The sequence below is a fragment of the Musa acuminata genome, chromosome BXJ1-6 (assembly GCF_036884655.1).
Source record: "Musa acuminata AAA Group cultivar baxijiao chromosome BXJ1-6, Cavendish_Baxijiao_AAA, whole genome shotgun sequence".
Classification (NCBI taxonomy): Eukaryota; Viridiplantae; Streptophyta; class Magnoliopsida; order Zingiberales; family Musaceae; genus Musa; species Musa acuminata.
Window position 1 is genome coordinate 25,400,711 of NC_088332.1, and position 72,089 is coordinate 25,472,799.

A 72,089-nucleotide genomic window follows, 5' to 3' on the forward strand; every position below is an offset into this window, starting at 1 on the left:
AAATTGCAGCATAAAAAATATATACAGAATATATAGAGAAACCATTATCAAAAAATAAATCAATTAAACCAAAGAGTTTTCTAGAAGAAATAAAAGGTGTTACATTATCATTATTCTTTTGCATAACATCCATCTTGGGCAGATCCTGCCTCTCACAATCAGCAATAACAGGTGAACATGGAAATGCAGACCAACGCCTTCTTTTAAGCCATGCACCACAGTATTCTGCTACAGGATCACAAAGAACGGTGTCCCACAAAGCTTTCATACTATCATAGTACAAGAATTTGCAAAGTGCTAGCAATAATTCTGGAAAGTTATCATAGCTGCTGGAATGTTCTGAACATGTTTGCTGAGACACAGTTACCTCATGTGAAACAGCAACTTCTACCTACAAAATGGTAAACTATTCTCAATCGAAAGTTTAAGATGAAAGTGAAAATGAAAACATTGTTCCATTAAAAAAATAAAGAATAACAATGATCTCAGTTCCACTAATTACCTTCCCTTTAGATGAACCATATGTTTTAGTACCCTGATGTGTTAAGTCTGGCCTGACATATTTCTGAGCTTTCTTTGATGAAATAAACTCTGGTATGATGCTGCTAAAGATTTCATCCAATAGAGCCCGTCGAGCTGCTTTCATTATGACAGACTGCAACTGAATTGAGACTTCTTCTGATATATTAGACATGAGTCTGGTAAAAGAACTGTTCAAATCCCTGTCAGTATCTTCGCTCTTAAAATCAGTTTCAGATACGTTCTGGTTGGAAATTCTGCTCCATTCTTCAACTAAAGATGCAAGAGTAAATGGCCCAATTTTATTATCCACATGGTATATCTACAAAAGGAAGAAAGTGAATGTTAGGCAAAAATTGAAGCACAATGGACCAGAATAGTAGAAAGCAAGGAGAAATAATACCGGAACATGCATCTTGCCAAATAACATCATAATATAGTAGTAGCACATGTATAGCACAAAAAAGGCAGAGATTAAGCAGATTATTAATATGCAAACCCCAAGATTCCACCTATTAACTAAAAGGCTTCTTTCTCATATACAAACACGCAAACTAGATAGAAAGCTAAAAGCTACTGAAGAACATTATGCCCAGAGACAGATATTATTCAGCATCTTGATATGCAAATCCCAAGATCCCACCCATCAACAAAAGTGAACAAGATTCTTTGCCACACCTTTATATGAAATTTTAAAGCATTATGAAAGTAACATTCTACAAACTGTGCACAAGGCAAAACACGATGAAATTGAACAACAATGTGGATTATCTGTAGAAGCGCACAATGAGAACTTGCAGGCTTATCTTCAGAATCCTTCACCATGTGGAAACATCAACCAAGTAGACATAATGATAAAGCTCAGAACTTATAGACAGGTTAAAAGGTTGCCCATAACCAGATTAATAAACAATTATAATTCTGCAAAAACATAAAAAGCAATTTCTCAGCAATTAATGCAGTACATTTTTTTTACTATATATACTTCAAAGTCAAATACTATGATGAAAATAGACTGGACAGGTAGCTGACTTCAAATTTTACGCATTGCTAGATTCCTTGAAACAAATGAAGCCCCTGTATAAGATCTAAAATGACCTTCTGGGCATGAATAAATATTATAACAGGTGCACTTTCGGTACCAAAGGAGCTTCTAGGAGTGGCTGCAGCAGCAACAACAATAACAACGAAAAAAAAAAGCAGCACAACCACTAACTTTGTGAACATGACATGACCATGAAAATATATACATTAACATGCAATGCTGACTCACAAAGAGAGGAAGGGAGAGAAAGATAGGTTCTTCCTCAAACAAGAATTTGTAATTAATGATATCAGTCAAAGGAATAACAAGACCTAACATTGACAGAAGTGGTATCCACCATGCAAACTAGCATTTTGAGTGCTACAGATATGAAAAAAAGGATATGGGTCTTTAACTTTCCCATGTTCTAGGAGAGCTTGTGTACTATCAGACTATGGCCCAGTTTAAGCTGAAACTGGTCATGAAAGAACATTCTCACATATTGCGATGCAGTCCATCATTTGCAGGACATGAAATTTATCCTAATCACACAATAAACAGCACCGTGTCGTTTATATATATTCAACAAAAAGGAAAGCAGAATTGACCGACCATAATTAATCAAAAGCTACATTTTCTTACCATTAAAGAATCATCAAGATAACTGTTGTGATGCCAATAATACAATTCTGCAAATGAATGTGCTCCATGTTTTCTACCCTCCTGATCCTCGAACATCCAGCAGCTCTCTTCACTTGAGAGTGACTGCTTCAGAAAAAGCCCATTGATTAATTTGAATTAGTTGGGAAACTAGACCAAGCAAATTAGACCAACTTTGTTTGAATATAAAGAAGTTACCCTTAGAAGCACCGATGAAGTACATTTGATCATGCCCGTATTGGTTAGTCCCTGTTCAGAACTTTGAGCTCCATATGAAATAGTCAACTGTGCCTCTGATGGTTGAGTTGAGTACAATGAGGAATAGCTTACAGACTCATCTACTTCATATGGCAAAGAATTACGGCGTGCCAGCTCAGAAGTTTGACTTGATGCTGCACCAGCAACTCTTGAAGCTGAATATATTGGGCTTGAAAACTGCTTTAAATACTTCAGGGCAACTGCATTCATAACACTTCCATTAACAACAGGATATATGGGAAGTTCTTCAGGCAAGAACCCTGAGGATAAGCCCTCAATAAGTTGTCCTTGACTGTATGGTCCACACATGTTGCCATTTTCATTAACATACATCCATCCAACGACAGAAAATTGAGCATATCCACCACAAGCACCGTTCTGAGGAGGTGTATGACTAGTGCCATGTGGTAAAGAGATCTCACTGCTGTTAACCAAAGATTGAGAACTTCCTTCCATGGCAGCATATGAGCCTACTTCCACAGGATCACAACAACAGGATAACCAGTTATCCTTGTCTGAATACCTAAGTATTATACCACAAGAATAAAATGGGATTCGCGGTTTTAAAAAACTCTTGGAAGAATATAAAAAAAGAAAAGAGCAGCAAGTAGCAGGTGTACCAACAAGACGAGTGGCCTTCAGCATGACCTCGAGAAAAATAATCACTTATGTCACCCATACAATTTTTTGCTTCCTCTTGAGATAAGTGAAGTCCAGACAACTTCATCTTTTTCATCGATGAAGCATATTTAATAAAACCGTAAGAATCTGTCGAACAAGGCCTGGTGTCACTGCTGCAGCAATTTATGCAGACTCTCTCTGGTACAAGTTCCTCGCACTCCACCTACAGCCCCAAAAGAAGAAAACCAACATATCAGCCCAAAATAACCTTCGACGAATAGATTAAGGGAACAATAGGATTTTTCCAAGGAACAGAATAGAAACACAATTGCACTTTAATTAAAAAAAGGCCACATAACATATAAGCATACTAATTTTGTAATTTATTTATTTAAAAAAGGAGATACATCATATAAGGGTGGTTGCTGCATTATGACATGGAAGGAACTATATAGTTGCAAATGAGCCCACATTAGTGAAACCTTGCACCTGAAGTTACCTTTTTTGTTGAAATGGTTATATCAGGATATAAATGGTGTCCTTGTGGTAGAGTTAATACCATGGTCCCAATTCTTCAGAAGTTTTGCACTAACCAGAAGGGGCTGATAAATAAAAAGTTTAATGTAACATAATATGAACAATATTCCCATTCATTCAATATTGATCGAAATCCATATATAGAAAAATGCAAATGCAAATAAAAAGTCCATCACCCCATTCTATCATTGGCAATTAATTACTCACATGATCACCTACTGTTAATGCCCAACAAAATGCCCAGAGATCCATCTTAAATAGTCCTACATACATACAAACATACATACATACATATATATATATATATATGACAATTTTCCCATGCCTTAAACTGTAGCCTCTCTTAGGTTAAAAAGCATATTCAGGGTGAGGAAGGACATCTAATGCAAGTTTACAAAGAAAAAACTAAATGTGATACCTCACAAAAGTTGCCTTAAGCTGCCAACAGTTCAACAAATAGCAAAAACAAATACACAATTACCTCCAAAGGGTTGCTGGAATTTAAATATGAAAGCAGAAAGAAAGACAATAATGAAGAAGAAATACGCAATTACCTCCAAAGGGTTGGAATCTAAATGTGAAAGCAGAAAGAAAGACAATAATGAACAATATTTCCATTTGTGTGGTGCACAAAGATGGCAGGTATCACAAATATGGATAACTGATGAGAAACAAATGAGAACTCATTAAATAATGCACATAGCGTTCTGTGAAATTAGTCCAATGCAACAAGGAGAGAAAAAAGGAGATTCCAGAACCCAGGAGAAAAATAATCTTAAAAGATACTTTATGGCATATATGTTTCACGTCATGAGTGGAGATTTATAATGCTGGTGACTTTGTAAGAAGCCTAAAAATGAAAAGGCCATTTTCACTCGCTTGATATTTAACATATGTAATCAGAGTTTTTTTTATAAGGGTCTCATTCATCTGTATGTTTATGACATCCATTTTTTATGTTGGACATCTCATCATTCCAATTCAAAGGCCTAAACAGATTTTCAAATTTCTTAACACACTAACACGAACAGCTTCTGTTTGCAGAGACAGAAGGAAACTTCCCAAGAGATTTATGTACTAGTCATAACACCATGATTATGCACTAATAAGCAGTGATGAAACAGATGCATGAGCAACACTGAATTGGTTTGCTTGGCTAGTCATCATGTAACATAGGTAATGGAAACTCGGAAATCATGGACCAAGTAGAAGTGTCGGATCCCAACACAAACAACAGAGTAAGCAAGAGAGCTTCCTCTAAATCGGTGTCTCACACCACGATCGGTAACAAGGTCCAAGACGATTAGCACAGTACCATAATGAAACATGCAAACAAAACGGAATCCAACGTCCCAAATCCGCCTCATAAAATTCCCACTAACAATCAAAGAGAACCCTAGAAAGGATTCTGTCAAGATAAAACATGTGGTCATAACAAAGAAGGTTAGTTCTAGCTGCATGACAGTCAACAACACGAGTATCGTTGCTAATCAAACATGATTATAGTGAATAAGTAGATCCATGCACGAGCACCAAGAAGGAACAACAGTAGGCAGGATCATCAAACCCTAACCCTAATTAACAAAATATCAAACGCCAAATTCAGGGGAAACGGCATTAGCGGTTTAGGGTTGCTCGCGAAGACGATCGAGGAAGCAAGAAAGGGATCTTCACCGGATCTGTGGGCGAGAAGCGAAGCCGCGAGTTCCCGCGGGGCGGGGGCGGCGAGATGCAGATCTGCGGCATTTTCTCTGGCTATCGAGATCAAAGACAGATGGAACCCTTCTCCGATCTCAAGGCGAGGACAAGTATAATTACCGTGTGTGCTGAAAGAGAAATCGCTCTTAAAGTTTGGGCGCGGGCTCGGCCACGAAGAAGATAAGAGGGCAGGAGGAGGACCGAGGCGGAGAAGGGAAGGAATGAGACGGAGGAGACGTGAGACAGATAGGACGGAGAAATTTACGGAGGAAAAGAAAAAGGAACATTAAAAAGCTAGGGCTCGCGACGCAACTGTTAACAAGCGCGAACATACTTATATATGCGAACGGGGAAGAAATTGGATGGGGACGAGGTGGCAACGATCCGGTAACCCGTACTGTAGAGTTTGATCCGATATTACGTGAGTCGTCGTTCCGGATCAGAACAAAACGGGTTATTGGGCTTTTCGGGACTATCAAAGATCCACTTCGATTGGATTCGGGTGGATCTGAATAGAGACGTGATACGTATTTGACTCTGGATTCGGATTTGGCAACGGTGCTGAAACACCCACCGATAGTAATGGGGATGGCCCAGCTGGACACAGGCCGACCTCCGAAGGCCTGCTTTGGAACACTGTTGATATTTTTACGCGTCTGCGTCTCTACGAAATTAATTACGGGAAATTAGCAAAGAATTTTTAATTTAATTATTGTCACCATAGTTATTATAAAAACATAGTCATGTAATCATGTAAATTAAAATAGTACGACTAAGACATACATATTCAGTATCGTATGTTTATTTTGCATTCAAGTTGATTGTTATCCGTGGTCTTCAATAGCTATGAGTATTTATTTATTTTTTATGTTTATATGATCATTATATTTGATCGATAAATAAGTCATGTTAGATTATTGGATTACGATGTACTAAGGTGACTTCTTGGTGTCTTCATTTAAAACTTATTGAACCAAGCATAAGTTGTTGAACTATTAAATCAATGAATATGATATAATTTTCGAAAGCCGTTAACGGTCATTAAATGATAGAGTGATCTTAAAATAGTATTTCACTTTATCTGATCTTAATCGTTGATATATTCTTAACTCGGTTATTTTTGTCACTTCTAGGATTTAAACCATTTGTTCTTCCTATTCTTTTTTTCTTTAAATTGAATTGGTTGTAAATAATCGTATTGAGTATGGAGACGGACAAATAGAAAAAGAAGAAGAAATCATAACATCAGTAGCAATAAGATAGATCACGACTTTAAGCATCGATCGAGAGCTCTTGATTCCATACAACCAATGTTATTTGGCTGTGATATGAAGGATAAATAAATGGTCGAGATGGTGTCAACACCAGAAACAAAATCCTTGTTGGTGTTGGGCTGATGGCCCAAATTCAGCCCATGTGGGCTTTATCAGCCCACAGCTCACACCCCCTCTTAACCTAACCCTAATTAAGATTATAGGGGTGTGGTGGCTGCGTTTTAGAGGCAGATTAAAGCTATAAAAAGGCAGCAACGAAGCAGATTTTGGAGCGACGAGATTCCAAAGAGAAGAAGGAGAACAAGGCAGAAGAGGAAGAGAAAGAAAGGGAAGAAGACAAGGACAACGCAGAGAGACTGTTCACAATCATCTAGCAGTGTTCTCATCTCAGGTTAGATCAAATCTACAGTAGGCTCTTGCTGTGATTATCTCAGGTTAGATCAAATCTACAGTAGGCTCTTGCTGTGATTACTTGGGAGGTTTTAGATATTGTGGGCAGTAACGTGATCCTTGTATCCCAGTTATTCTCTTGTGATTGTTGCTTGGGTTTTGGGCAAGAGATTGAGATTTGTATATTCATTATTCTCATAGTGGATTATCTCTAGTTTGCCCCGTGGTTTTTACCCTTCACATTGAAGGGGTTTTCCACGTATATCTTGGTGTTCTGTTTGATTGTGTTTCCATTTTATTCCGCTGCGTATTTTGGTCTTCTAGTATTTGTTCCTATACAAAGGTTATTCCTGTTTATATCCCCATCAACTGGTATCAGAGCGGGGTTTTGGTGATTTAATTTTTGCATTTGAACATGGAGGCCAGTAATATTTCTCGCATGATTAGTTTGAATGGAAATAATTGGATGATTGGAAACCAAGAATGGAAGATCTCTTGTATTGCAAAGATTTGTATGGACCTTTGCAAGGGGATAGTGCAAAACCTACAACTATGATAGATGATGAGTGGAAGAGGTTAGATCGAAAAACAATTGGATTTATTAGACAGTGGCTTGATGATAGTGTATTTCATCATGTTTCTACTGAAATTTCTGCATATTCTCTTTGGAAAAAATTGGAAAGTCTCTATGAAAGAAAAACAGCTGGCAACAAAGCTTTTTTTATCAGAAAACTTGTGAACCTAAAATATAGAGAGGGTGCTTCTATTGCTGAGCATTTGAATGAAATGCAGAGTATTACTAACCAGTTATCCTTTATGAGAATGTCTCTTGATGATGAGTTGCAGGCATTGTTACTTCTCAGTTCATTACCAGAAAGTTGGGAGACACTGGTGGTTTCCCTTAGTAATTCTGCGCCAGATGGTATTGTCACTATGAGTCAAGTAACAAGCAGTTTGTTGAATGAGGAGTTGAGAAGAAAGAGTTCGGCAACATCTCAGAATGATTCACAGGCACTTATCTCAGAGAACAGAGGAAGGTCAAAGTCTAGAAGCAGTTCACGTATGGGTAGGAGCAAGTCAAGATCAAGAAAAGATATTGTTTGCTATAACTGTGGTGAGAAAGGACATTACAAGAACCAATGTAAGCAACCTAAGAAGAACAAGAAAAAGGGAAAAGAAGTGGAGTCTACAGAGTCAAAGGATAATACTACAGCTACAGTACAGGGTGGTGATTATTTGATTTTGTCTCCTTCTGATGATATTTTTTCTTGTGTGTGTCAGGATCTTGAGTGGGTGATTGACACAGATGCTTCTTATCATGCTACACCACGGAGGGAGTTTTTTACTACATACAGGTCTGGAAACTTTGGTGTTGTCAAGATGGGCAACTATGGCACAGCAGACATCATTGGCATGGGTGATATCCATTTAAAGACCAACCTTGGCTGTAAGTTGGTACTTAAGGATGTGAGGCATGTGGTTGACTTGAGGCTAAATTTAATTTCAGTTGGAAGACTAGATAATGAAGAGTATGAAAGCAGATTTCATAGAGGGCAATGGAAGCTCAGTAAGGGTTCTCTTGTTATAGCTAATGGAAAGAAATGTCATACTTTGTACAGGTTGCAGGCTAAAGCTTATGGTGAGCAGTTAAATGCTACAGAGAAAGACTTCAGTATGGAGTTGTGGCATAGGCGATTGGGACACATGAGCGAGAAGGGGCTGCAAGCTCTTTCCAAGAGAGAGGTATTACCAGATCTCAGAGGTATACATCTGAACCCTTGTATTGATTGTTTGGCTGGTAAACAACATAGAGTTTCATTTGCTAGTACTGCTTTGTCTAGAAAAATGCATGTCTTAGACCGTGTTTATACAGATGTATGTGGTCCTTTGAGGACAAAAACTCCTGGTGGATCTGTTGATGTTCTTGGTATAAGTGGTGCACTTTATTTTGTCACTTTTATAGATGATTTTTCCAGGAAAGTTTGGGCTTATGCTTTGAAGACCAAAGATCAGGTTATTAATGTCTTCAAAGAGTTTCATGCCAGGGTTGAAAGGGAGACAGAAAGGAAATTGAAATGCATAAGATCAGATAATGGTGGTGAGTATATGGGATTGTTTAATGACTATTGCAGGTCGCATGGGATCCAACATGAGATGACAGTTCCTGGTACACCTCAGCATAATGCAATTGTAGAGAGGATGAACCGCACCATCATGGAAAAGATCAGATGTATGCTTTCACAGGCCAAGCTACCCAAAAGGTTTTGTGATGAGGCTTTGAGGACTGCAGTTGATGTGATCAACTTATCACCATGTACAGCCCTAGATGGTGATGTTGCAGAGCATGTATGGTCAGGGAAAGATGTTTCCTACAGGTATTTGAGAGTGTTTGGTTGTCGTGCATTTGCACATGTTCCAGATAATGAGAGGTCCAAGCTAGATGGTAAGTCTAAAGAATGTATTTTTCTTGGTTACTCACATGATCAGTTTGGTTACAGGCTTTGGGATCCAGAAAAGCAGAAGGTGTTCAGGAGTAGAGATGTGGTCTTCTTTGAGGATCAAACCTTTGAGGATTTGAAGAAGAAGGCACCAGCCAAGACTTCTGTAGAAGGATTAGCAGATTGTGACCCAGTTATTCCTCCAGTATATCAGGGTGATGGGGGAGATGTGCAGGAAAATAGTGTAGAGCCTGATATTGATTTACCTGCAGGACATGTTGAGCAAGAAGAAGTAGGAGAGCAAGTTCCCGCAGAACCTCAATTGAGAAGATCTTCTAGACAACGTCAACCTTCCAGAAGATACTCTACAGATGAGTATGTGATGCTTACTGATGCAGGTGAACCAGAGAGTTACCAGAAAGCAGTTGAGAGTGAGCAGAAAGAGAAGTGGTTAGTTGCTATGCAGGAAGAGATGGATGCTCTTCAGAAGAACCACACTTATGATTTGGTGCTGCTACCAAATGGAATGAAGGCCTTGAAGAACAAGTGGGTTTTTAGGTTGAAGACTCAAGAATATTGTTCTCAACCAAAGTACAAAGCTAGATTGGTTATGAAAGGCTTTGGTCAAAAGAAAGGTATTGACTTTGAAGAGATATTTTCTCCTGTTGTTAAAATGTCTTCTATTCGTGTTGCTCTTGGTATTGCTGCTAGCCAGGACTTGGAGGTTGAGCAGTTAGATGTGAAGACAGCTTTCCTTCATGGTGATTTGGAGGAGGAAATTTATATGGAGCAACCAGAAGGCTTCAAAGTCAAAGGTAAAGATAATTTTGTCTGCAAGTTGAAGAAGAGCTTGTATGGGCTAAAGCAAGCTCCAAGACAGTGGTACAGAAAGTTTGATTCATTTATGACAGAAAATGGATACAAAAGAACGGCTTCAGATCATTGTGTGTACATCAAATGGTTTGGTGATAATTTTATTATTCTCTTACTTTATGTTGATGACATACTTATTCTTGGAAAAGATATGTCTAAAATTGACAGGTTGAAGAAGGAACTGAGTGAGTCTTTTGCAATGAAGGACATGGGGCCAGCAAAGCAAATACTAGGCATGCAGATTTCTCGTGACAGGAAAAACAAGAAGATTTGGTTGTCACAGGAGAAATACATCGAGAAGGTATTGGAAAGATTTAGTATGAGCAATGCTAAGCCAGTTGGTTCTCCTCTTGTAGGTCACTTCAAGTTGTGCTCAGAATAGAGTCCGTCAAGTGATGAGGAGAAGGAGAAAATGCAAAAGGTTCCTTATGCTTCAGCAGTTGGAAGTTTAATGTATGCAATGGTATGTACGAGGCCGGACATCGCATATGCAGTGGGTGTTACTAGCAGATTTCTTGCAAATCCAGGCAAAGAGCACTGGGCAGCAGTGAAGTGGATTTTTAGATATCTCAGAGGGAGCTCTAAGGTTTGTTTAAGCTTTGGAGGTGGACCACCTGCGTTAACAGGTTACACAGATGCAGATATGGCAAGAGATATAGATACGAGGAAGTCTACTTCAGGTTATGTACTTACTTTTGCAGGGGGAGCTGTGTCATGGCAATCCAGGTTACAAAGGTGTATTGCTCTCTCCACCACAAAAGCAGAATATATTGCTGCTACAAAGGTATGCAAAGAAATGTTATGGATGAAAGAATTCTTACAAGAATTGGGGCTGAAACAGAAAAATTATGTGATGCATTGTGACAGCCAGAGTGCCATCCATTTGTGTAAGAACCCAATGTTTCATTCCAAGTCAAAGCATATAGATGTCAGATACCACTGGATTCGAAATGTATTTGAAGAGAAGCAGTTGCAGCTTCAGAAAATTCATACAGATGACAACGGAGCAGACATGTTGACGAAGACCTTAACAAAAGAAAGACAGGAGATATGCCGACAGTTGGTCGGTATGGCTTCACATTGAGGAGTCATGGGACAGCCTCCCTTATGGGCTGAAGGGGGAGGTTGTTGGGCTGATGGCCCATATTCAGCCCATGTGGGCTTTATCAGCCCACAGCTCACACCCCCTCTTAACCTAACCCTAATTAAGATTAGGGGGTGTGGTGGCTGCGTTTTAGAGGCAGATTAAAGCTATAAAAAGGCAGCAACGAGGCAGATCTTTGGAGCGACGAGATTCCAAAGAGAAGAAGGAGAACAAGGCAGAAGAGGAAGAGAAAGAAAGGGAAGAAGACAAGGACAACGCAGAGAGACTGTTCACAATCATCTAGCAGTGTTCTCATCTCAGGTTAGATCAAATCTACAGTAGGCTCTTATTGTGATTACTTGGGAGGTTTTAGATATTGTGGGCAGTAACGTGATCCTTGTATCCCAGTTATTCTCTTGTGGTTGTTGCTTGGGTTTTGGGCAAGAGATTGAGATTTGTATATTCATTATTCTCATAGTGGATTATATCTAGTTTGCCCCGTGGTTTTTACCCTTCACATTGAAGGGGTTTTCCACGTATATCTTGGTGTTCTGTTTGATTGTGTTTCCATTTTATTCCGCTGCGTATTTTGGTCTTCTAGTATTTGTTCCTATACAAAGGTTATTCCTGTTTATATCCCCATCAGTTGGTACTCATCCCCTCTTATATGGTGTAAGTTCCAAACACTAATATATATTCTTTGATATAGACTTGAGTAAGTAGATTAAATCTTTTCTTTAACTGTTCATTGCATTTAAATTGTAGGACGATAATGTCATAAATAATTATGATGATAAATAAGATTATATGTGTCTATTATCATCAATTTGAATTTAAGAATTATAAATCGTGTGGATACCACAACAAACACATTCATTTTTAATAGATGAAGCTTGTTGATGATCATGATCCTATCATCCCATAATCTTTGTGTTTTGTTATTCAAAAATTTATTTGCATTGCTTTCAATAAGTTTTTTAGATTGATTCTTTTCATATTGATTTAAAATTACATTTTCTTTTGCACATCTAAAATAATAGTATGATTATAATATATCATATTCATTTATAAGATGCTAACGGTGAATTAAATATTTAATATTTATTATTAAAAAAAGAAAAATATACGTTCATGTGTCCTAACCAGATATATTACATATTGAGTTAATCATTCGAGCATGTGCCAAGAAAAATCTAAAGTATAAGTTATTGTATATAAAGAGAGAAAAAAACTTAATCATGTTAGCACCATAAAACACCCCAAGTGATACAGAGACCAATGGAGTGTTCAAATTTGGATTGTCCATCGATCTATTTTCATCGACATTTATGCATGACAAACTAACCCTTAATTTTTGTAAACCAGCAAATGTGTTGATTTCGGTCGTCAAACAAAAATCAATTATAAAGTCAACCAAGTCCTCGACAAAATCTGCGTGCATTTGTATGCTTCGTTCGTCCTAATCCTAATTCAAATTCTACTGGAAGACAGACTTACGATCTCATTGCCGGTCAACAGACAGCCCCCCCCGGCCAAAGAGAAGGTAGACTGCCTCGAAGCTTCTTCCATGACCAAATGTCAACCAAATAATTAGACATTACTGGTGGAATTGGACGTGCTTTCTCGTCGTTGCCGCTTCACAGCTTCCCTTCCTCGCAGTTTCCTGAGAAGGAGGACCTGCGTCACCCACCCAAATGGGATGTCTCCACTTGCCCGAAGTCAGCGTTGAGCAATCCATAACTTTGACTCGACGCTCGGGATTTGGATCCAAAGATTTGTTTCCTTCCTTACTCTTTTGACTGATCGTCATGCAGTGAAGTCATTTAAGCACGAGCGTTAATGTCTCGACCTAATATTTTATCTGTCATGACACTGTGGAGTGCCACCTGAGCAGCTATCGCCTGTTTTTTTGTGTTTTGCTGAATGTGAGATCATTAGTCTTTGTTTTGAGAGCCAAACCAGTCTTTGTTTCGCACTTTGATCTTGAGTTCTTTAAATAAATGCACGAACAAATTATTGCGATTGTTGTTTTGAAACATAACTCGAGATCGTACGAGTATAACTAAATAAAATACTTGATTAATAATAAAAAAGAAATATTTTCACTCAAAATGGTAAGATGATTCATATAATTTGATATTATTAGAAATAATATAAGTATGATTAGTGCAAAGTTAATGATGATTGAATTAACATTCAAAGTATTTGATTGGTAAGTTATATCTGATATTTTTTAACTAAAATATTGATTTAGTGATAATATATCGAATATATATATATATATATATATATATATATCAAAAATTAATAATTTAAAATATTATTTAATATATATTTTTAAATATCAATTGATATTTTATTAAAAAGTCATGAGTTAGAATGTCACTTACTTTTTTTAAAAAAAAAATATTTTAAAACAAAATTTAAAATTTATTTTGACCAAGTAGAAATCAAAGTTGGTGATGGAAGGAAAATAGGACGAGTGATTGAAAATAGTGCACAAAATAATCATTGGATATGTCCGAGATAGAGTTGGGACTCGGCCTTTCTAATGAATAGAGATTGACCAAATGAATCGAACCAATTGGGAGATCAAATTTTCAATAGGCGGCCACATGGGGGAGAGGTGTACATATGACAGGTCCATCGCTAACCAAAGAAAAATTTAATGGATAACCTAATTTTGATGGGACTAAATTAAATATTACAGTACATAGACATAATTACACGTGACCTTTTTAGTTATCCTAATTTAAACTTAATACATATATTTCCAAAAAAACTTTGAAACTTACATATATGTTTTTCTGTTAATTAATATAAAATATTATGTTAAATATACTATTTTGAATTAGCTAGTGGCACTCGAACTTAGAAGTTGTTATGCCCGATTTTTGGGATCAATGTTAATAATATATAGTTTTAAATTAAAATATATATAACATCAAGTATAAAAGAAAAATTAACGTGGCACTCAACAAGTTATATTAAAAAAAATTGAAGATGTTAAATAATTTGACAGATAAAAACTTTGATGGTATATTATAAAGTTATAGACTCCAATCCCATCTTCATCATTTATTTTTTAATACATAAATATTTTTTTTATAAAATTTATCTTAATTATTAATTTATTTAATAATAGAAAAAATAGAAAAAATGATTAATTTATGCAAGATAATTATGTGTACATCGAACGATTATCTCAATTGTGAGGAGATCTAATAGCCCAAATACCTGACTCGATGAAAACTTGCGGATTTTGATTTTTTTTTTAATATTATTTTTATTATTGTTACCGGTGCTGTTGTTGCTTTATTTTATTATTATTATTATTATTTTTTTTCCATCTTGTGGTAGTCTTATTAAGGCAGGGAGGGGAGCAGCAACAAAACTCTGATCTCTAATGAGTGAAGAGGGGCCGGGGTGAGGAGAGGAACTCGCCTCTCGTCTTGCTCTGACGTCGCTGTCGCCACCGTCGTCTCGTCTCCTCTTCCCCGCTCTTCTTTCCGGGCTGCGAAGAGGAGGACTTGGTCAACAGCTGATCTGCCGAAAACAATCGCCCGCGAGGGAAGAAGACAGGGAATGGGCGACGATCGCTTCTCGCTGGGTGAGTCCAGGTGGTGGCCGCCGGGGTTCCGGTTCCACCCCACCGACGAGGAGCTTGTCCTCTACTACCTCAAGCGCAAGTTCTGCGGACGCCGCGTCAAGCTCCCCGTCATCGGCGAAGTCGACGTCTACAAGTGGGAGCCCTGGGAACTCCCTGGTACGCAGCGCTGTTGCTGTAATACGATGCTGCCTCTCCCTCTTTGCATCCGAATCTGGTGACGCGAATCCCCTTCCTACTTTCCCCTTTGGCCTCATCCTCCTCTTTATCTTTGCCCAAGTAACCATGCCGCAGGATTCAATATGATCACTCCAAATTGCTTGCAATTGGCTACTTCAATCCTCTCCTTGCTTCCTCGAATGCCTAGTCGTACTCGATCGTCGCAGCTATATGCATCATTTCAGCTTCTTCTCGAATCAAATTAGAATCGATGTGTCGGGTTTCTCTAAATTCGTCGCCTTTTTGCCTTTTCTTCCTTGCCTGACCGAACTGTCACGACTCTGTCGTTGTTTGCAGAGAAATCAGTGTTGAAGAGTGGCGATAAGCAGTGGTACTTCTTCAGCCCTAGGGATAGGAAGTATCCTAATGGATCGAGATCCAATCGGGCTACCGAGTTCGGTTACTGGAAGGTTACGGGGAAGGACCGGACCATCTCTCAGAACTCCAAGGCCACGGGCAACAAGAAGACGCTCGTCTACTACCATGGGCGCGCCCCCAAGGGGGAACGCACCGATTGGGTGATGCATGAATACACTTTGTTTGACCAGGTGCTATTGAGCTACGACAATGTGCAGGCAAGTCAATCCTGAGTAAAAGATAGGAAACTGATTGTAGTATCTGAATTCACAGCTATCAGTGTATTTTCTTTGTTGCATATACTTTGATGGTCTTCACCTTGAGTCATCAATTTTCCAGGATTCTTATGCTCTCTATAAGGTCTTCATGAAGAGTGGACCTGGTCCTAAGAATGGGGAGCAGTATGGAGCGCCCTTTAGAGAAGAAGAGTGGGTTGATGAAGCAGCAGACGAGAGCTTCAAGAGCCAGGACAACATTGAATTGTCAAGGAATCAGGAAAACATCGAAGCACCAATTACTAAGCCTCTTCATCATCTTACCTCGTCTGGCGTGATGCATGATGCTGGGAACACTCTTCCGATAAACGAGCTAGAGGATCTTTTGCTAAAATTGCCTGAGGAGCAAGACATGGTTGGCCAGTTCTCGGAACATTCTGCATATATTTCAGAGGTATCACTGTATCCATAGTCTTTGATTATGCCCTAATCCTACATATTTGTTTGCATCACATATTTAGATTACTGATGTGCATAGACAGCAGCAAATGTAGCAACAACCATATACACATGAATCCTGCACAAGCATGGAGACACACATGGCACACCATACATGCACACAGCGCCTTTTCCAATGCATAACCTCATACATGGAGACATGCAATATATGCTCACTTGCAAGGAATAATGCACCCAAGCTCATTGGCAACACATACACTTATTATCCTGAGTTTCAGAAGCTAATGAAGTATGAAACATTCTTTATTCATGATTCGCTATACCATCAGTGATAATTCTAATTAGAGTCGGTTGCTTTTTATTGGATTTTCACTTCTGTGCAGGTTGATGTTGAAACAGAAGCTGGAAAGAATAATTTCAGCCCACCCTCAACTGAAACTACTACTTCTTTTGAGGACGATAGCACTCGGTGTGAGTTGAGCATTTTGGAGGCAAGCTTTCAAGTTGCAGAACCACATTCTTGCTTCGTGCAGCCTGTTGAGAATCCTGAGATGACTTCATTAACCTATAACTCCCATCAGAGTCCAGAGGAGACTCATGGGGAGTTTCTTGAAATCAAAGATTTCAATGAACCAGAATCTGTCATATGGAGTGGGAACAATTCAAGTAACGGAGACCAGACTGATGGACCTGATGGATTTTATGATTCTTACGATTATTTCGACGACCCTTTGTCTTTCTATAATGATTTTGAGCCTCTCGGCTTTCCAGCACGGAACTCATATCTTGATAGCTTTGGTGATGATGGGGTGCTAAATGAGTCCTATCATGTCTTGACTAATCTTTGGGAACATAATCTGGTCTCTGGTTTCTCAAATGCAGATACAAATCGGATCTTCATGGCATCACCAGCGTCAGGTGCTTAATCATTTTTCATTTGCATGATCCAGCATACCTATACAAGGCAATAGGTCATACAGCTTTTACCTGTGCTATTTCTCATTTGCTGCTGCTACTCAATACATAGGTGTCCCATATGCTTCTGCATCATCCAATATCGAGAAAACTGAAGAGCAAGGCACTCATGTTAGAGGCACCTCAGAATCATGGCTCAGTTCTGCACTCTCAAACTTGTTAGATTCTGTACCAAGCAGTCCTGCACTAGCTTCAGAAAATACCTTTATCAACAGGGCACTTGAACGTGTTTCGAGTTTTAGATCAGGGCAGGTTGGAGTTCACGGTCCAAACACCACTACAGGTGAACACGCTGCCACATCTAGAAGAAGGGGAGACCACCGCAATGGAGGGGTTCTTTTCATTTCACTCCTGGTTGGGCTGGGTGCCGTGTTCTGGGTCTTGACTGTTGGGGCTACAATAACAGTTTTCAAGGGTTTCCTGGCCAGGTTCAATTCCCCTTGAGCAAAAAAACCATTATGAGCAAGCTTTGTTCCATGTAACTCTGGGTTTCCATATCTTACTTTCCTTGATGTTGATTTGGAGTATTGTACGTGTTCATGTATACTTGTAAAGGAAGGTTAAATATCAAGTTTCAAGTTAGGTAGCACTGTTGTTAGCCTCACAGCAACTATTTTGATGTGTAGTTTTGCTGTTGTCATTCAGAGGTTCCAGAAATGAGGTGGTTTGAGATTGTGGTAAAGGGCTCCATTGCAGATCTCTCCCTCTGTTGCTGAGGCAACGGGAGATTCTGTAACTCCCCAGTTCTGGCTCTCCACAAGCTAAAAGCGTCAGAGTCATAGCAACTCGTTGGTTAAGTTTAAAATATGGAGTGACGATGCTAGTTAGATTATGTGGGGGCAAGAGCAGGTCCCTATCAGAGTAACGTTGGTTCTGTGCGTAAGCATCTTCGGAAAGACTTCATTTGTGCAAGAACTAGTCAGTATACTACTAAAAGCTATACATGTAGTCTACACTTGTATGGCAATCTTATGTAAGATTTATCACCAGCGTATAGCTAATCATATGGTCTGAACATTGAAGTAAAATGATGACCGGCATTAAATAAACATCTCTCAGATGCACCAATGATTTGTAATTTCGTTCAGACCGATCCATACTAACCGGTGTTTACTGGACCGAACATGAACCTCTTCGCAAACCTTCATCATCTTAACAGAAGAATGAGACCAAACAAAGAACCACCATGTCACCATGTTACATACCAAAGAAACGATTTTATTTCAACAGAACCATAAACTTGCAATTACTAAGCCAAGCATCACTTTTGAAACACAAAATATACATCATAATTTCCACATAAAGAAAATGTACCCATTACAAGTGTTTTTGACCAGAAGGACTAAAACATCACTCAGCATGATGAACTTCAAAAACACGTCTTAAAACATTAGTCTTATAATGGAAACATCAACACTACTATAGTTTTGGGGCATTCTCACTTAGGATGTAGCAGGCTTGTAAGATGGATTGAAAACCACTTGTTCGGCACAATCCAGATTATCTCCAGAAAATTGGCGCCCTATTCCCATGAGATCCAGGTAATATTGATAGTGAGATATTATGTTGTTCATGGGATCAATATATCCCTGGCCACAAATAATATCTCCATACAGAATATTCATGGTAAGCCCAAAGCCAGGCAACCTTTTCGACAAGGTGTCATTCTTGGTGGGCTTCCAGTTTCCAACGAAAACATCATGAGCTGAAGGCTGCTTTTTCTTCATTGGTGTCATCCACCTCCAGATGGCAGCTTGGAAAGCCAGGGTAGCATTCTGCTCTAGGTATTCTGGATGGTTCAACAGATCTACCTTCAAAGCGTCACCAATAAGCCCATAATTGTAGTTCCTAGAAGTCATCAATTTAACCAGCAGCACTTAATTAATTTCAACCAAATGATAAGATTAATTAATTTGTTCTATCCTTGCACCTGGTGCATACTAGAAATGCAAGATGACAAATACCATTGACATACCAGTACACAGGCAGAGCACCACGTCCATAGTATTGAACTCCTTCGGTGCAGGGATAAAGGTAGTTTGGATCGCAGTAGTCTTGGCTTGGGCTCATCTCATGGTTATAGCACAATCCCCATGCAAATGGGCCACCAGTCGCAACACCATAACCACCTGCGATAAAGATCATCAGCAGATTATATACATATATATGTATACATGTCTATGAGAAAACAAGTTAGGCAGCCATGACAATCATTCCTACAGCATCTGAGACACCACAAGCCAGTAAATCCATTGGGTTTCTATCTCCCCAAAGCCTGCACTAACAGGAGCGTTGTGCAATCTGCATCTCTTTTTTAGGGTTTTCCAATAACCATGGCATGACAACAATTAACATCTAATTGGACATTTTTTGTGCATGATGCCAACCTAAGGTGTCTGCCAGCCTGTGGTGCCTACCAACCGAGACAAATACACTGGAACTAGAAGGAAGGAACAGTAGCTGCACGCATCTCCACTGAATCCATTCAATCTTATCTTTGCTGAATCTGTTAAGATGAATCTTGTCCAGGTTGCTTGGTCATGCTAGGCAATGCAATTTATTGTTCTCATCACAGAAAGTCTGGGTATCTCAGACATCTGAGTGTGCTGTCCAAGTTATTAAGTTGATAGACATTGTCCTCCTAAATAATATCTTCATCATCGATCATTTTATTAGTGCAGAAAAGTTATGTAGCCAGATACGAGGATGAGTGCAAAAGAATTCAGTTGGGTGAGGATAAAAGGATCCATTTTCATATGATTACATTTATTTTCATATTGTTATAATTTACAAGCATCTAATCTGGCTAGGAATCTAGCTATTCATAATATATGTCGGTGAGAGAAATAGTGAAGTTTGAGAAGCTACTTAGCATCAAATAGAGAGACAACAGCCCTTTAATATTTGCCTCCTTGATAATCTATTTTCCATTCTTGCATATGCATTTTTTTCGATAATTTCTCTTCCTTGTCTTAAATAGACTCTATTTACCTGCAGTCCTTTTTCTCTCTATCTTAACTACCTACTGTTGAAGAAACTAGAACTGTGAATCACATGTTATCTATTTATAATATGGATCTAAGATTGTCTATATATCTAATTAACACAGAAGCTGATTGATTACAACCTACAGCCCTATGTATAACCTTTTTGTTCACCATGACTGTACAATTAGAATTTGAGAAAGCTAATGCAAATTTCACTATAACAAGTTCATTGAATCTTTTGCCCTCAGAGCATTTCCTTGAAATGTATGACAAACTGGATCTCGTGCTTCTTTCCATGTTGTTATAAATCTCCTTTGCCTAAGATATAACCGATTATTTAATTTGCATCACACGAACAAGAAAAATGAACAAACCGTGGACACTCGGAATCATGTTCCACTGATGCAGATGGGAATAGCAGTCGAAAACATTTCAAATTTGTTCATAATCACCATAGGATTTATTTAGTGTCCAGTGACTGTGCATGGCTTGTTTCACATCTTTTTATTGTGCATTATGTTCTGATATCTTGAAAATTTGTCTTTGGCACTGATAATGTTCCTTTACGTCGTGGCAGAGGGAGTCAGCACGACTTGATTCAATCATGGGTACGCAAGATCATCCACGTCAGCGCTCGGGCGGCGAGGATCATCGTCCGGTGAGGTCAGGCTCGGGCTCTGGCTTCAAGGCCTGGAAACTCCCCTTGGCTGGCCGCCTCCCACTCTATCATTGGTCCTTGCACACAGGTCAGGGTCGGAAAGAGGGCTCCCGACTTCGACCCCTCCGAAGATTTTGTTAGAACTGGGTGGAAAATGAGCTAAGAACCACTTGTCGCCTGCCCCGTGATGGGTTTTTATCCCTCCGCCAGGGGACCAGTCGTACCTGTCATATTTATGGTTGCTGACCCTCCGGGCGACGGACTTACTCTTGAGGCGGATGTTGGGCGTCCTCGGCATCACGACGTTGTGCGGTGGTGTCATACTCGGTGCTGTCCCGACTTTTGCGAGACGACACAGTACTCAGTCAATGCCGTCCCGATCTTACGACGTTGTACTTGGTCGGTGCCGTCCCAACTTTAGCGGGACGACACGGTACTCGGTCGGTGTCGTCCCAATCTTACGACGTTATACTTGGTCGGCGCTGTCCGACCTTTGCGGAACGGCGTTGACCGGGGGGTGCGGTCCGGTATGTTGATCTTGACGCTGATGTGGCTGTGAATAGTGGTTGGAAGGCAGGTTACCAAAATATGCCCTATCATTCTCTCCCCCCCTTAGAGAGCGGCTTGTGCCGGGTCGCTCCTCGAGGGGCCTAGTACATGGTGCGGTGTGATCTCGTAAGTCGGGTCTGCCCGTGTAATGACTCGTGGTACGGCCAGTGGTTCGCCGGGAACCTCTGGGAGCGGAGATCGGTCGTAGACAGGGTCCGTCAGGAAAGTTTGTCGGGATTTTGACTGGGCAAGCACGTTGCTCGATGTTGGACGCGGTGATTCGGTCGTAGTTGGTGTGCACCTTGGCTTGGATACTGAAGGATCGATGTGGCTGAGTGTCACGGCTTAGGTTGTTGAAGGCCAAGATAACCGAGAAGCATAACCTGGGCGTTGTAGGCTGGTGTGACCGAGCTGGATAGCTCGGGTAATGAAGATTGACATGACCGAGCATCATGACTCAGGCACTGTATGACTGATGTGGCCGAGCGGCATGACTCGGGCATTGTATGACTGGCGTGGCCGAGTGGCATGACTCGGGCACTGTATGACTAGTGTGACCGAGTGGCATGACTCGGGCACTATATGACTGATGTGGCTGAGCGGTATGACTCGGGCACTATATGACTGATGTGGCCGAGCGGCATGACTCGGGCACTGTATGACTGATGTGGCCGAGCAACATGACTCGGGCAATGTATGACTGATGTGGCTGAGCGGCATGACTCGGGCACCGTATGACTGATGTGGCTGAGTGGCATGACTCGGGCACTGTATGACTAACGTGACCGAGGGGCGTGACTCGGGCACTGTATGACTGATGTGGCCGAGTGGCGTGACTCGGGCACTGTATGACTGATGTGGCCGAGCGGCATAACTCGAGCACTATATGACTGACGTGACTGAGGAGCGTGACTCGGGCACTATATGACTGACCTGGCCGAGCGGCATGACTCGGGCACTGTATGACTGACGTGGCCGAGTAGCGCGGTTCGGGCGCGGTGTGTCTGGTGGGGGCGAGCGGCTCTGCTTTGCCCTCGGCCGAAACGAACCAGACCGGAATATTCCCGCCACGTTAGTTTTGGCGGGAAACTTCCGTGCTTGCGGTGGGTTTCTGTCCTGGCGAGAAATTTCCGCCCTGGCGGAAAGCTTCTGCCTTGGCAGGAAGTTTCCCGCCAGGGCGGAGACGCTTGCCTCGGAATTTGTGCTTCTCCAAGGGTCATTATGGCGAGGGGAGCGACTGCTGGCCTTCCAGGGGGAAGCGAAGGGTCGCCTCGGTTGGCGAGGCTTTGCCCTATAAAACCCCCTTCCCACTCTCCCTATTTGCTTGTTTGTTTTCTTTTTGGCGAAGTTCATTCCTGTGCTCCGTGTTCCCGCTCCCTCCTTTTCTCCTTGGTCGGTAAACGCCTCAGGTCGGTCCAGATGTCCACTTCCTCCTCTTCCTCCTCTTCTTCTTCTTCTTCTGGTAGGTCGGGGTCCGAGGTTGCAGCGTCGACTTCGAATAGTGGTCCGCCGTCGGGTGGGACACCTCCCGTGAACGAGAAAACTGTTCGGGCCCTGGAGGTCATGAAATCCCTGCACGACTCCGATTCTATCGTGACAGCGGAGTTGTTCGGCCGTGTCAGGGATCGCTATAGTATCCCGAGCGAATATGAGTTACACGTCCCTCGGTCCGGGCAACGGGCCTACGACCCGTTCCCGAGTGGGTTCGGACTGACTCTTGACGCCCTTGAGGCCGGGCTTAGGTTTCCCTTACACCCGGTGATCGAGGCCTGCTTCTCCTGGTGGCGAATCTCGCCATCACAGATGGCCCTGAACTCGTGGAGGAATATGGTGACCTTCCTCGGGGAGTGTCGAGGAGCGGCTATCACCCCGATCCGCTCTCTTTTCCTGTCCTGCTTCCGTTTGTCTAAGGGGTAGGGCAGCTACTTTCTGTCCTGTCGCGGTGGCTTTAGCGTGAGCAAGGCGTCTTCTAACAACAAAGGGTGGAAGAGCCGCTACTTTTTTGTTAACTGTAGTCGGGGGTGGGGGTTTAGCCTCAGATGGTCGGCTCGAGTGATCAACAACAGCTGCCCTAGGTTATCTAATGATGAATACGAGCAGCTAGGGCACCTAAAGGGGATTCTCGCTACCTCACGGGCCATTAGGGACATGACCGAGGAGTGGTTGGTCGAGGCTGGCCTTAGTCCGGCGCCCCGGGGTACGGCTCGGGCCAATCCCCCTTTTACTAGTTGTCTTGGATAGATATGATGAATCTAATGCGCCTGCGGGGGATGCCCCGTGCCTCCTCGGCTCCTTAGTCTAATCCTTCCGTCACACAACCCGTAGGAGATTTGGGTCGGCCGAGGAGCTCGGAGCCCGACCGCTTGCGTAAGAAGTCGAAAACCGAGACACCGAAGATGCCAGAGTCTGCCGCGGCTCAGGCGTCCGCCGCTAAAGCTGGCAGTAGTTGGGGGGCGGTCCCGTGGTCCTGCCCCAAGGGAGACTGTTGGGAGCTCGCATGGCAAGGAACGCGCCGGGAAGGCGGGGTTGGCCAAAGCAGCCCGCCCTGCCACGGTGCGTGATCTCTGCCGCACCCGAGCCCGCTCCAAGGATGAACCTTTCCAGGCTCTTTTATATAGGAGCTACCCGAGGGGGAAGCGTCCGACCCTCTCGTGACGCGTTGGCCGGGGTTGACCCTCGGGAGCCGAGTCTGGACGGACGACGCGGCCTCTGCGACTTACGCCCGGGGTGCCCTTATCCCCGACATCGCCAGACAATTGTACGGTTCGCCTTTTGAGGTGTTGATCGAGAAGGTTGCCAAGTCTTTGGTCTAGGTATGGATATCTTTTTCCCTCTCGGTCCTCGTTCGACCTTCTTTGCTTACACCTTGTCGTTTCTTTATGCAGAACCTGCACTACTACACTGCGCTTGTGGACCGTGTTCAGGACGCTGATCGGATAATCAGTAGTCTGGGGAATAAGAACGCCGAGCTCCCAGGTCAAATCGAAGAATTGAAAGCGGGGGCGGCGCCGGAAGCGGTGGTGGCAACCGAGCAACGAGCCACTGACCTGGAGGGAGAGGTTGCACGACTAAAATTGGAGCTCGAGGGCACCGGGCAACAGCAGGTGGGTCTTCGGGAGCAGCTGAAGGAGTCTCGTAGGCGGGTTCGCTTGATGGAGGGCGAACTGTTGGACTTGTCCCGAAGCTTAGAAGAGGCTCGTGTGTCGGCGAAGAAGGCCGAGGAGGAAACCCGAGCAGCCCTTGCAAAGAACCAAAAACTGATCGAAGAATATAAGGAGTCCCACGGGTTTCAGCTCAGGCTGCAAAGGTCAGGGCAGGTCTCGTATGAGTACGGATATCGAGTCGTCGTGTCATGGTTTCGGGCTTGGTTTCTCGACCTGCATTTTGACGTGGATCCCTTCTCATGTCTTCCTGAGGATGACGACGTCGAGATGCCCGAGGAAGTTCCTTTCGACGACAGCACGGATCTTCCCGGGGCCTAGGCTGCGTCCCCCTTTCCTTTTTCTTGCTTTTTTGATGGTCGCTTGCTGCTGTTTCGTCTTGCTGCGATTGGTTGGGCGATGTAAAAAATTTTTTATCAATGAAACTCCCTTTGCCACTATCATATGTCTTTCCTTCTTTTTTCAGCGATAGGGCTCTTGCCCGACAGACTTTTCAGACGTAAAACTTCTTTAAATTTGATATGTGCCATGTCCTCGGCACTGGTCGCCCTTCCTGTGTCGCTAAGCGATAAGTACCATCTTGGACCACTGTCGCTACTGGGTAGGGGCCTTCCCAGCTCGGAGCTAGCTTGCCTCGGGAGTGAGTAGGGTCGCTGACCTCGACCTTTCGTAGGACTAAGTTGTCAAGCTTGATTGGCCGAGGGCGCACCCTTCGGTTGTAAAGTCTCGCGACAGCTCTTTTATAAGAGAGGGCACGGAGATATGCGTCAGCTCTCCGTTCTTCGATGAGATCCAAGCTGGCTCAGAGCCCGCTTTCCGACGTGACGTCGTTGAAGTTTTCGGCCCGGGGGGTCGGGAAGACTACCCCGGGCGGAAGCACTGCCTCGGTACCGAACATCAAGCTGAAAGGTGATTCCCCCGTGGCGGTCTTCGGTGTTGTCCGGGAGGCCCATAGTATACTCGGGAGCTCATCGACCTAGACACCTTGAGCTCCTGTGACCCTTTTCTTCAAACCTTCCAGTATCGCCCGGTTGGTCACCTCGGCCAGGCCATTGGTCTGCGGGTGGGCCACCAAGCTAAACCTCAGTTGTATTCCGTAGCCCGAGCAAAATCTTTTGAACCTTTCGTTGTCGAATTGGGTACCGTTGTCGATGATGATGGCCTTGGGGATGCCGAAGCGAGTAATGATGTTCCTCCATATGAATCCTTCTACTTGCTTCTTGGTGATGGACGCCAACGGCTCGGCCTCCAACCACTTGGTGAAGTAATCCACTTCGACGATGAGGATTTTTCTCTGCCCCGAAGCAGGTGGGAAGGGGTCGAGAAGGTCCATCCCCCATTGCGCAAAGGGCCATGCGTTATCCAGGGGGGTTAGGGGAACCGCGGGTTGATGAGGTGCCCAAGAATGCTTCTGACACCGTAGGCATCGCTGTACGTAGGTCATGGCGTCTCGACGCATGGTCAGCCAGTAATACCCTTGTCGGAAGACTTTGAAGGCTAAGGTCTGACCGCCAATGTGCTTCCCGCAGATTCCTTCGTGAACCTCGGCTAATACCGATTGGGCTTCCACGGGGTCCAAGCAACGCAGGAGCGGTTGGGTGAACGACCTCCGATAAAGTCGCACGTTCATCTCACAATACCATGCCTGCATGCGCCGGAGCCGTCGGGAGGCCACCTTGTCGGTTGGCAACGTCCCGTCCTTTTTGTAGCGGAGGATTTCTTCCACCCAGGTCGGGGTTGCGTATACGGTGGCCACCTCTTTGACCGCAATGGTTCGGTAAGGAAGTTGTTCGACTTCCGGAGGCAGTTTGGCGTCTTGAGTTGAGGCGAACTTCGCCAAGGCGTCGACTTGTGCATTCTGGGCCTGCGACACCCTTGTTATGGCGAAGCGCTAGAAGCAGCTAACGAGTTTCTTTGCCTCGGATAAGTATTTTGCTATGGTAGCATCCCGAGCCTCAAAGTCTCCGTTGATATGGCCGACCACTAGTTGGGAGTCGGTGAAAACTTCGATGCCTTTGACTTGGAGCTCGAGGGCCAACTTAAGGCAGGATAGGAGCGCCTCGTACTCAGCTTCGTTGTTGGTAGCCTTAAACCCGAAGCGGAGCGCGTGACTGAACGTCCGGCCATCGGGGCTTTTGAGGACGAGGCCAACCTTGCCCCCTTTTGCGTTTACCAAGCCGTCGATGTGTAAGCTCCACCATTGCTCAATATGCTCGTCGTCGCTATCATCGAGGGGAGTCAATTCCGAGATGAAGTCGACGATCGCCTTGTCACAGACTTAGCTGGTTTTGCCTAAGTCGTGCGGCACCCTTGCGTATCCGTCCGCAAAGGTCAGCCTCCCCGAAGCCTCCCATGGTCCCTTAGAACCCACAAAAGAGAAAACGGGTTAGAGAAAATACCTCACTCAGGATCCACAAGCAAACATTTTCGAAAACACGTCATAGACAATGCAAATTACAAACAGACTTTACAAGCTCTAAACAGTTGAACAACAAAGGGTCAAAATGGTTCATTACAGACCGAAAATCTCTCACAAGTGTCCACATGATACAACCTTTATTTACAAGCCTAAAACGACCACCAAACCCAACTACAATGGGACTATTAAGCCTTCGGTCGTCCCTCTACATGCTGTGTAAAGCATGAACATACCAAAAGACACGAACATACATAAGCATTACATCAAACATTCTGTTTAGAAGTTTGTCCGTGACATTCTCCCCCACTTATTCCTTCGACGTCCTCGTCGAAGCCTTTCGCCGACACTATAACTCCTCGCCTTTGCTGAGTCTTCAATCTTCTGCTCCAGCTGCAATGTGCCTCTTGGCTCCCAGCTACTCTCCGCTGTTGTTGTTGAGTAGCCGAACTTTTGATCCGCTATGCTGTTTCAACTCGCCAATAACTTTGACTCTATGTGGGGTTGGCTGAGTTGTGTTGATCCTTGTTGATTCCTGCGGATCCTCCAGATAAAAGAAAAGACCATCCTTACTATGCGCCAGTCTCTCAAATACCACATGCTGCTTGAACTAGGTGGATGCTTGTTGGAGCTTTAACGAGCATCGCCTCGCAAACTTTCGAAGTTTTGGGTCCTTCCACCACAAAATTCGTCCATCAACTCTTCTTTCACTTAGTTGTCCCTTCCAAGTAGGTTCGCATCACTTCTGCTTTCGATTGGCATTTCGTTGGGAAATGAAGCGGACAATCTACTCTCAGTAGCACTGATCACCGTTGGTGAGGATTCGACAACTATTATCTTCCATTATCTTCGAAGAGTCTTTGAACCTGTGCAGAGCTCCTCTGTTGGATAGATAAGAGAATTAGGGTACTCGGTTTCGCCCATTCTCTTAAGAGTTGAGAAGGCAAAGGTTACTTGACTTCGCCCGCCTCCTCGGGGTTATACTCCATGCATCGAGCTGGTTACTGGCCTTCGCCTACTTTTTGCTCACACTTCTGAAGCACTTGAAGTGTTTGCACTCCTTGCGTTGAGTTAGTTACTATGATTCACCTTCTCAATGCCATCGAACTTCTAGAATGCAGGAAGTTTTCACCCCAACTTAGAGTAATTCTCTTATAGGTTTGGTTGCCTCTGGGATTGTACCGTCTTCTCCATCAACCCTACCACCTACTCCATTGAGTAGCAAAGGTACAACACCACGTACTGCCTACTTCGTTCCTTAGTCGTGCACTCTTGCCTGACCCGAAATCCTTCAGTTTCGACTATCTTGATAAGAAGCTCGTTGACACCGGTCTTATGAAGTTCATTGGCCTCTGCCCTTCAGCCTTATCTCGGTACTTGGAGTTTGCCTCTGCATGTTCCACCTCCCCGGCCCCTTTCACGACCAAGCGCTCTCCCTGCATGAGAGCAAGGGATCAATGACTTTCACGGAAGTCCCGCCTCTGCGGTACCATGGCGCTGCCATGCCCATGGCCCTACTATCCGTTGCCTCGCATCTGCATCCCTTTTCTTCACAATCAGTAGATATGTCTCTGTGGCACTCCTCCGAGTCTACCTCCATTCTAACTGATGCTTTATTTTGGGTAGCTAAGTCCCTCTGGACTCGTCGTCGCATCCTCGCCCCTTTCGACCCCCTGCTTCAACACCTCTGTGTTCTCCAAGCAGCTCCCTTTGGTCGATGGAAAGACAACCTGCAACTCCCAAGCATGACCTCTGCCATCACGTTGTAGGGTTTGCACTGATTCTGTTCTCTTTAGCTTCCTTGGTAGCAACGTTCGCTTACTCAACCTTGTCCTCTAACTTACCGGGCTCCCTTAAGCGAATATGGGCTCTGGAGCAGTCCAACTCTCCAACTGCTTCGATCATACCTCTGCATGATCGAGTTTCTCCCATGGGACTCATTGGTACTTGCATTCGAACTTTTCCCTCGATGGAACACAGCCCCCATATGCTGATGACCAAGGTTTTCATCCGATACAAAATTCGATGCATGCACGGAAGACCCGCCTCTGCGGTACCATGACCTTCACTCCTTGAGTCCATAGCCCTTCTTGTCGTCGTGTTGTTCACCGAAGTGGAGCTTTCAGTAGCTTCCGATCATACCTCCGTATGATCTAGTCCCTCACGGGACTATGTCATGTGTATCACATTGCCACGAACTGTTCCACCACGATTCGCCGCACCATGTCGCCTCCAGGTGACATCTCCATTGCATTCTGATCCTTGTGGGATGAACTCGAATTGTGATCCCTCTATGTGTGGCCTTTGCCAATACATCGCAGGGTCTCTTCCACCTTCGATTTTGTTCATTCCTTTGGCAATCGACTTTCATCCACTCGCTCTTGGGTCACACCTAGATGAAGCACCGCTCTAGGACAGTCCGTCGCCTAGTAGCTCCCGAAGTCCACCGACTTCGCTGAAAATTGTACACCATTGTCTGGATCCTAGGCCTCTGCCCCTACCAACACAATCTCCGCTGCGCACCGCTTCTTTCATGGCAACTTGAATGACAACACTATGGCATATTCTTCAAGAGTACCCGCCTCCACGTCCTCTTGCTCCATGTCAAGGCCTTCTGAACCCAACTTCGCCTCCGCAAGTTGAGTCACCCTAGTCCCTCCATCAAATGCTTCTCCGAGATAAGGTGCATATGCCCATAAGCTCCCTTCGTCTTTGGTACCATATAAGATGAGTCCGCTCCGTCAGAATGAAGAACCCATTGTCACGGACTTAGCTGGTTTTGCCTAAGTCGTGCGACACCTTTGCATGTCCGTCCGCAAAGGTCAGCCTCCCCGAAGCCTCCCATGTCTCTTAGGACCCACAAAAGAGAGAACGGGTTAGAGAAAACGTCTCATTAGGGATCCACAAGCAAACATTTCCGAAAACACTTCACAGACAATGCAAATTACAAACAAACTTTACAAGCTCCGAACAGTTGCACAACAAAGGGTAAAATGGTCCATTATAGATCGTAAATCTCTCACACGTGTCCACATGACACAACCTTTATTTACAAGCCTAAAGCGGCCACCAACCTAACTAAAATGGGACTATTAAGCCTTCGACCGTCCCTCTACATGTTGTACAAAGCATGAACATACCAAAAGACACGGACATACATAAGCATTACATCAAACATCCTGTTTCGAAGTTTGTCCGTGACATTCTCCCCCACTTATTCCTTCGACGTCCTCGTCGAAGCCTTTGTCGACACTGCAACTCCTCGCCTTTGTTGAGTCTTCAATCTTCTGCTCCAGCTGCAATGCGCCTCCTGGCTCCCAGCTGCTCTCCGCTACTGTTTTTGAGTAGTCGAACCTTTGATCCGCCATGCTGCTTCAACTCACCAATAACTCTGACTATGGTGTGGGGTTGGCTGAGTTGTGTTGATCCTTGTTGATTCCTACGGATCCTCCAAATGAAAGAAAAGACCATCCTTACTATACGTCAGTCTCTCAAATACTCATGCTGCTTGAACTGGATGGATGCTTGTTAGAGCTTTAACGAGTATCGTCTCGCAAACTTCTGAAGTTTTTGGGTCCTTCCTCCACAAAATTTGTCCATTGACTCTTCTTTCACTTAGTTGTCACTTCCAAGTAAGTTCGCATCACTTTCGTTTTCGATTGACAATTCGCTGGGAAATGAAGCGGACAATCTACGCTCAGTTAGCATTGATCACCGTTGGTGAGGATTTGACAACTATTGTCTTCCATTTTCTTCGAAGGGTCTTTGAACATGTGCAGAGCTCCTCTGCTGGATAGATAAGAGAATTGGGGTACTCGATTTCGCCCATTCTCTTAAGAGTTGAGAAGGCAAAAGTTACTTGACTTCGCCCGCCTCCTCGAGGTTGTACTCCATGCATCGAGCTGGTTACTGGCTTTCGCCTGCTCATTGCTCACACTTCTGAAGCACTTGAAGTGTTTGCACTCCTTGCGTTAAGTTAGCTACTGTGATTCACCTTCTCAATACCATCGAACTTCTGGAATGCAAGAAGTTTTCACCCCAACTTGGAGTAATTCTCTAATAGAGTTGGTCGCCTCTGGGATTGTACCGTCTTCTCCATCAACCCTGCCGCCTACTCCCCTGAGTAGCAAAGGTACAGCACCGCGTACTGCCTGCTTCGTTCCTTGGTCGTGCACTCTTGCATGACCCGAAGTCCTTCACTTTCGGCTATCTTGATGAGAAGCTCGTTGACACTGGTCTTAGGAAGTTCCTTGGCCTCTGCCCTTCAGCCTTGTCTCGGTACTTGGGCTTTGCCTCTACATACTCCACCTCCTCAGCCCCTTACACGACCAAGCGCTCTCCCTCCATGAGAGCAAAGGATCAATGACTTTCACGGAAGTCCCGCCTCTGCGGTACCATGGCGCTACCATGCCCATGGCCCTACTATCCGTTGCCTCGCATCTACATCCCTTTTCTTCACGATCAGTAGATATGTCTCTGTGGCACTCCTCCGAGTCCACCTCCATTTTAACTGACGCTTGATTTTGGGTAGCTAAGTCCCTCTGGACTCATCGTCGCTTCCTCGCCCCTTTCAACCCTCTGCTTCAATACCTCTGTGTTTTCCAAGCAGCTCCCTTTGATCGATGGAAAGACAGATTGCAACTCCCATGCATGGCCTCTGTCATCACGTTGTAGAGTTTGCACCGATTCTGTTCACCTTAGCTTCCTTGGTAGCAACGTTCGCTTACTCGACCTTGTCCTCTGACTTACCGAGCACCCTTAAGCGAATATGGGCTCTAGAGTAGTCTAACTCTCCAGCTGCTTTGATCATACCTCTGCATGATCAAGTCCCTCCCCTGGGACTCACTGGTACTTGCATTCGAACTTTTCCCTTGGTGGAATACAGCCCCCATATGCTGATAACCAAGGCTTTCATCCGATGCAAAATTCGATGCACGCACGGAAGACCCGCCTCTACGGTACCATGGCCTTCACTCCTTGAATCCATAGCCCTTCTTGCCGTCGTGTTATTCACCGAAGTGGAGCTTCCAGTAGCTCCCGATCATACCTCCGTATGATCTAGTCCCTGACGGGACTATGTCATGTGTATCGCATTGCCACGAACTGTTCCACCACGATCCGCTGCACCATGTCGCCTCCTGGTGACATCTTTATTGCATTCTGATCCTTGTGGGATGAACTCGAATTGTGATCCCTCTATGTGTGGCCTCTGCCAATACATCGCAAGGTCTCTTCCACCTTCGATTTTGTTCGCTCCTTTGACAATCGACCTTCATCCACCCACTCTTGGGTCACACCTAGATGAAGCACCGTTCTAGGACAGTCCGTCGCCTAGTAGCTCCCAAAGTCCCCCGACTTTGCTGCAATTAGTGCACCATTGTCTGGATCCTGGGCCTCTGCCCCTACCAGCACAATCTCCACTGCGCATCGCTTCTTGCCTGATAACTTGAACGACAACACTATGGCATATTCTTCAAGAGTACCCGGCTCCGCGTCCTCTTTCCCCGTGCCAAGGCCTTCTAAACCCAACTTCGCCTCCGCAAATTGAGTCGCCTTAGTTCCTCCATCAAATGCTTTTCCGAGATAAGGTGCATGTGCCTAGAAGCTCCCTTCGTCTTTGGCACCATGCAAGATGAGTCCGCTCTGTCAGAATGAAGGACCCATAGAACAACATGATCCTGCTCTTACCTCTGTAAGAGTTCATGTCCTTGACCTCTGTCCAAGGAAAGCACTGTGCCTCCGCTCCATGTTCCAACTTCTATGCTGGCTCCCTTTATGCGGCTTGGGTACTTCGCCAAGTCACACCCAAGTTGCTCCGCTCCTCGTTTTTGCATTGAGTTGATGGTGGCACTCACGCCCACCATTTCACGGGTCAGCCCTCCCTTGAGTCCGATCTCCATATCGACTCCAAGTATGCCTTCATTTATGTTGCTTTGGGTCGCTCCCCCACTTGATCTCGCAATACATCCACCAATGCATTCTCTCAAGCGAGATCATGCGACGACTCCTCGCCGCTTACTCGGTCCATTGCGCTTCGTGGGGTTGTTGTTTGTTGAGGTACTCCTCCTCAACATGTGAGGTCCATCCCACATGATTCTCCCTCTGGAGAGTCGAGACTTATCTCTCCAGGATAACTGTCCCGTTGGAGCAACATCTCTCTTCGTTTCGGAGACCACCATCCCCTTGGACTACTCCGATTTGCTGAACAAACTGTGCATTGTTCTGCCTCCTGCAAACGCACTTGCTAGATTGCGACTCCACGTCAATACAACCCTCGCTGCACCACTCGAGGCCTAGCAACATGCTAAACTCGTTGCACACTTCAGCCTCCTACGGACGTATCCTTCACATGCCAAAGAGAAAGTTTCAATGCTCCATGGCACCGAGTTTCGATCGCCTTGGGATGGCCGCGAACATTCCATCGTCTGCATACAAGCCCATGTATGAGTACCGAATTCTTTGAGTTAGCAATTCCCCTCACCTCTGTGAGCTTTGCACAACTCTTACGGTCGCTGAGCAACTCATTCCACCTTGCATGGTCTCATCCTTTACCAAGCGCCTCGCTTGCCTTGAGCACCATCAAGTATAGTTGTCAACGTTGAGCCGTAGCTCAAACTCACCTATCCCAACCTTTGTGCGCTCCGCATTCTTCCAAGCTTGCCTGTTCTCGTGGTGCCTCTTGCGCGAAGGGTTGGCCATTCCTCTGAATGTCAATATCAGATGCTCGCTCCTCCGAGCGACTCCTTTTCCCTACATCTCTATGCCCGTTTTCCCCTAAACGGTCGCGCGTGTGCTGACTGCCCTCAACGCAGCCCCGCTAGGTCCCCCACGTTTGCATGCTAAGTGTTTCTATAAGTGCTTGTCCCGCTCTGATACCATCTGTCACAGACTTAGCTGCTTTTGCCTAAGTCGTGCGGCACCCTTGCGTGTCCATCTACAAAGGTCAGCCTCCCCGAAGCTTCCCATGTCCCTTAGGACCCACAAAAGAGAGAACGGGTTAGAGAAAACGCCTCATTCGGGATCCACAAGCAAACATTTCCGAAAACAGTTCATAGACAATGCAAATTATAAACAGACTTTACAAGCTCTGAACAGTTGCACAACAAAGGGTTAAATGGTACATTACAGACCGAAAATCTCTCACATGTATCCACATGACACAATCTTTATTTACAAGCCTAAAGCGGCCACCAACATAACTAAAATGAGACTATTAAGCCTTCGATCGTCCCTCTACATGCTGTACAAAGCATGAACATACAAAAAGACACGAACATACATAAGCATTACATCAAACATCCTGTTTCGAAGTTTGTCCGTGACACCATGGAACAACATGATCCTACTCTTGCCTCTGCAAGAGTTCATGTCCTTGACCTCTGTCCAAGGAAAGCACTGTGCCTCCGCTCCATGTTCCATCTTCTATGCTGGCTCCCTTCATGCGGCGTAGGTACTTCGCCATGTTACACCCAAGTTGCTCCGCTCCTCGTTTTTGCATTGAGTTAATGGTGGTCCTCACGCCCACCATTTCACGGGTCAGCCCTCCCTTAAGTCTGATCTCCATATCGACTCCAAGTGTGCCTTCATTTGTGTTGCATTGGGTCGCTCCCCCACTTGATCTCGCAATATATCCACTAATGCATTCTCTCAAGCGAGATCATGCGACGACTCCTCGCCGCTCGCTCGATCCATTGAGCTTCGTAGAGTTGTTGTTTGTTGAGGTATTCCTCCTCAACATGTGCGGTCTGTTGCACATGATTCTCCCTCTAGAGAACCCGGGATCTATCCCTCTTGGATAACTGTCCCGTTGGAGCAACATCTCTCTTCACTTCTTTCTCTCTAAAAGTTTCGGAGACCACCATCCCCTTCGGACTATTTTGATTTGCTGAATAAACTGTGCATTGTTCTGCCTCCTGCAAACGCACTTTTCTAGATTGCGACTCCACGTCAATGCAGCCCCCGATGCACCACTCAAGGCCTAGCAACATACTGAACTCGCTGCACACTTCAGCCTCCTACGGACGTATCCTTCACATGCCGAAGAGAAAGTTTCAATGCTCCATGGCGCCGAGTTTCGATCGCCTTGGGATGGCCGCAAGCATTCCATCGTCCGGATACAAGCCCATACATGAGTACCGAATTCTTCGAGTTAGCAATTCCCCTCACCTCTGTGAGTTTTGCACAACTCTTTCGGTCGCTGAGCAACTCATCTCACCTTGCATGGTCTCATCTTTTACCAAGCGCCTCGCTTGCCTTGAGCACCATCAAGTATTGTTGTCAACATCGAGTCGTAGCTCGAACTCAGCCATCCCAACCTTTGTGCGCTCTGCATTCTTCCAAGTTTGCTTGTTCTCGTAGTGCATCTTGAGCGAAGGGTTGGCCATTCCTCTGAATGTCAATCTCAGATGTCCGCTCCTCCTAGCGACTCCTTTTCCCTACATCTTCATGCCCGTTTTCCCCCAAACGGTTACGCGTGTGCTGACTGCCCTCAACACAGCACCGCTAGGTCCCCCATGTTTGCATGCAAAGTGTTTCTATGAGTGCTTGTCCCGCTCTGATACCATCTGTCACGGACTTAGCTGGTATTGTCTAAGTCGGCAGCCTTGCGTGTCCGTCCGCAAAGGTCAGCCTCCCCGAAGCCTCCCATGGTCCCTTAAGACCCACAAAAGAGAAAACGGGTTAGAGAAAACGCCTCACTCGGGATCCACAAGCAAACATTTCCGAAAACACTTCATAGACAATGCAAATTACAAACAGACTTTACAAGCTCTGAACAGTTACACAACAAAGGGTCAAAATGGTCCATTACAGACCGAAAATCTCTCACAAGTGTCCACATGATACAACCTTTATTTACAAGCCTAAAACGGCCACCAAACCCAACTACAATGGGGTTATTAAGCCTTTGGTCGTCCCTCTACATGCTGTGCAAAGCATGAACATACCAAAAGACATGGACATACATAAGCATTACATCAAACATCTTGTTTAGAAGTTTGTCCATGACAGCCTGGGCCTTGATAGCCGTCCTCGGGATATATTGTATGTCGAATTCCTCGAGCTCGATTGACCACTTGAGCATTCGTCCGGACACGTCGAATTTGGATAAGATTTGTCGCAATGGCTAGTCGGTTATTACCTTGATCGAGTGGGCCTAAAAGTAGGGTCGTAGCTTCCTGGCTGTCTAAACGAGTGCTAGAGCCAGTCTCTCTACCGGTTGGTATCGGGTCATGTTGCCTGGGTGGGCTTGGTCCTGCGTCATCGGGCCCTCCTTCTAGCACCAAAATGATAGTGTTCCTTTACGCCGTGGCAAAGGGAGTCAACACGGCTTGGTTCAGTCCCGGGTGCGCAAGATCATCCACGTCGGCGCTCGGGCGACGGGGATCGTCGTCCGGTGAGGTCAGGCTCGGGCTCTGGCTTCAAGGCCTCGAAACTCAAATTGGCTGGCTGCCTCCCACTTTATCACCAATCCCTGCACACAAGTCGGGGTCGAAAAGGGGGCTCCCAACTTCGACCCCTCCGAAGATTTTGTTAGAATTGGGTGGAAAATGAGCCAAGAACAACCTGTCGCCGGGCCCGCGATGGGTTTTTATCCCTTCGCTAGGGGACCAGCTGTACCTGTCATATTTATGGTTGCCGACCCTCCGGGCGACATACTTACTCTTGGGGCGAATGTTGGGTGTCCTCGGCATCACGACGTTGTGCGGTGGTGTCGTACTCGGTGTCATCCCGACCATTACGGGATGGTACTGTACTTGGTCGGCGTCGTCCCGACTTTTGCGGGATGGCACGGTACTCGATCGACGCTATCCCGATCTTACGGCGCTGTACTTGGCCGACGCCATCCCAACTTTAGCGGGACGGCACGATACTCGGTCGACACCGTCCCGATCTTACGGTGCTGTACTTGGTTGGCGACATCCCGACTTTTGCGAGACGGCACGGTACTTGGTCAGCACCGTCCCGACCTAACAGCGCTGTACTTGGTTGGTGTCATCCCGACTTTTGCGGGTCGGCGCCATCCGACCTTTGCGGAACAACGTTGACCGGGGGGTGCAGTCCGGTATGTTGACCTTGACGCTGATGTGGTTGTGAATAGTGGTTGGAGGGCAGGTTACCAAAATATGCCCTATCAGGCAAAAATAACCATTGCTGACAATGCGTGTGCGTATGTCTTTTTTTTTTTTTTGCTTCCCCATGATTCCAATACCTAGTTATTGCTCTGATTCGAAATTCCACATCGATTTCCACTCCCAAAATACTCATACGTTGAAGTAATTTGCAACAAATAAACAGATTATGACGAACCATACGTCTAAATATTGGATTTTGAAGCCTAAATTCAGGGAAAATAGGGAGAATTTATCATTAAGAAATAAGAGGAGGGACGATCGAGGAAAGAAGGAAAGGAGGGATCTTTCTTACAAGAGGTTTTGCTGCCGACATGGCCTAGGAAGGCGGCGACCTCCTTCATTTTGGTCTGCTTGTCGCCGGCGGTGCCGAACCCGAGCGGCTCGTAGACGGAGGCGGCGATGATGAAGGACTGGTAGTCCCAGAAGCCGACGGCGTGGGCGACGGGGGCGTTGCGCTTGCTGAAGAGATTTTCGAACTGGTACACCACGAAGTACTCGCTAATAGTCTCGTTGCAGCAGTAGATGCTGCCACTGCACTCCCACCCCTTGTCGCACGCCTTGTGCTTCGACTTCGACGCCTCCACCGCGATCACCATCAGGACGGCCAACCACGCACTAAACTTCCCCATGGCCGGATCTAATAGGAGAAGAAGAAGAGAAACAAAAGCTAATCAGGAGAGGAGATAGAGAAGAATGTGGTCAGTAGATGGAAGGAGGAGGCGGTGAATGAAAGTATTAAGAGAGAGAGAGAGAGAGAGAGAGAGAGACCGCCGGAGGAAGAGAGCGTCGGTAGTGCGGAAGATCGATCGGTAGGGCGGACGACCGGAGTTGTTCTCGACTGCGAAAGCCGAAGAATACCAGCCGTCGGATTTGGGGCACCGCAGCTCACAACGTTGCTTCCCCAGAACTCCCCGCAGTGAACTTTAGCGGACCATCCCCGCATTTTTGCTATATTTTCTTTAAAATACTTTTAGTATTATAAAATAATTATAATTCATTTTTTAAAATAGATTATAGCTCCATGGTTTGATCTAACAGGTAATCTAAAATTTGGCCGGTCGAATGTTTTATCTATGTCTAATGATCATCCTCTCGTATAACTCAAATTGATGAATTTGATTGGACCATCTCGTTTGAGTGATGTATGGAAAAATATCTACAATTTGATAACGGATTGGGTGTTTGCGAAGTAGCTTATTTCGTGTCGTTGATGCAGATTACACATGATATTTGACAGATAGAATTTATGATTTAATTCAAATTAATAGTAATAAACTCATCTAATCTTATAAATCACATTAGAAAAACTATCTTTTAATTAATTTTAAAAAAACATTTATCTAATAAAACCAATTATATCAAATATGATAACGAAATGTGTATTAAAGTATCGATCGTTTGGATGTGATCTTAATTTTGATTTACTTGATTGATTCTTGTTAAATCTCGAATTTTGATGATGAAATCAATCAATATGTATTTATGTTTTAATCTGCGTTTTGAGTGACGCAGGATGCTTCGATCAGGATAAGACAATTAAAGCAGGAAAATCATGTTGGGCTGGAGGAACATATCAGAAGATTGGACGTCGGGCCGATGGATAAATCGACGTATCGACATAAGGCTTCGAGCCGTGGATTCGGGCATCGGGCCAAGAAAGACAGACATTGCGCCAAGGATATCGGAGTTGCAAAGTCAACTAGCCGACTGGGCAATAGGCCGTAGGAGAGGACGATGCGCCGAAGAATCGGACGAAGCGTCGAGGGACCAATGACATGCCAGACAACTTGATTAGATGCTTATGATTAATTATCTAGATCGAAGTGTATTTTACATGTACAGAATTAACTACGATAGCTTAAAGACATAAAGTAAGTTTATCGGAGTCAAGTTCGATGGGTGTTCAAGAGTTCGCCAAAAGTTCGAAGAATCATCGGAAGTGCTGCCAGAACCAACCGAGAAGGAATTGGGGACTTGCCGAAGTTTTTGGAAGTTCACCGGAAAGATCATCGGAGGTTCGTGAAGATCACCGAGAATGTTCAGATACTTGCCAAAGACTCATTGAACTCGTCACAAGGCCGGGAGCCTGTTGGGAGTCCGCCAGAAGAAATCCGAGGGTGTATCGGAAGTCCGCCGAAAATTCGTTGGAAAGCTCGTCGAAAGGAAACTCGACGTTGCTGCTTAAAATTTGCTTAGGGCTATGTCTTAATTTCGTAGTTTACATATAATTTGGGTTAGGATTAAGGGTTAATCCTATAACCTAGTTAGGGGCCAATTAGGCCCGAGTTTGGACTGGTTTGGGCTAAGTTTGGAGCCCAACCAGTGAGCTGGAACAATCTAGGCGGTGGCACCGCCGGACTGGGCGGTGGCACCACCCAGAACCCGAGAGGTCCGATGGTAGCACTGCTAGTACACTGTTGGACTAGGCGATGGCATCGCCCAAAACCCGAGAGGTCTAGCGGTGGCACCGCCAGTACACTATCAGTGTCAGACACTAACAAGCGGTGGCACCGCCACTGATAGGCGATGGCACCGCCAACACCGGAAAACCCAAAAGCAATTCAAATTTGGAGCCCAAATTTGAATCCTCTTTGGGGACTATAAATACCCCTCAATTCTCAACAGAGAGAACACCTTTTTAACAAGTTAGAAAGTGAGAAAAAGCTCTAGCAAAGTCTTGTTTTCAATAGCTTAAGTGTTCACCTCCCTCTTTCTCTTTGAAAAATCTATAAGAGTGTGAACCACTTGTAAAAAGGTTATAAGAGGGGTATTTGGTCCTTCCCCTTCAAAGTGATTTGCTAGTGGAAGTTGGGAGCCTCATCGAAGAAGACTTCGAAAGTGGATGTAGGTCATTTGATCGAACCACTGTACGTCGTGGTGTTCCTTGAATGTGTGAGTGTTTAATTTTTTGAACCATTTCTTTACTTAGCTGCAAATCGTTCAGTTTTCATCTCCCTACTCTTGACTATATTTACTCGAGCTATTTTAGCTAAGTCATCCTTCATCAAATTGAAATCTCTACATATTTATGAAATCGATTTCAAACTTACGAGTTTTAATCCGCTGCACTAATTCACCTCCCCCTCTTAGTGCCGCTCCAATCCTAACAATTAGTATTAGAGCAAAGCCCACTCTCAAATTTGGTTTAATACCCAAGAGAGATGGCTTACTCAGGCATGCAAGAGGGTCACTCTATTACACGTCCGCCTATGTTTAATGGGTCAGATTACATGTATTAGAAGACTTGTATGAGGATCTTCCTTATTTCCATAGATTTTGAGCTTTGGAATATTGTCGAAAATTGATTTTAAAAATCTTCTCTTTCAATGGGCAAATGGGATGAATCAGAGAAGAAGGTTTTTGCTTTAAATGCAAAGGCTATGAATGCCTTGTTTTGTGTATTTGATAAAAATAAATTTAATCGTGTTTCGATTTGTGATTCGGCTTTTGATATTTGGAGAACTCTTGAGGTCACTCATGAAGGCACTAGCCAAGTGAAAGAGTCCAAAATCAACATTCTTGTGTATTCTTACGAACTTTTCCAGATGAAACCAAGTGAGTCCATTGGAGACATGTACACCCGTTTCACGGATGTTATCAATGGACTCAAAACTCTTGGTAAAGGTTTTTCTTGTTGAATCTCGGATTTTAATGATAAAATCAATTGATGGGTTAATTGATCTAATCCATATTATTGAGTTAAGTGTGCAGGATTAACTACGATAACCAGAAAACCTAAAGCAAGAATACCGGAGTCAAGTTCGATGGACGTTTAAGAGTCCGAAGAATCGTCGGAGATGCTGTCGGAACCAACCGAGAAGAAATCGGGAACTTGTCAGAATTTTCGGAAGTTCGCCGAAGAGATCGTCGGAGGTTCATGGAGATCACCGAGAAGGCTCGGCTACTCGTTGAAGTCGTCACAAGATCGGGAGCCTGTTGGGAGTCCGTCGGAAGAAATCCGAGGGCATATCGGAAGTCCACCGGAAGTTCGTTGGAAAGCTCGCTGGAACAAGACTCGACGTTCGTGGTTGAAAACTTGCTTGGGATGTTTTTAGTTACGTAGTTCACATGCAATTAGGATTAGGATTAAAAGATAATCTTATATCCTAGTTAGGGGCCAACTGGGCCCAAAATTAGACTTGGTTTGGGCTGGACTTAAAGCCCAACCAGTAAATTGAAGGGTCTGGCGGTGGCACAGCCAGACTGGGCGGTGGCACCGCTTGGCTGGGCGGTGGCACCGTCCAGCACCCGAGAGCCAGGCGGTGGCACCGCTTGGCTAGGCGGTGGCACCGCCAGTACACAGTCAGTGTCAGACACTAACAAGCGGTGGCACCGCCAGCATCGGGAATCAAAGAGAATTCAAATTTTGGAGCCCAAATTTGAATCCTCTTGAGGCCTATAAATACCCCTCAATCCTCAGCTGAGATCATAACTTTTTGAGAAGCAATTGATTGAGAGAAAGGTCTTAGAAATGTCTTAGCAAGTCTTGTTTTCAATTTGCTAGAGTGTTCACCTCCTTCTTTCTTGCTGAAAATTTGTAAGAGTGTGAACCGCTTGTAAAAGGTTATAAGAGGGGTATTTGCCCTTCCCCTTCAAGAGATTTGCTAGTGGAAGGTGGGAGCCTCATCGAAGAGGGCCTCGCAAGTGGATGTAGGTCATTTGACTGAACCACTTTAAAATTGGTGTGATATCTGGTTTGCATTTTCTTATTACTATTTACATTACTGCAAACCTTCTTACATGCTTTATTTCCTCATTACCTTCGCTGCACACCTTTACGAACACGCGTTCAAGTTAAGCTTTTCAAGTTTAGTTTTTATCGTATCAAAAGATTTGTCGAAACCAAAATTTTAATCCGCTGCACTAATTCACCCCCCCCCCTCTTAGTGCCGCTCCGATCCTAACAATTGGTATCAGAGCAAGGCTCACTCTCATATTTGGTTTGATACCCTAGAGAGATGGCTTACTCCGGCATACATGAGGGTCATTCTATCACACGTTCACCCATGTTTAATGGGTCGGATTATACTTATTGGAAGACTCATATGAGGATCTTTCTCATTTCCATGGATTTCGAGCTTTGGACTATTGTCGAAAACAAATTTCAAAAATCTTCTCTTCCGATGAGCAAATGGAATGAATCGGAGAAGAAGGTTTTTGCTTTAAACGCAAAGGCTATGAATGCCTTGTTTTGTGCACTAGACAAAAATGAATTTAATCGTGTTTCAATTTATGATTCGGCTTTTGATATTTGGAGAACTCTTGAGGTCACTCATGAAGGCACTAGCCGAGTGAAAGAGTCCAAAATCAACATCCTTGTGCACTCTTACGAACTTTTCCGAATGAAACCAAATGAGTCTATCGGAGACATGTACACCCGGTTCACGGATGTCATCAATGGACTCAAAGCTCTTGGTAAAGATTTTACTAACTTTGAACTAGTAACTAAAATCTTAAGATCCCTAACTAAAAGTTGGGATCCAAAAGTTACGGTCATTCAAGAGGCCAAAGACCTTAAAACATTCCCTCTTGAAGAACTTATTGGGTCTCTAATGACCTACGAAATGACATATCAAGCTCATGACGAGCTCGAGAACCCCCTTCCAAAGAACAGGAAGGATATGACACTCACATCACAAGAAGATCACTTGAAAGGAACATCAAGTGATGAGGACAGTGACAATGACATTGCACTTTTGACTTAAAAATTTAAAAAATATTTAAGAAAGAATAAATTTAAAAATAATACAAAAAATAAATTTGAACACAAGAAGGACCAAGTGATTTGCTATGAGTGCAAACAAACCGGGACACTACAAGAACGATTGTCCCCAAGCCAAAAAGAGAACATCAAAGAAGAAGGCGCTCAAGGCAACGTGGGATGATTCAAGCGCGTCCGAAGAAGAGGAGTCCAACACCGAGCAAGTTGCTCATTACGCCCTAATGGCCATCGGAGAAGAGGTAAAATATTTAATTGATGCAGATTTACCATATCATGAATTATTAAATGCCTTCCATGAGTTATTTGATAAATGTAAGACAATTAGTAGAAAATACAAATTGCTAAAAAAGGAGCATGATAGTCTCACTTGTAATTTCGATAAATTAAAGACTGAATATCATGATAGTTTAGCTCCATGTATAAAATGCCATGATCTAGAAACTCTCCAAAAGGAAAACTTGCTACTTAAGGACACCTTGAAGAAATTCGAGGTTGGTAGTAATCTTTGAACATGATCCTTACAAATAAGGGTCACGTTCCTAAAAGAAGTGGAATCGGATTTGTGAGAAGTCCTCACCAAAATCCAACCACCTTCATTAAAGGCCCTGTCTTACATGTTCGGCACCAAAGCAATTGCAACTTTTGTTGCAAATATGAACATAAAACTTATAAATGTCCATTCAAGAAAATTAGTCCAAACAAACTAATTTGGGTTCCTAAAGGAACTATGATCAATTCTATGCAATATGATGAACAAGTCAGATCAGTTTTTAAGGCACCCAAAAGAAAATGGGTACCTAAAAATAATCCCTTCTTGTAGAAACATACACCATCACAAGCTAGGAGCAAGAGATGGTATCTCGATAGTGGATGCTCAAGACATATGACTGGAGATTCATCTCATTTCTCTATGCTCACTAGCAAAGAAGAAGGGTACGTCACCTTCGGAGACAACAACCAAGGCAAAATCATTGGCAAGGGAACCATAGGTAACAAATTAAAATTTTCTATTGATGATGTCTTACTAGTTGATGGATTGAAACATAATTTCTTGAGTGTTAGTCAATTATGCGATAAAGGTTATATCGTTAGATTTGAATCAAATGTATGTATTATTGAAAAACCAAACAATAACATAACTATGATTGCATTAAAACAAAATAATGTCTACACCATCAACCTTGATGAACTAAGTAATAAAATGTGCTTCTCCGCTTTAAATGATGATGCTTGGCTTTGGCATAGGAGACTAGGCCATGCAAGCATGAAACTAATATCTAAGATCTCATCTAGAGAATTAGTACGAGGAATTCCAAATATGAAGTTTATTAAGGACAAAGTATGCGATGCATGTCAACTAGGTAAACAAATAAAAACTAGTTTCAAACCAAAAATTCAAATTAGCACCACTAGACCATTACAATTGATTCATTTAGACTTATTTGAACCAATTGACACGACAAGTCTAGGAGGAAGCAAATATGCGTTTGTAATTGTGGATGACTATACTAGATACACTTGGACATATTTCTTAGCTCACAAAAGTGATTATTTCAAGTGTTTCTCTAAATTTTGTAAACTCACTCAAAACGAAAAAGGGTTAATGATTTCATCAATTCGGAGTGATCACGGTGGCGAATTTCAAAACCGTGACTTTCAAAATTTTTGTGAAGTTAATGGATACAATCACAACTTCTCCACTCCGAGAAATCCTCAACAAAATGGAGTAGTTGAAAGAAAAAATAGAAACCTACAAGAAATGGCAAGAACGATGTTAAATAAACATAATCTACCCAAGTATTTTTGGGCCGAAGCCGTGAATACGGCTTGCTACATCATGAATAGGGTTCTAATAAGACCGTCCCTATCAAAAACTCCCTATGAATTATGGAATAACAAAAAACCAAAATTTTCCTATTTTAAAGTTTTCGGTTATAAATGCTTTATTTTGAATGAAAGGGATGCCTTAGGAAAATTTGATGCTAAATCCGATGAAGGCATCTTTCTTGGTTACTCTTCCGTTTCTAAGGTTTTTCGGGTTTTTAACAAAAGAACCTTAGTAATAGAAGAGTCTATTCATGTAGTTTTTAATGAAATTTCTGATTTAAAGAAAAATAATTTTAATGATGATCTTGGTTTTGATAATTTGAATTTAAATGAACCCTCTCCTCAAACTAGCAACTTGGATGCACCTTCTTCCGAAATTTCCTTACCCAAGGAATGAAAGTATATAGATGCTCATTCAAAGGAGCTAATTATAGGAGATACATCAAAAGGGGTTCAAGCTCGTTCCTCTTTCAAGAATTTTTGTGCTAACACCGCCTTTCTTTCTCAAATCGAACCTAAATGCATTGACGAGGCCTTAAAAGATGATTTTTGGGTTATTGCAATGCAAGGGGAATTAAATCAATTTGAGAGGAATAATGTATGGAAGCTTGTTCCTAGACCTAGTGACCATTTAGTCATTGGTACTAAATGGGTCTTTAGAAATAAGCAAGACGAAAATGGTATCGTGGTTAGAAACAAGGCTAGATTAGTGGCCAAAGGTTTCAACCAAGAAGAAGGTATCGACTACGAAGAAACCTTCGCTCCTGTGGCAAGATTAGAAGCCATTAGGATGCTCCTTGCCTATGCTAGTAGTAATAATTTTAAACTGTTTCAAATGGATGTCAAAAGTACCTTCTTGAATGGTTTTATTTCCGAAGAAGTATATGTCGAACAACCTCCCGGATTTGAAAATTCTCTTCTTCCTAATCATGTATTCAAATTGACTAAGGCTCTCTATGGCTTGAAACAAGCTCCTAGAGCTTGGTATGAAAGGCTTAGTTCCTTTCTTATTTTAAAATTCTCTTCTTCCTAATCATGTATTCAAATTCTCTTCTTCCTTTCGGATGAATCACTATGTGAATCATTTGCCAAATGTATGAGTCATGAATTTGAAATGAGTTTAATGGGTGAATTAACTTTCTTTTTAGGATTACAAATCAAACAACTTAGTAATGGTATATTTCTTAACCAATCTAAATATACATTAGAATTGTTAAAACGATTTAACATGGATAATTCAAAAGTAATAAACACCCCTATGAGTACTTCGACTAAGTTAGATATGGATGAAAATAGTGAAAATTTCGATCAAAAAACATATAGGGGAATGATAGGTAGTCTACTCTACCTCACCACGACTAGACCGAATATTATATTTAGTGTAGGACTTTGCGCTAGGTTTCAATCTAATCCTAAATTATCTCATCTTAAGAGTGTTAAAAGAATAATTAGGTATCTTAAAGGAACTCCAAATTTAGGATTGTGGTATCCAAAATCTGAAAATTTTGATTTAATAGCTTATGTAGATGCCGATTTTGGCGAATGCAGGATAGATAGAAAAAGTACATCCGGAACATGCCAATTTTTAGGACATGCACTTGTTCCTTGGACTTTCAAGAAACAAAATTCAGTTGCACTATCTACGGCAGAAGCCGAATACATTGCTGCAAGTGCATGCTGTGCACAAGTTATTTGGATGAAAAATACTTTAGAAGAGTATGGAATTCACTTCAAAAACGTTCCCATAAAATGTGATAATACTAGTGTCATATGTCTTACCAAAAATCCAATTCAGCACTCTAGAACTAAGCATATCGATATTAGGCATCATTTCATACGCGATCATGTCATTAACAATAATGTTGTTTTAGAATTTATTGACACAAAGCATAAATTGGCAGATATTTTTACAAAAGCCTTAAATGAAGACCAATTTGAATTCATTAGAAGGGAACTAGGCATGTTAAATTGTCCCTGAAAATAAGCTTGTTTGAATATATTTTCCGAAAAATGTCTCATCCTTTTTCGTTCTTCTATGGATTTGACTTCATCATTCTCCTTCGATTCAAAATGACATATTAAAGTACAACTCATTATCTTAACCTATCTTGAGTCAAACACCTCTGAAAAACAAAAGGGGGAAGAAAGGATTTTTTTTTTCTCTTCTTTCGCGGAACGCCAGTGGTGGCACCACCAGAATCGGCGGTAGCACCGCTTGAGTGCTCGGGCGCCAGGCGGTGGCACCGCTCGGTTTGGCGGTGGCACCGCCCGAGACACCCTTTAAATACCGAAGGGTTAGGGCCGGCGGTGACACCGCCCCCAACCCGTGAAGGCCTCGCTCAAACTCTCCCAAAAACTTCCTAACTCTCATTCTAACCTCTAGAAGTCTTGGAGAGGGATTCTTATTGGTCCAAGCTCTCCATCCTCCAAGAAACACTCCATAAGGTAAAATCTTTCCTTCCTCTTCTCATTGTTTTACCTACTCTTTACAATTTCATATTTTTATTTATCTATCATCTTGTCTAGATAATGGCTCCTAAGAGATCAAAAGGGAAAAGGATTGAAGGAGATTCATATGACCACGATCTTTTTAGATCCAAAGAAGTGGCCCTTAGGTTTCCAAAATTTAAAACAAGATTTATCCATAAGGGTAAATACTTGATCTCGATGAACTAGGAAACTTAGAACCCATTAGGTGGTTTGCTCATCTAGATGCCCTACCTCTCCTACAAATAGATGAACCAATTTATCCTAGGTTAGTTAGGCTCTTTTATGCAAACTTATGGGTAGATGACGATAGCCTAAGTACTTACCTTTTAGGAACACAAATTAGGATTTTTGATAGTACTATTTGTGAACTAATTGGAATCACTAAAAAAGATAGGAGCTGCTATTTTAGAGGTAAATGAGATGTTAATATAATCGAAGCAACTTACACCGAAGCTGTCGAAACTATTTTTGCAAACTCGGACCTCGGAATAATACCCAAGAGATGCGAACACTTACTACCTTTTAACTCTAAAATTTTTCATCATATCATAACACAATTTCATTTTGATGAAATGAGTCAAATAGAGATAAGCACCATGTATTGGATTATGACCGGTCAACATAACTGTTTTGGATACTCAATCCGGCAACACATGTAGGATATTATAGCTAAAGATACTATGTTGCCATATGGGGGGTTAATCACTAGATTTCTTCTTGCCCATGACATTTGTATCCCACCCGATGAAGAAACAATTCAAAGTGATAGATATAACATCATCAATAGAAATCTACTGAAAAGAGTTAGGTGCACATTTAACAATGGAATATGGGTAAGGCAACCTAGAAGGATTGATCATATTCCTCCACCAGTAGAACACCTAGAAACACCAATTCTTAGGGGAAATGAATCTCCTCCTCCTAGTCCCTTTGGCGCAGCACCTTCAGCTCCTGTTTCATCCTCTGAAGGACTCATTCTGGCAGAACTGTCTCAGATCAAATTCCAACAAGACCAACTCAAATCGCAGCAAGAATAAATTTAACTCCAACAAATTGAAATTTTGAAGGAACTACGACAAATGAATCAAAAAATAGATGTTATGTATCAGCACTATGGATTACCTCCTAAGGATTAATTGATGTATCTTTTTATTCTGTTCTGTTTACTCTTAATATCAAGTTCGAAGCTTGTCATCTTTTGAACGAAAACTGAACCTTCTTTTTAGATGTATTTTTAAAATTCTAGATATATGCTGATTTTTTTTTTCCTGAATGAATGCTGATTTTTTTTGGATGAATGCTGATTTTTTTAAAGATGAATTCTGGATAAATATTTTTAGCAAATTTGAATGATTAATCTTAATGCTGAATTCTTTCTCTAATGATTTTATGATCACAAATTGTGTGCTTCAAAGTCTCATCTCTTTTTTGTTGATGACAAAGGGGGAGAAAAGTGATGACTTGTACCATTTTGATAGCATGACTTATATGAATTGCAAAAGCTTGTGTGATACGAATGTCTTATATGCCTTGCAAAATCTTTGAGAATATTGCAAGATTGATTGATCATATTGAAAGCATGCCTTACATCTATATCATGAAATTCATGTTGAAAATCTTTATCTTCTGTCGTAGTAAAAATCGTCCCTTATCATTCGATTTGAAAATGATTTTCATCGAAGTTTCGTATTTACTTATGCTTACTAAGAATAACATAAGTTCAATGGTTAGAACTTATTGGTTTATACTTGAATTCAATGCGATGGAATTCAAGTATTTTTATCTTCTCATAATATGGCATATAGATAGGGAGAGTTATGTTTAACTCTGTCATCAATTGATTGTCATCATCAAAAAGGGGGAGATTGTTGAATCTTGAATTTTGATGATAAAATCAATTGATGGGTTAATTGATCTAATCCATATTATTGAGTTAAGTTTGTAGGATTAACTACGATAACCAGAAAACATAAAGCAAGAATACCGGAGTCAAGTTTGATGGACGTTTAAGAGTCCGAAGAATCGTCGGAGATGTTGCCGGAACCAACCGAGAAGAAATCGGGAACTTGTCGGAATTTTCGAAAGTTCGCCGAAGAGATCGTCAGAGATTTGCGGAGATCACCGAGAAGGCTCGGCTACTCGTTGAAGTCGTCACACTATTGGGAGTCCGTCGGAAGAAATCCGAGGGCATATCGAAAGTCCGCCGGAAGTTCGTCGGAAAGCTCGCCGGAACAAGACTCGACGTTCGCGGTTGAAAACTTTCTTGGGATGTTTTTAGTTACGTAGTTCACATGTAATTAGAATTAGAATTAAAAGATAATCCTATATCCTGGTTAGGGGCCAACTGGGCCAAAAATTAGACTTGGTTTGGGTTGGACATAAAGCCCAACCAGTGAACTGAAGGGTCTGGCGGTGGCACCGCTCAGCACCCGAGAGCCAAGCGGTGGCACCGCTTGGCTGGGCGGTGGCACCGCCACTGACAAGCGATGGCACCGCCAGCATCGGGAACCAAAGAGAATTCAAATTTTGGAGCCCAAATTTGAATCCTCTTGAGGCCTATAAATACCCCTCAATCCTCAGCTGAGATCATAACTTTTTGAGAAGCAATTGATTGAGAGAAAGGTCTTAGAAAAGTCTTAGCAAGTCTTGTTTTCAATTTGCTAGAGTGTTCACCTCCTTCTTTCTTGCTGAAAATTTGTAAGAGTGTGAACCGCTTGTAAAAGGTTGTAAGAGAGGTATTTGCCCTCCCCCTTCAAGAGATTTGCTAGTGGAAGGTGGGAGCCTCATCGAAGAGGGCCTCGCAAGTGGATGTAGGCCATTTGACCGAACCACTTTAAAATTGACGTGATCTCTGATTTACATTTTCTTATTGCTATTTACATTACTGCAAACCTTCTTACGTGCTTTATTTCCTCATTACCTTCGCTGCACACCTTTACGAACACACGTTCAAGTTAAGTTTTTCAAGTTCGGTTTGTATTGTATCAAAAGATTTGTCGAAACCAAAATTTTAATCCGCTGCACTAATTCACCCCCCCTCTCTTAGTGCCGCTCCGATCCTAACATTTCTAACTTTGAACTAGTAACTAAAATTTTAAGATCCCTTCCAAGGAGTTGGGATTCAAAAGTTACGACTATTCAAGAGGCCAAGGACCTTAAAACATTTCCTCTCGAAGAACTTATTGGGTCTCTAATGACCTACGAAATAAACAATGTAGCAAAAAGGGAACTCGAGAACAACTTTCCAAAGAACAGGAAAGATTTGGGACATAGAACATTTAAAGACCACTCAAGCATAAGCTAAAGTGATGGTGAACTTAAACTACAAATGAAACAAAAATTAAAAAGCAAAAAGAACGGAACTACTTGCTTTGAACGTAAGAAGAAGAACAAAAATTGGGATGAATCGAGCTCCGATGAGGAGAAAATCAAAAAAGATGAGGTGGCAAACTACACCTTAACTGCATTCAACGATGAGGTAATCAAAACCCCCTTAATTTATTTTGAAATTACTTGATGTTTTACATGATGCATTTTTTTTCTTAGAATAATTATTTTTAAAAATTACATGTTTAAAAAATTAAAAATATAAAATTAGGAATCATGCTTATCATTCTAGTAATTTTGAACATAATCATGAAAATTACATGTTTATGATAAACAAAATGATTTTGATTAAAAATGCCTTATGAAATCATGCTATATGTGGCTAAGAAGTAATAATGTGTATCATGTTGATTTCCATTGTTATTTCTCGATTTTGATTAAATGAAATCATGTTTGATTTGAAGTAATGTATAATGATCATGCTTAATGAGTTTTCTTTCGAAATAATGCATAGTGATTTTTGTGATTTATGGATTATTGATTTTCACGATAATAAAAGTAACTTTTTCGGTTTAAAAAATGATGTATGTTTTGATTTGACATAAATGAAATAGGCATGCTTATATGAAATAGTGTAAGTGTCATGCTTGGCGATTGTATACTCAATGATGCATAAAGTTGTAATGAAAATATTAAAATTTTGATACCATGACGATTTTATGCATGAGATTTTGAAGTTATAAATAATGATTTTTGTAGTTTATTGATCTTGGTGGTTTTCATGACTAAATTTATTTATTGATCCTAAACGTTGATGTATGGTTTTAATATAAGAATAAATATTTGAGCATTCTAATATAAAATCAATCACATAAATTGAAACAACTAAAAAGAGAAAAGTATTTTTCTTAAAAAATCTTTTTCTCTATCTTATTGAATTTAATGAATCTTGATCATTTTGATGATTTGAATGAGTTTCATCTAACCACGATTTTTATCTTGATTTTTGAAAATTATAACTTGAAAATTTATTTTATAAATCAAGATTGTCTATTATGATTCTTTCTTTTTACTATTTGAATTATTCAAAAAGAATCATAATATATCTTGTGATATTCAAAATTTATATTCATTATTTATGTATCTTATAACCAAAATCCTTTTTGGTATTCTTCATGTGATGATATGAATACATGAAACACTCATGATATGATTTTTATACAATTCCGTGTATTCATGAAATATTTATCTCATCACCCAATTAATTCTTCTTGATGTTCCTAATGTAATGAAATGAAATTATGTATGAAATACAAATGAGAAGTTAATGATCATGCATGATAGGATGTAATGAACTTTGACATTTAGATACCATCATTGAACAGCTATGATCATGTTGTCAAAATGATGTATCATGAATGCTTGAATATCATGTATAATATACTCATAATGATGATTGATTTATTTATATCATGCATGAAAAATAAAATGTATAGTTTTAAAATTGTGCATGTTAGAATTTGAAAATATACTGATGCATAATGATGAAATTATGTAATAAAAATATTAAATATTTTGAAACCATTTTTTAATATCATACATAATCATGCTTAATAAATTTCGAAATTATGCATTATGATTTTTAAGTAATTTATGGATTATCTATTTTTATCATGATGAAATGTTATATTTTTGGTTTTAAGTACGATGTATGTTTTCATACAAAAAACTTGAGCATATTGATTTGAAATCATGTTTAATGGTTTTATAATTCGAAATTATACATGATGAATCTTACAATTTATGGATTATTGATTTTTACCACAATGAAAGTGCCTTATTGATCTTTGTCATAATAAATCTTACACTTTCGGTTTTAAACATGATACATGTTTTTATTTGGCATAAATGAAATAAAATCATATGAATTGAAACAACTAAAAAGAGGAAAATACTTTTATCAAAAATTATTTTTCTCTATCTTATTGATCTTGATGATTATTATGATAAATCTATGTATACCATTTTGAATCTCTTGAAAGTAATATTGAGATTTTGATGAATTTGACGATTTGAATTTGAATGAGTTTATATTCAAATCATGATCTTGATTTCTTAGATTTACTACTAGAGATTTTTTTTAATCATGATCTCTTCTTTGTACACCTACAATTTTTGTTATTTATAAAAAGAAAAGATTTGATAAAATGAATCATGTCTTTTGTAATTCAAGATGTCTTATCTTTCATGATATGATGTCGTTAGATTTATGGCTTATATGCCTTGAAATAATTAAAATATTTTACACTATTTTGTTCTTCCCTTATTCTTTCTTGTTTACAATGATAAAATGGGGAAAAGTTATGATCATGCGTAAGATGTAATTTGACAGATTAATACCATGATGATTTGAAATATTTATGATTTGAAATGATGCATATGCTTTTTATTATGATGATGTATGTGATGTATTGCATATGATGTGTTGGGAAATCTTGGGGGCGACATCACATACGCAGCGAAAGAATAAGAAAACAAAATCCCCGATTACCAAAGAGATGTTCGTCGTCATGCGAAGATTGGTGCGCAAAATCCGCGAAACTGAAAAACTGCGTATAGAGTAGATTGTGTTACCTAGGGAGATCGTATATCCCTGTTTCCTTGCAGATCCTTAGGAGAGGGTGAAGGAGGTCAAGCGTCCTCCTCTCTAGCGGTGATCCACACAGTAGGGCTACGATAACGCTCTTCAAAACTCCATGCCAGCTCTAAGGTGGAGAGGGGGAGGAGAATAGGAGAGGCAAGCAAATGCTCTAGCTTATGAGGCTCTGAATCCCTCCTATTTATAGAGGTCCCCTATCAAACCCTAATGGGTCCTCCCCTAGTGGGTATTGGATCTGCATCCAATAAGACAAGGGCTCCGTCGAATATCTCATATCAGAACCTCTACTCATCGCAATACCTACCATATGTGTGTGACCCTCTAGGCCCAATATCGAGCTGGCCGTAAGTCGTACCTGTCAGAACTCCTTCTAACTCAGTGAATTATTATCTCTGTAATAATTCACTTGACTCATCGACTACGGACGTACTATGCCACTACGCCATAGTCCCCAAACAATATAGGGGAATCTAATCCATTGGACCTGTCTGTCCTCAGTTACCGTGTACCTATAGTCCCTCATCCATCTAATATCCCATAGACCGTATATCGAGCATGGTGCTGTCAGACCCATACGGTTTCTACTTGAGTCTTGCTCTAATGGATTCTCCCGGAGAACTCTTTCTCTCTCAACCCGAATGACCCTAGCTAGGGATTTTTCTGAGCAAGAACACATGAGATATTCCTCTCATGACACCGAGAGTGGATGATCCTCTATCAACACTCAATAGCCCTCGTAAGGTCGACTACCACTCTCAATGACCAGCTGTACTAGATCTGGGACAGCCAAACCTATAAGTCTGGTATCAAAGAGTGGAGCGCTCATACAGGACATCCTTGGTATCTCAAGTCTAAGGACCAGATATACCACTAGGACTACGGAATCGCTGTCTAACAATAAAGCGTCATCAACCATCCAGCATTCCGTAAGCGGATCAATCAGTGAACTCATTTTCCAATGACCACCTGTACTGTATCCCTAGTGTCCCTACACGAGCAGCTATGAGACCAGTTGCATCCATCATATGGACGGGTATACAGCACACCAGTCTGTCCGGTTATCATGATGTCCCTCTCGAGTAACCTATGACCGAGATTATTTAGGATATGTGTTTAAAGGTGAATCGATCTCATTATCGTGATCTCATCACGATCCGATTCTCATTGCACAAATCCAAAGACATCACTATATATATATATATATATATATATATATATATATATATATGCAATAGTTATAAAGTGATATACGCCAAAATATAATAAGCAAAAAAATTCTGTATCAAGTCACACGTGCCATCACTCACGTGATTGGTTTGCTGGGCACCTTTGATTTGCAATCTCCCACTTGACCTAAAGCCAATCACCTATGTGTCTGATCCCCATCAGACCCTTATGACGCTCAAAGACAATATGAGACAATGGCTTTGTCAGTGGATCTGCAATGTTATCTTCGGATGGAACTCTTTCCAGTGCTACATCTCCTCGGGTTACGATCTCTTTGATAAGTTGGAACCTCCTCAGAACACTTCTGATGAGACCCGGGTTCTCTTATTTGAGTAATCGCCCCGTTGTTGTCGTAATATAAGGAGATCGGCTCCTCGCTACCCGGCACGACTCTCAAATCTGTGATGAACTTCTTCACCCAGACTCCCTCCTTTGCTGCATCTAATGCAGCAATGTACTCCGCCTCTGTGGTCGAGTCAATAGTAGTATCTTGCTTGGAACTCTTCCAGCACACTGCTCCTCCATTCAAGGTGTACACATGCCCTGAATTCGACTTTCTATCATCGACATCAGACTGAAAACTTGAGTCTGTGTAGCCTTCAACCTTAAGGCTACTACCTCCATATACTAGTAAAAGATCCTTAGTCCTTCTCAAGTACTTAAGGATACACTTTACTGCTTTCTAGTGCTCCAAGCCTGGATCCGCCTGATACCTGCTTGTGACACTCAGAGTATGCGCTATATCAGGCCTAGTACATAGCATGACATACATGATAGACCCTATTGTTGAGGCATAAGGTATCATATCCATGTTCGCCATTTCTTCTGGAGTCTTTAGGGACATATTCGTAGAAAGCGATATCCCATGTCTCATCGGTATGAGACCTCTCTTGGAATTTTCCATGCCAAACCTTTTGACAATGGTTTCTATGTACCTGGACTAGGACAAGCTAAGCATCCTTTTGGATCTATCTCTATAGATTCGAATCCCCAAGATATAGGATGCTTCCCCTAAGTCCTTCATGGAGAACTATCTAGATAACCAAGCCTTTACTATGGATAGCATTCCTACTTCATTCCTAATGATCAGGATGTCATCCACATATAACACCAAAAGGTGATAGCGCTCCCACTTACCTTCCTGCACACACAAGGCTCATCTTCATTCTTAACGAAGTCATAAGATCTGATTGTCTCATCAAATCTTATGTTCTAACTTCGGGAAGCTTGTTTTAGTCCATAAATGGATCTAAGCAACCTACACACCTTATCTAGGTAGTTCTTGGACACGAATTCCTCAGGTTGCATCATATACACCTCCTCCTCGAGGTTCCCATTAAGGAATGCGATTTTCACATCCATCTGTCAGATCTCATAATCATAGTGTGCTACAATAGCCAATAGAATTCTGATGGATTTTAGCATTGTGTTAGGACTCTAGCTTGGAGAGTCCTAATTGAGAGGGACATTCATGTAAAAATGTTAGGACTCTAGCTAGGAGAGTCTAATTGAGAGGGACATTCTGTTAGGACTCTAGCTAGGAGAGTCATAATTGTGATGGGCATTCATGTAGGAGGTTTTTTCTTAGAGAAGAATTAGGAGTTGTAAGGGAATAGGAGTCTTGAGTAGGAGTCCTATTAGGAGTTGGTTAGAAGTAAGAGTCTTAAGTAGGAGTCCTATTAGGAGTTAGGGTTTAGAAGCCCTATAAATAGCCATGTATTCCTTCTCTTTTCTTAAACAATAGATGAATCTTTTATGCAGCCTTTGAGCAGCAACTTGGAGGGAGGAACCCCTATAGAGTTCCAAGGAGGCCGATCCCCTAAAGAGATCAACCCCAAGTTTAGAATCTGCAAGGGTTCTAACACCTGGTATCAGAGCAGCATTCTTGGCGTCTCGCTGCCCTTCCACAGCCATCCATCAACCCTCCACAACCATCCAAAGCAATTCCCACAATTGCTTAAAAGATCGTCACCGAATTCCGTCATCATCTCCACCACCACGGATCATCCTTTGATCTCCCCGTGAATTGCAACAGGTTCTGGTTTCCTACCTTACTGCTACTGCAATTTAGTTATCCTTATTCGAAAATCCAAAAAAAAAAAAAAATCGTTCCTATATTGCTGCATAAACTTTTCGTCACAAAGTTTTCATCTCTACGACGAAAGATACATTGCAGAATTCCAGCCGCATAGCACCATCTATTTGATCTTGCTACTATGCTTTTTCTATCCAAATTTCTACGAAATTTTTATGACATCTTTGACACTTCTTAACAGTGGATTTCCCTTTGGTTTCATCAAAAAATTCTCAATATAAACTACTGATCTTTTATGTCCAATCTGCTGCACTTGAATTGCAGAATTCAAGCCGCATAGCACCATCTGTTTGATCTTGCTACTATGCTTTTTCTATCCAAATTTCTATGAAATTTTTATGACATCTTTGACACTTCCTAACAGTTGATTTCCCTTTGGTTTCATCGAAAAATTCTCAATATAAACTACGGATCTTTTATGTCCAATCTGCTGCACTTGAAAATCTATGCTGCAGAAAATTTCAGCTGCATATGGTTGCCTTAACCCATCTATTTGCAATCTTTTTTGAATGAAATTTCTTATACACTTCACAGATCATCTTGGCTTCCATCTAAGATTGATCTATTAGGAAATTCATCTCTAAAAATGATTTTATGTTGCTGCAAATTTTCATCGTAACCCGCTGAAATTTTTCGACGATAATTCTGCAATTGCAACTTGCACCAATTTCCTTGCTGTTATACTGCCGAAATTTTCTTGATTAAATTAGATATCCTTGCTGTCATATAAACTGTGATTTTGCTATCAATTCCCTCCTCAATTCTCTCAAGTTTTTGGTGGAAATTACGTCGAGAAACCGTTGTTTCTTCGACGACAATTCTACTCTTACAAGACAGCACATACTTGCTGCAACTTCCACGGATTTCTGTCAAACCTTTGCTACCATCTACCACAGATCCAAAACTTTCAACCACAGCCCTAAAACTCTACTAAACCACACCCTCAAACTGCACCCAAAACTGCCACAAAATAAGACTTGACTTCCAAGAGAGGGGAAGCTCTATGACCAACCCCAACTATCCATGCATGAGAGTGGACTTCCCTAGATGGGAAGAAGGAGACCCGATTGGTTGGATCTCGCGCGCGGAGCGATATTTTCGGTACCACAAAACCGCGGATGTATCTATGGTGAAAATTGCAGCTATACATCTTGAAGGGGATGCTATACAGTGGTTTGACTGGTTTGAACATACTTATGGAGTCCTTTCATGGCGACAATTCAAAGAAGGACTACTGATTCGCTTCAGACCAACCGATTACGAGAATATTGATGAACAACTAGCAAAGATCCAACAAACCTCCACCATTCAGGAGTACCAAACCAGGTTTGAAAGGTTATCTAATCAAACTCATGATTGGTCTCAAAAACAGCTATTGTGGACCTTCATTGAGGGCTTGAAGCCGGAGATCCGAGGAGAAGTTAAAGCGCGACAACCGTATACGCTTATGGCAGCCATCTCTTTCGCACGACATCAAGAGGAGCAATTGAACCATGAAGCTCGGAGGACTAGGGTCTCTCCTCAACCAGTAATATCGAAGCCCTTAGCCCCCCCTACTGTCGACCAAGTCCCTACACTAAAGAGGTTAACAAGAGAAGAGCTTCGGGAGCGATATGCGAAGGGGTTATGTTGGCATTGTGACGAGCCGTGGAGCCGTGAGCATCGCTGTAGTAAAGGGGGACTTCTTATGATTGAACCGATAGAAGAAGAGGTCATTGAACATCCAAAAGAGAGCCTTGAACATAAAGAAGAAGATGCAGAAGAAGAGCCACAACCGACCGAAGTTACGGTACATACACTAGCTAGCTACTCAAACCCGCAAACGATGAAAATTGGAGGCCTTCTCAAACAACAACCAATCACTGTTCTCATCGACACAGGCAGTACTACTAACTTCCTAAATAGTAAGCTTGCTGTTCGGATATCATTACCTATCGAGAATCGCTGCAGGTTTGATGTTAAGGTCACCGACGGACGGATTTTGAATTGTGATCATAGGCGCTTGCAGGAGAAACTATTGCTACAGGACCAAGAGATAATTACAGATTTCTTCCTTCTCCCTCTTAACAATCATGAGGCCATGCTCAGAATTAAATGGTTGACGACATTAGGTGATATTTCTTGGAATTTTATGAAACTAATTATGCAATTTTACAGTAAGGAGAAACAGGTGACATTGCACGGGAAACGTGGGGGCGACATAACAACGATTTGCACACAACAAATGGAGAATGTTTTGCATAAAGCATGTAGCGGCTTTTTGGTACAACTTGAGCAGCAAACTAAGGGAGAGCCAACAGAATTTGAAGATCCAAATCTACTTCCTTTGCTTGCTAAATTTTCAAATATATTTGACGAACCGCGCAACCTACCTCTTACCTATCGGCATGATCATTGTATAATGATTCTTCCAGGCAAATCTTCAGCAAATGCTCAGCCATATCAGTATCCACATCTCCAGAAGGATGAAATAGAAAGGATTATAAAAGAGATGCTCAAAACAGGAGTTATTCGGCCAAGTTGCAACCTCTACTCTTCGCCGGTGCTACTTGTACGCAAGAAGGACGGAACAAGGCGAATATGTGTTAATTACCGAGCTCTCAATGGCATAATCATCAAGGACAAATACTTTATTCCAATAGTAGATGAATTGCTAGATGAAAGGGAGCACAAATCTTTACAAAGCTGGACCTTTGATCCGGGTATCATCAAATACGAGCATGCGAAGAAGACATACGGAAAACCACCTTTTGAACACACAACAACCACAAATTTTTTCTTTCTTCAACAAAAGGTGGAATATCTTGGGCATATCATATCAGAGGAAGGTGTGGCAGTGGACCCCTTCAAAATTGGAGCAATGCAAAACTGGCCGACCTCGAGAAACATAAAATTACTACATGGCTTTCTGGGTTTAACAAGCTACTACCGCAAGTTCGTGAAAAACTATGGAAAGATCAGTGCACCACTTACTTCCTTACTAGAAAAAGATGTCTTCCAATGGTTGGACAGAGCCTCCGCTGCCTTCGACAAACTTAAGGCAGCCATGACGACGACGCCGGTGCTAACACTACCAGATTTCAACCGACCCTTCATTATTGAGGCCGACACATCTGGAGTCAGAATTGGAGCCATTCTCATGCAAGATGGTCGACCACTCGCATACACTAGCAAGGCATTATCTCCCTCCGATCAAAATATGTCAACATATGATAAGGAGATGCTCGCCATTGTGCGCGCAGCAACGAGGTGGAGATTGTACTTGATCAGGCGATACTTTCAAATCAAGACCGACCATAAAAGCCTAAAATATCTCTTGGAGCAGAAGATATCTTCCCCCGAGCAGCAAAAATGGGTAACAAAACTTCGTGGATTTGATTTTGAAATAACTTACAAAAAGGGGAAAGAGAATGTTCTTGCAGATGCGCTTTCGCAGCTACCCGAGCAAGTTGAAGTTTCGACCGTTTCACTTCCGACCAGCGACTTCCTTGAGGATATTAAGATGGAATGGCAGGAAGATTCAGATACTAGTAAGATTATAAAAAAATTGGAGGAAGCACCAAGCCCCATGGCTTATTACAATTGGGACTCAAAAGAATTACACTATAAGGGACGCATTGTGCTTGTGATAAATTCTACTTGCATCTTCAATAGCAGATTTTGGACAAAGTTATTCTATATGCAGGGTACTAAATTGAAAAGGAGTACGACATATCACCCACAAACCAACAGCCAACCGGAAGTTTTAAACAGGTGCTTGGAGACAGCCCAAAACCACCCACCAAATATGACTACCCAAAGAGAACTCCAGACCCAGCCAAGTGCCATTATTGATCGACGGATCGTGACTCGACGACGACGACCCACTAATGAAGTGCTAATACAGTGGGCGAACCTACCAAAAGAAGATGCCACTTGGGAGAACTATGACGACTTAAAGATCAAATTCCCAGAATTCATGAATCATCAGCCTCGAGGACAAGGCTGATTTGAAGAGGGCGGGTCTGTTAGGACTCTAGCTTGGAGAGTCCTAATTGAGAGGGACATTCATGTAAAAATGTTAGGACTCTAGCTAGGAGAGTCCTAATTGTGATGGGCATTCATGTAGGAGGTTTTTTCTTAGAGAAGAATTAGGAGTTGTAAGGGAATAGGAGTCTTAAGTAGGAGTCCTATTAGGAGTTGGTTAGAAGTAAGAGTCTTAAGTAGGAGTCCTATTAGGAGTTAGGGTTTAGAAGCCCTATAAATAGTCATGTATTCCTTCTCTTTTCTTAAACAATAGATGAATCTTTTATGCAGCCTTTGAGCAGCAACTTGGAGGGAGGAACCCCTATAGAGTTCTAAGGAGGCCGATCCCCTAAAGAGATCAACCCCAAGTTTAGAATCTACAAGGGTTCTAACACATTGCTACGGGTGAAAATGTTTCGTCATAGTCAATACCTTGCCTTTGACGATACCCCTTAGCTACTAGCTTTGCGTTATAGGTCTCTACCTTTCCATCTACTCCGATCTTTTTCTTAAAGATCCACTTGCAACCGATGGGTACAATACCTTTGGGTGCATCAACTAGGTTCCAAACCTTGTTGAAGTACATAGAATCAATCTCAGAATTCATGGCTTCTTGCCACTTCCCAGAGTCTATACTCATAATAGCCTCCTCGCAGGTCTGAGGATCAATATCCTCAACATCCTCTCCTCTAATATCTCCCACATATCTCTTAGGAGGATGAGATACTTTATCAGACCTACGTAAAGTTGAAACTTGTGTATTAGGTACCTGAACAGACTCGGGCTGTAGAGTGGTGCTTGAGCTTGGTTCTCCAACCTCGCTCAACTCTATCATTCTCCCACTATCTCCGCCAAGAATGTGTTCCTTCTCAAGGAACACTGCTCTCTTAGCTACAAAGACCTTTTGGTCCTCGAGATGATAGAAATAATACCCACAAGTTTCCTTGGGGTATCCCACAAATTTGCATCGCTCTGTCCTTGATTCTAACTTATCGGGGTTGTGTCTTTTAACGTGGGCAGGGTAGCCCCAAATGTTAACAACCTTAAGATTAGGCTTCTTCCCTTTCCATATCTCATATGGTGTAGACACTACCGACTTAGTTGGAACTCTGTTCAGATGGTAAGCTGCGGTCTCTAGGGCATATCCCTAGAATAAGATGGGAATGTCAGCGAAACTCATCATGGATCATACCATATCTAATAGCGTACGATTCCTCCTTCCAGAGACACCATTGAGCTGAGGTGTATAAGAAGGTGTCCATTGAGATAATATCTCATGGTCCTTGAGGAACTGAGTAAACTATGTACTTAAGTACTCACCTCCTCGATCTTATCGAAGAGTTTTGATACTCTTTCCAGTCTGGTTCTCCACCTTATTCTTATACTCTCTGAATTTCTCAAAAGCCTCGGACTTGTACTTCATTAAGTACATATATCCATACCTTGAGAAATCATCAGTAAAAGTAATGAAGTAGAAGTAACTACCAATGACATGAGTTAACATGGGTCCACATACATCACTATGTATGAGTTCCAACAGCTCAGTGGTTCTCTCTCCAGTTCCACTAAATGGAGAGTTGGTCAGTTTTCTATGAAGGCAAGGCTCGCAAGTTGCATATGACACATAGTCGAATGGATCTAGATATCCATCATTTAGCAACTTTTGAATCATTCCCTCATGGATGTGACCTAGCCTACAATGCCATAGGTATGCACTGTTCATGTCATCTCGTTTCCTCTTAGACACTTACATTCATGATATGTGGAGTAGTGTCTAGCATAAACAAACCTTTATGCAATATTTCTCTCGCTAATCTCCCCTCGGCTTTGCTATAATTTACAATAAATTGTAGATGTGATAAGCAACATGGGTATCCAATACCAATGCACTATCACAAAAATCTAACAATTGGAGATTGATCATGAATGTACCTGAAGCTTCTCCAAGCTTCTATTTCGCCCTCTCTGCAAGGTACTCTTTGCAGTTCCTCTTCCAATGCCCATCTTTACTATAGTGGAAGCACTAGCCTTTATCCTTTGCTGGGTCTTTCTTAGCAACCTTTGCTTTACCTGGTCTGCCCTTGCCCTTTCCCTTCTTAAGGGACCTTTCTACTTTCCTTTTCTTTCTGGTCTCACCAGTATAGAGAACTGGCTTCTCTTTCTTAATAGTACTCTCTACCTCCCTCAACATATTGAGGAGCTTTGGAAGAGTCACCTCAAGCTTGTTCATATTAAAATTTATTATGAACTATGAAAAGAAATCTGGTAGGGACTGAAGCACAATGTCCACACACAAGTTATCCTTTAGGACCATTCCTAGACCTGTGAGTTTTTCTATCCACTAAATCATCTTTAGGACATAGTTTTGAACCGGTGTCCCCTCAGTCATCCTAGCGCGGAAGAGGCTCTTGGATATCTCATATCGCTGAGTCCTTCTATGTTCCTCAAATAATTTGCGGACATGTAGAAGAATGGATCTGGCATCCATCTTTTCATGTTGTCTCTGTAACTCAAGAGTCAAAGAGCCCAACATATAGCACTGAGCAAGAGTGGAGTCATTAATGTACTTCACGAAGCGAGCGATCTCATCCTCGCTTGCCCCTTCTTCGGGCGTAGACATTTTTGTATCAAGGACGTACATGATTTTCTCCGCCGTGAGAACAATTCTCAAGTTACGAAGCCAATCCGTATAATTTGGACCAGTGAGGCGGTTGACATCAAGTATGCAACGTAAAGGATTTGAAAGCAACATTTTCTAAAAATAAAGATGCAGTAGAAATGAATAACATGCAGATTTTGCAAGAAATAAACTATCAAGATATGGACTTCTATCTTAATATACTCCCACTATTTTACTAACGAGTCACGCGACACCCTCAGCACATGAAACGAAAGTCTCCGACAAACTTCTAGTGGGGATCAGGATCCAATCAGCGTCTTAGTGTAACCTCGAGGGACTCGACCAATCACACTAAGCCTAAAAGGTAGGCAACTCTTGCCGATCATAACTCTTTGTGATTCTCGTCTTGTTCGGCCTCCGAATCACCATGGTCTCGAGGGACTCGACCAACCATGATGCTTAGTTAAGTCAACACCTTCGTTACAAGATGAGTCTGATTTGATGATATACTCTCGAGGGACTCAACCAAGCATACCATGCCCTCAGGTCACCGGTGACATCTTTATGTCGTAAGCAAGATAGCGAATCACAATATAGGTGAGTCTCGAGGGACTCGACCAACTCAACCTACACCGGGAATCGGTTCCTACTTATAACGATGGAAGGTCACGTGGGTCAATCTAATTGCCTCACGTTTACCGACTTAATATTATCGAGAGATATGTTTCTATGATTTGGTCTCCTAATATGACATGTCAAACATATACATATTTAATATATATCTACATCGCATGCAAATATATACACATATCTAGTATATGTATAAGCAATCACATTGAAAAACTACGTATAGAGTATATTGTATTACCTAGGGAGTGTTAGGATCGGAGCGGCACTAAGAGGGGGGGGGGTGAATTAGTGCAGCGGATTAAAACTTCGATTTTCACAAAATCTTTCGTACGATAAGAACGGAACTTGAAAAGTTTAACTTGAAAGCGTATTCTTAAAGTTGCGCAGCAAAGGTAATAAGGAACTAAAGCAGTAAGAAGATTTGCAGTAATGTAAATAACAATAATAAAATGCAAACCAGAGATTACGCCGATTTTTAGAGTGGTTCGGTCAAATGACCTACTCCACTTGCGATGCCCTTCTTCGATGAGGCTCCCACCTTCCACTAGCAAATATCTTGAAATGGAAGGGTAAACACCCCTCTTACAACCTTTTACAAGCAGTTCAACCTCTTACAAATTTTCAATAAGAAAGAAGGAGGAGAACTCTCTAGCAAATTGAAAACAAGACTTGCTAAGACTTTCTAAGACTTTTCTCTCAATCAAAATGCTTCTCAAAAGTTGTAACCTCAGCTGAGATTTGAGGGGTATTTATAGGCCTCAAGAGGATTCAAATTTTGGGCTCCAAAATTTGAATTCTCTTAGGGTTCCCGGTGCTGGAGGTGCCACCGCCCAGCGCTCGGGTGCTGGACGGTGCAACCGCCCAGCCAAGGAGGTGTCACCGCCCAGCCAGGCGGTGCCACCGCCTGGCTCTCCAATTCATTTGTTTGGCTTAATTTTAGCCCAAACCAAATCTGACTTTGGGCCCAGTTGGCCCCTAACCAGGATATAGGATTATCTCTTAATCCTAATCCTAATTACAGGTGAACTACATAACACAAAAAAAAACATCCTAAGCAAGTTTTTTAACCGCGAACGTCGAGTCTTGTTCCGGCGAGCTTTCCGACGAACTTCTTCCGACGGACTCCCTGCAAGTTCCCAATCTTTGTGATGACTTTAATGAGTAGCCGAGCCTTCTCGGTGATCTCCGCGAGCCTTCGACGATTTCTTCGGCGAACTTCCGACACATTTCCGATTTCTTCTCGGTTGGTTCCGGCAGCATCTCCGATGATTTTTCGGTCTCTTAAACGTCCATCGAGCTCGACTCCGGTATCCTTGCTTTATATTTTCTGGTTATCGTAGTTAATCCTGCACACTTAACTCAATAATATGGATTAGATCAATTAACCCACCAATTGATTATATCATCAAAATCCGAGATTCAACAATCTCCCCCTTTTTGATGATGACAATCAATTGATGACGGAGTTAAACATAACTCCCCCTATCTATATGCCATATTATGAGAAGATAAAAAACACTTGAATTCCAACTCATTTGATTCAAGCATAACCCGATAAGTTCTAATCGTAGAACTTATCGTTGTCCTCATTAAACAATAGTAAGTACGAAACTTCGATGAAAATCATAAGTTAAATGACAAGGGACGAATTTTGCTACGAAAGAAGATAAAGATTTTCAATATAAATTTCATGATATCAATCTTGTGATATTTTCAAGGATTTGCAAGTCATATAAGACATTCATATCACACAAGTTTTTGTAATTCATATTAGTCATGCTATCGTTCTGGTGTAAGTCATCACTTCTCCCCCTTTGTCATCAACAAAAAGAGACAAGCCAGCTAATTGATGATCATAGAAAAAGGTTTAGCATTTATCAAAGTTCATCATTCAAATTTGCCAGAAATAGTTTATCCAAAAGACATCATCATCTATGCAGATTAAGACAGTAGTTATCTAAAAGGAAAGATCAGTTATCGTTCAATCGATGACAAACTTGAACTTGTTGTTAAAAGCAAACAGAACAGAATAAAAAGATACATCAATTTAATCCTTAGGAGGTAATCCACAGTGCTGATACATGATATCTATTTTTTCATTCATCTGTCGTAGTGTCTTCAAAATTTCAACTTGTTGATTCTGAATTTGTTCTTGCTGTGATTTGATCTGAGATAGCTCCGCCATAATGATATCTTCAGAGGAGGAAACAGGAGCTGAAGGTGCTGCGCCAAAGGGACTAGGAGGAGGAGATTCATTTCCCATAAGAATTGGTGTTTCGGGTTGTTCTATTGGTGTAGGAATTGGATCCGTCCTTCTAGGCTGCCTAACCCATATGCCATTACTAAAAGTGCACCTAAGTCTTTTCAGCAGGTTTTTATTTATTATGTTATATCGATCATTTTGAATAGATTCTTCATCGGGTGGAATGCAAATGTCATAGGCATGAAGAATTCTAGTGATTAACCTCCCATATGGCAATATAGTATCTTTAGTCATAATATCCTGCATGTGTTGGCGAATTAAGTACCCAAAACAATTATGCTGACCGGTCATAATCCAATACATGGTTCCTATCTCTATTTGACTTATTTCGTCAAGATGAAATTGTTTGGGGAATATGATGCTTGTGATAATGTGATGAAGAATTTTAGAGTTGAAAGGCAGTAAGTGTTCACAGCTCTTGGGTAGGAAGTCAAGGTTTGGATTTGCAAAAATTGTTTTCACGGCTTCGGTATAGGTTGCTCCTATGGTTTTGACGTCCCATTTACCTTTAAAATAGCATCCCCTATCTTTTTCAGTTATGCCAATTAGCTCACAAATGGTGCTGTCAAATATTCTAATGGGTGTTCCTAGAATGTAAGTGCTTAGGCTATCATTGTCCTCATATAGGTTGGTATAGAACAATCTCACTAACCGTGGATAGATTGGTTCCTCTATTTGTAGTAGAGGTAGAGCTTCTAGGTGTGCAAACTACCTAATGGGATCTAAGTCCTCTAGTTCATCCAAATCAACGTATTTTCCCTTATGGACACATCGTGTTTCAAATTTTGGAAAGCTAAGGGCTACCTCTTTTGATCTAAAAAGGTCATGGTTATATGAATCTCCTTCAATCCTTATTCCTTTTGATCTCTTAGGAGCCATTTTCTAGACAAGATGATGATGAAATTGTGAAAAATAAGCAAGAGAAAGAGAAAAGAAAAGAGGGATTTCAAGTGTTACCTTGTGGAGATTATGTTGAGAGATGGAAAGCTTGGACCACCAAGAATCCTTCTCCAATGTTTCTAAGAGTTAGAATGAGGGTTAGAGGGAATGGGAGAGGGTTTTTGAGAGGTTTTTCTTCGGGTTGGGGGCGGTGTCACCGCCGGCCCTAACCCCTCGGGTTAAAAGGGTTACTCGGTCGGTGTCACCGCCAAACTGGTCGGTGTCACCGCCTGGCGCCTGAGCGCCAGGCGGTGCAATCGCCGGATCTGGCGGTGCCACCGCTGGCATCACGCGGAGGAAAGAAAAAAAAAAATTTTTCTTCCTTCCTTTTGTTTAGCTTCTTCCCTCAAGATCATAAGTTATACTTTAATGGATCATTTTGAATTGAAGAGGAAGGAAGAATTCAAATTCATAAACGAAGGGAAAAGAACGAGTCCTTTTTGTGAAGTTCATTTTAGCATGCCAAATTCCCTTCGGATGAATTCAAATTGGTCTTTATTCAAAGCTTTTGTAAATATATCTGCTAATTGATGCTTTGTGTCAATGAATTCTAGAACAACATCATTGTTAAGGACATGATCGCGTATGAAATGATGCCTAACGTCGATGTGCTTAGTTCTAGAGTGCTGAATTGGATTTTTAGTAAGGCATATGGCACTAGTATTATCGCATTTTATGGGAATATTTTTAAAGTGAATTCCAAAGTCTTCTAATGTATTTTTCATCCAAATTACTTGTGCACAACATGCACTTGCAGCAATGTATTCGGCTTCCGCCGTAGATAGTGCAACTGAATTTTGTTTCTTGGAAGTCCAAGAAACAAGTGCATGTCCTAAAAATTGACATGTTCCGGATGTACTTTTTCTATCTATCCTGCATCCGCCAAAATCGGCATCTGCATAAGCTATTAGATCGAATTTTTCAGATTTTGGATACCACAATCCTAAATTTGGAGTTCCTTTAAGATACCTAAATATTCTTTTAACACTCTTAAGATGAGATAATTTAGGATTAGATTGAAACCTAGCGCAAAGTCCTACACTAAACATAATATCCGGTCTAGTCGTGGTGAGGTAGAGTAGACTACCTATCATTCCCCTATATGTTTTTTGATCGAAACTTTCACCATTTTCATCCATATCTAACTTAGTCGCAGTACTCATAGGGGTGTTTATTGCTTTTGAATTATCCATGTTAAATCGTTTTAACAATTCTAATGTATATTTAGATTGGTTAAGAAATATACCATCACTAAGTTGTTTGATTTGTAATCCCAAAAAGAAGGTTAATTCACCCATTAAACTCATTTCAAATTCAAGACTCATACATTTGGCAAATGATTCACATAGTGATTCATCCGAAGAGCCAAAAATAATATCATCAACATAAATTTGCACAATAAGAAAATTATTCTCAAAATGTTTAATAAACAATGTAGTATCAACCTTGCCTTTAGTAAAATTATTTAAAATAAGAAAGGAACTAAGCCTTTCGTACCAAGCTCTAGGAGCTTGTTTCAAGCTATAGAGGGCCTTGGTCAATTTGAATACATGATTAGGAAGAAAAGAATTTTCAAATCCGGGAGGTTGTTCGACAAATACTTCTTCGGAAATAAAACCATTCAAGAAAGCACTTTTAACATCCATTTGAAATAGTTTAAAATTATTACTACTAGCATAGGCAAGGAGCATCCTTATGGCTTCTAATCGAGCCACGGGAGCGAAGGTTTCTTCGTAATCGATACCTTCTTCTTGGTTGAAACCTTTGGCCACTAATCTAGCCTTGTTTCTAACCACGATACCATTTTCGTCTTGCTTGTTTCTAAAGACCCACTTAGTACCTATGACTAAGTGGTCACTTGGTCTAGGAACAAGCTTCCATACCTCATTCCTCTCAAATTGGTTCAATTCTTCTTGCATTGCAATGACCCAAAAATCATCTTTTAAGGCTTCGTCAATGCATTTAGGTTCAATTTGAGAAAGGAAAGCGGCGTTAGCACAGAAATTTTTGAAAGAAGAACGAGTTTGAACCCCTTTTGATGTATCTCCTATAATTTGCTCTTTTGGATGAGCATCTACATACTTCCATTCTTTTGGTAAAGAAATTTCGGAAGAAGATGCATTCAAATGGCTATTTTGAGGAGAGGGTTCATTTAAATTCAAATTATCAAAACCAAGATCATCATCAAAATCATTTTTCTTTAAATTGGAAATTTCATTAAAAACTAATGAATAGACTCTTCTATTACTAAGGTTCTTTTATTAAAAATCCGAAAAGCCTTAGAAACGGAAGAGTAGCCAAGCAAGATGCCTTCATCGGATTTAGCATCAAATTTACCTAAGGCATCCTTTTCATTTAAAATAAAGCATTTACAACCAAAAACTTTAAAATAAGAAATATTTGGTTTTTTGTTATTCCATGATTCATAGGGAGTTTTTGATAGAGATAGTCTTATTAGAACCCTATTCATGATGTAGCAAGCCGTATTTACGGCTTCGGCCCAAAAATATTTGGGTAAACTATGTTCATTTAACATAGTTCTTGCCATTTCTTGTAGGTTTCTATTTTTTCTTTCAACTACACCATTTTGTTGAGGATTTCTTGGAGTTGAGAAGTTGTGATTGTATCCATTAACTTCGCAAAAATTTTGAAAGTCATGGTTTTGAAATTTACCACCGTGATCACTCCGAATTGATGAAATCATGAAGCCTTTTTCGTTTTGAGTGAGTTTACAAAATTTAGAGAAACACTTGAAGCAATCACTTTTGTGAGCTAAGAAATAGGTCCAAGTGTATCTAGAGTAGTCATCCACAATCACAAAAGCATATTTGCTTCCACCTAGACTTGTTGTATCAATTGGTCCAAATAAGTCCAAATGGATCAATTGTAATGGTCTAGTGGTGCTAATTTGATTTTTTGGTTTGAAGCTTGTTTTTATTTGTTTGTCTAGTTGACATGCATCGCATACTTTGTCCTTAATAAACTTTATATTTGGAATTCCTCGTACTAATTCTTGAGATGAGATCTTAGATATTGTTTTCATGCTTGCATGGCCTAATCTCCTATGCCAAAGCCAAGCATCATCATTTACGGCGGAGAAACACATTTCATTACTTAGTTCATCAAGATTGATGGTATAGACATTATTTTGTTTTAAAGCAATCATAGTCATGTTATGATTTGGTTTTTCAATAATGCACATATTTGATTCAAATCTAACGATGTAACCTTTATCGCATAGTTGACTAATACTCAAGAGATTATGTTTAAATCCATCAACTAGTAAGACATCATCAATGGAAAAATTAAATTTGTTACCAATAGTTCCCTTGCCAATGATTTTGCCCTTGTTGTTGTCTCCGAAGGTAACGTACCCTTCTTCTTTGCTAGTGAGCATAGAGAAATGAGATGGATCTCCAGTCATATGTCTTGAGCATCCACTATCGAGATACCATCTCTTGCTCCTAGCTTGTGGGTTTGTCTACAAAAGAGGATGATTTTTAGGTACCCATTTGATTTTGGGTGCCTCAAAAATTGACCCACTAACTTTGTTATTTATTATTGAATTCTTTATAGTTCCTTTAGGAACCCATATTAATTTTTGTGAACTAATTTTTCTAAATGGGCATTTGTAGGCAATATGTCCGGATTTGCAACAAAAGTTGCATTTCATATAAGAGGAAACATGTAATGTAGGTCCTTTTATGAAAGTGGTAGGATTTTGATGTAATCCTTTTACAAATCCAATTCCATTTCTATTTGCGATGTGACCCTTGTGTGCAATGATCATATCTAATCCTTTGCTACCAACCTTAAACTTGTTTAAGGTTTCCTTAAGAAGCAAATTTTCATTTTTTAATGCTTCTAAGTGCTCACACTTAGAGCATGGAGGAGTTTGAAGACTATCAAACTTGTCTTGTAGCAAAGCATGCTCTTTCTTTAAGATGCTTAACTTCTTGCTAACAGTTCTACATTCATCAAATAATTCATGAAAAGCGATAGATAGTTCTTCAAAAGATAAATCTTCATTAAATAAATCACATACCTCTTCTCCTAACGCCATTAGCGCGTAATGAGCAACTTGCTCGGTGTTGGACTCCTCTTCTTCGGATGCGCTTGAATCATCCCACGTTGCCTTGAACGCCTTCTTCTTTGATGTTCTCTTTTTGGCTTGAGGACAATCGTTCTTAAAGTGTCCCGGTTTTTTGCATTCATAGCAAATCACTTGGTCCTTCTTTTGTTCAAATTTATTTTTTGTATTATTTTTAAATTTGTTCTTTCTTAAATATTTTTTAAATTTTTGAGTCAAAAGTGCAATGTCATTGTCACTGTCCTCAATGTTCCTTTCAAGTGGTCTTCTTGTGATTTGAGTGCCATATCCTTCCTGTTCTTTGAAAGGGGGTTCTCGAGCTCGTCATGAGCTTGACATGTCATTTCGTAGGTCATTAGAGACCCAATGAGTTTTCAAGAGGGAATGCTTTAAGGTCTTTGGCCTCTTGAATGGCCGTAACTTTTGGATCCCAACTTTTAGGGAGGGATCTTAAGATTTTAGTTACTAATTCAAAGTTAGTAAATTCTTTACCAAGAGCTTTGAGTCCATTGATGACATCCGTAAACCGGGTGTACATGTCTCCGATGGACTCACTTGGTTTCATTCGGAAAAGTTCATAAGAGTGCACAAGGATGTTGATTTTGGACTCTTTCACTCGGCTAGTGCCTTCATAAGTGACCTCAAGAGTTCTCCAAATATCAAAAGCCGAATCACACATTGAAACACGATTAAATTCGTTTTTGTCTAATGCACAAAACAAGGCATTCATAGCCTTTGCATTTAAAGCAAAAACTTTCTTCTCCGATTCATTCCATTCGCTCATCGGAAGAGAAGATTTTTGAAATCCATTCTCGACAATAGACCAAAGCTCAAAGTCCATAGAAATGAGGAAGATCCTCATGCGAGTCTTCCAATATGTGTAATCCGACCCATTAAACAAAGGTGGTCGTGCAATAGAATGGCCCTCTTGCATGTCGGAGTAAGCCATCTCTCTTGGGTATTAAACCAAATATGAGAGATAACCTTGCTCTGATACCACTTGTTAGGATCGGAGCGGCACTAAGAGGGGGGGGGGTGAATTAGTGCAGCGGATTAAAACTTCGATTTTAACAAAATCTTTCG

At 41.6% G+C, this 72,089-nt stretch overlaps 3 protein-coding genes across 6 annotated transcripts in view; 1 reads left to right on the forward strand and 2 right to left on the reverse strand.

The window, feature by feature from the left end:
• Nucleotides 1-5,621, reverse strand: part of LOC135676648 (histone-lysine N-methyltransferase ATXR7-like) — a 13,527-nt gene extending 7,906 nt beyond the window's left edge. For all 4 annotated transcript variants that reach the window (XM_065188057.1, XM_065188058.1, XM_065188055.1 and 1 more), the window contains exons 1-6: nucleotides 5,294-5,621; nucleotides 3,082-3,305; nucleotides 2,402-2,984; nucleotides 2,186-2,308; nucleotides 503-841; nucleotides 104-391 (exon numbers count right to left, since the gene is read on the reverse strand). In XM_065188057.1, coding sequence (XP_065044129.1) covers nucleotides 104-391; nucleotides 503-841; nucleotides 2,186-2,308; nucleotides 2,402-2,984; nucleotides 3,082-3,305; nucleotides 5,294-5,365 — 1,629 coding nt within the window. In that variant the 5' untranslated portion in view covers nucleotides 5,366-5,621. The remainder of the gene's footprint in view (nucleotides 1-103; nucleotides 392-502; nucleotides 842-2,185; nucleotides 2,309-2,401; nucleotides 2,985-3,081; nucleotides 3,306-5,293) is intronic.
• A 9,141-nt stretch (nucleotides 5,622-14,762) lies between these two features.
• Nucleotides 14,763-17,794, forward strand: LOC103973776 (NAC domain-containing protein 17). Its single transcript, XM_009388428.3, has 5 exons — nucleotides 14,763-15,142; nucleotides 15,500-15,777; nucleotides 15,899-16,228; nucleotides 16,617-17,151; nucleotides 17,261-17,794. The coding sequence occupies exons 1-5, from the start codon at nucleotides 14,962-14,964 to the stop codon at nucleotides 17,650-17,652; spliced, it is 1,716 nt and encodes a 571-aa protein (XP_009386703.2). The 5' UTR covers nucleotides 14,763-14,961; the 3' UTR covers nucleotides 17,653-17,794.
• Nucleotides 17,795-18,490: 696 nt separating this feature from the next.
• On the reverse strand, nucleotides 18,491-38,078 carry LOC135676649 (chitinase-like protein 1). The gene is made up of 4 exons (XM_065188059.1): nucleotides 37,881-38,078; nucleotides 37,405-37,749; nucleotides 19,184-19,337; nucleotides 18,491-19,056 (listed from the first exon to the last, which is right to left on the reverse strand). The coding sequence occupies exons 1-4, from the start codon at nucleotides 38,053-38,055 to the stop codon at nucleotides 18,651-18,653; spliced, it is 1,080 nt and encodes a 359-aa protein (XP_065044131.1). The 5' UTR covers nucleotides 38,056-38,078; the 3' UTR covers nucleotides 18,491-18,650.
• Nucleotides 38,079-72,089: the final 34,011 nt, after the last annotated feature.

Excerpts from the sequence above, each read along its gene's own strand:
- LOC135676649 (XM_065188059.1), bottom strand. The coding sequence starts at position 38,055 with ATGCGGGGATGGTCCGCTAAAGTTCACTGCGGGGAGTTCTGGGGAAGC. Across the intron at positions 37,750-37,880 it reads GACGCTCTCTTCCTCCGGCG|ATCCGGCCATGGGGAAGTTT; the intron begins GTCTCTCTCTCT and ends TTCTCCTATTAG. Across the intron at positions 19,057-19,183 it reads GGTGCTCTGCCTGTGTACTG|GAACTACAATTATGGGCTTA; the intron begins GTATGTCAATGG and ends GATGACTTCTAG.
- LOC103973776 (XM_009388428.3), top strand. The coding sequence starts at position 14,962 with ATGGGCGACGATCGCTTCTCGCTGGGTGAGTCCAGGTGGTGGCCGCCG. Across the intron at positions 15,143-15,499 it reads GGAGCCCTGGGAACTCCCTG|AGAAATCAGTGTTGAAGAGT; the intron begins GTACGCAGCGCT and ends CGTTGTTTGCAG. Across the intron at positions 17,152-17,260 it reads CATGGCATCACCAGCGTCAG|GTGTCCCATATGCTTCTGCA; the intron begins GTGCTTAATCAT and ends CTCAATACATAG.